The sequence below is a fragment of the Sprattus sprattus genome (genome assembly GCF_963457725.1).
Source record: "Sprattus sprattus genome assembly, chromosome: 8".
Lineage (NCBI taxonomy): Eukaryota > Metazoa > Chordata > Actinopteri > Clupeiformes > Clupeidae > Sprattus > Sprattus sprattus.
The window spans coordinates 25390247-25461485 of NC_137927.1; the positions used below are offsets into that span (position 1 = coordinate 25390247).

The 71239-nt window shown below is 46.4% G+C and overlaps 4 protein-coding genes across 5 annotated transcripts in view; 3 read left to right on the plus strand and 1 right to left on the minus strand.

Annotated features, from left to right (window-relative positions):
* Positions 1-576: 576 nt before the first annotated feature.
* On the plus strand, positions 577-43459 carry dmxl2 (Dmx-like 2; the record flags this gene model as incomplete). Of its 2 annotated transcripts, XM_080844144.1 has the most annotated exons (44): positions 577-663; positions 6928-7053; positions 9024-9095; positions 9537-9615; positions 10299-10443; positions 12444-12510; positions 12760-12932; positions 13433-13613; positions 14617-14791; positions 15454-15660; positions 16000-16274; positions 16557-17271; positions 17781-17902; positions 18008-18097; positions 18369-18474; positions 18649-18768; positions 19360-19590; positions 20008-21693; positions 23640-23750; positions 24007-24176; positions 24742-24839; positions 24944-25109; positions 26564-26828; positions 27349-28478; positions 29121-29312; positions 29671-29747; positions 30004-30134; positions 31219-31464; positions 35308-35501; positions 35606-35739; positions 35846-35931; positions 36127-36328; positions 36606-36723; positions 38124-38189; positions 38665-38751; positions 39014-39135; positions 39328-39469; positions 40767-40827; positions 41440-41567; positions 41923-42000; positions 42218-42309; positions 42482-42534; positions 42860-43077; positions 43250-43459. In XM_080844144.1, the coding sequence occupies 44 exons, from the start codon at positions 577-579 to the stop codon at positions 43457-43459; spliced, it is 9234 nt and encodes a 3077-aa protein (XP_080700270.1). The 2 variants fall into 2 exon arrangements, with proteins under 2 accessions (XP_080700270.1, XP_080700271.1); XM_080844145.1 differs by lacking the exon at positions 38124-38189.
* A 1420-nt stretch (positions 43460-44879) lies between these two features.
* Positions 44880-49994, minus strand: gldn (gliomedin). Its single transcript, XM_080843093.1, has 10 exons — positions 49409-49994; positions 48558-48609; positions 48364-48381; positions 48074-48172; positions 47163-47282; positions 46943-47071; positions 46707-46784; positions 46494-46619; positions 46120-46270; positions 44880-46015 (listed from the first exon to the last, which is right to left on the minus strand). Exons 1-10 carry the CDS (start codon positions 49841-49843, stop codon positions 45550-45552), a joined length of 1674 nt encoding a protein of 557 aa, XP_080699219.1. The 5' UTR covers positions 49844-49994; the 3' UTR covers positions 44880-45549.
* A 4927-nt stretch (positions 49995-54921) lies between these two features.
* Positions 54922-58085, plus strand: cyp19a1a (cytochrome P450, family 19, subfamily A, polypeptide 1a; the record flags this gene model as incomplete). The annotated part of the gene is made up of 9 exons (XM_080843443.1): positions 54922-55123; positions 55330-55480; positions 55673-55827; positions 55963-56139; positions 56328-56442; positions 56558-56669; positions 57085-57247; positions 57393-57634; positions 57828-58085. The coding sequence occupies 9 exons, from the start codon at positions 54922-54924 to the stop codon at positions 58083-58085; spliced, it is 1575 nt and encodes a 524-aa protein (XP_080699569.1).
* An 8435-nt stretch (positions 58086-66520) lies between these two features.
* Positions 66521-71239, plus strand: part of tnfaip8l3 (tumor necrosis factor, alpha-induced protein 8-like 3) — a 21008-nt gene continuing 16289 nt past the window's right edge. The window contains exon 1 of the mRNA XM_080843286.1: positions 66521-66616. Within this exon, the coding sequence (XP_080699412.1) occupies positions 66571-66616 (46 nt within the window). The 5' untranslated portion in view covers positions 66521-66570. The remainder of the gene's footprint in view (positions 66617-71239) is intronic.

Genomic DNA, 71239 nt, shown 5'->3' on the forward strand with positions numbered 1-71239 from the left:
TGAGTGTCATGCGCATAGATTTAGAAACCCTAGATATGATGGAATCTGAGTAAACGTGACATTTTCAGCTTCTTTCCTAAATCATAAAATCGGTTGTTAAAATCGAATTTAGATAACATTATTTTAGCCAGGACTGTGATTTTGAGCGGTGATATAGACACGATTCTTGCGCAAGTTAACGTTGCACAATCTATATGCACAGCTCTATGGCGTTGCAGTCGTGCCTAGGAACTTCATGAACGCGCCCGCTAGCGCCGCTGCGGAGAGATCCTGTCATTCACCAAATGATATAATCCGGGTGTCTGTGTTGACACCGAGTAGGAAGGGATATTTAAAAGCCTTATGTGGCAGACTGCATTAATTGCAGTTGAACAGATCTACAGCTCCTTCATGCCGATGTCAGGAAAAGAAAGCACATAGCTGACTGTTGCAGGGGAAAGCTAGCCAGAACAGACCGCCAGGCCGGAGACAGACGGATGGGATTCCCAGTTGCTAGCTAGATGGAGAAACCGAGAGGGTGGAAGAGTGTTCGTGTTGTAAATAATTAAATATCCTTATACTGGTGAAGAAGGTAAAATGCATCTACATCAGGTGCTTACCGGAGCTGTTAATCCCGGGGACAGTTGTTATTCGGTTGGAAGCGTCAATGACATCCCTTTCACGGTAGGTATTTTATATGTTGACGTTCACCTGACATGGTTGGTTTACTAAGCTAGCGAGCTAGCTATCTGCACAAATAGAGATAGAAAGCTATCTTGGGGATTCTTCCACAAACGTAAAACGTAGTAGATAGGGTAAATATCTCATATCAACGTTGGTTAAACGGCAAAGGATTGTGGCCTTAACGTTAGTTATCGGTGGCATATTTATTTTAATCGTCATTCATTCATTCATTCGTTCATTCTTGGTGACAGCTGTACAATTGTGGATGTAGGATGGCTAGCCATTTAACGATAGTGGATGCTCAAGGTTATTGAGCATTTTAGGTTAGCTAAATATTAGCTCACAAATATGTGTAGCAAAGTTGTATTAAGCTAAAAAGGATGCACTGGAAGCCAGATGACCTTATATGTGGCATAAAATAGAGAATTGTCTGATTTTATGGCATTACTTGCTCAGCAGGTCCTTCCACATAGCCTAGCTCCTAACATGAAGATGCTAATAATCTAACACGTCCATCCCAAAGAAACAGCGCAGAGTTCTTCTATAGCGAGGGCTGGAACTGACAAACTGACATTTGGTGCCTCTGCGCTTTATGGTACATTTAAGTGGCTGTCATGACAGGCATCAGCTGTGCACATAGTGACGTCGAGGTCTGTGTAGTATGATATATGGAGGTTAACGAATTGCTCTTTAACGTAGGTAGCTAGATCAATAGTACTGATCTGGACTTAAATGTTCTTCGCATACAGTGTAGAGACTTAAATTACTTATGGCCCTAGATTGTTTTTAATGTTGGTGAATAGCATTAATGAGTTGGCTATCATATCATCCCTATTCAGTGTATTCTGGTTGCCTGTCACGACTTACGAAATGTCCGTGTATTTGTTTGATCTTTTGTTCCATCACTGGTTGAAGGATTGAATCGATAGGCTGAAGACAAGGACCTGTAGGTATTTCACAAAGAAGGAAACCATGGAGTTATCTGTATTATTGAGTTGAGTTAAACCTTAAACGGCTGATGAAACCCATAGCATGTTTAATGCTATAATGTTTGCATTATACATCCCCAAATGGTGATGAAAGCGTTTTTCAGCAGCCCAGGCCTTTAAGCAATCAAAAGATAAGATAAACTGACTACTACAGTTTCACAGAAAGGTGGTGATGAGCAGGACATAATCAGGGGGATGGATGGGGGGGGGGAATTGGAGAGGTTTGTTGTCACATCTCTGGCTAGCAATTACTTAATTAGTAGGTCCTTCATAGTGTACCTTTTAAGTCTGTGTTCCAGAGTTGGGTGGTTTCCAGGTTATTCTCAGCATAATAATCTGACTAACTCTAACAGAAATTCTGCTTTGTGGAATACTACCATGCAGCTGGCAAGGCTAGCTCATATTAGTGGTGCTTGAGAGCATACAGTCTGCTCATACCTTATGTGATGCCATGCAGGCTTATGTTGGCATGATGATATTTTGCCAAGATACCCTTAAGAAATTCAGTGCAGCCCTGAGATGACATATTGCCATATCTGAAAAATCTCCATTTTTGATGGGTGCTGGGTAAAGGATTATCATCACGGAAAGAAGGCAATACATTAAAAGCCTATTCTTGTCTGTGTTGTTGCTGTTACCTAGGACCATAAAAAAACATGAAACATGCGAACAATTAAATAAAAGGAATGGGTAATGTGCTAAACTTGATTTTATAACAGCATTTTGTAAGCCCTGGGTTGAAATACATTTGTACGTGCCCTCGCCGTGAACTACACTCCCAGTGTCTTCCGTCTAATAATGATTTAGCTAATGCTCATGGTGTTCATGAACGATGATAGACAGAGCTCCCAAAGCTCTCAAAGACCTTCAGATAGATTGACTTTTTCAAGGGAGATTATGTTGGAGAAAGCTCCTTTAAAGTGCTAGGCTGTGTGAACACGGGCGGCTGATGTGGAATTTCCATGGTTGAGCCACACTCTGGAAAGGGGAACCTGAAGAAACCCTGTAACCTTAAACAGCTGATGGAAGCCACATGACTGTGACAAAATCAGCACAAATAAGTCATTCCAATATGAGAACACACCTCACAGAGGGAAGCTGTGGTTGGTTTGTTTACAGACCACTTTAGTATCCATTCCCTAGCTGAAGTCATGCAAATTCAAGGTAGACTTTTTCCACAGTTTTATATCAGCAGTCAGGCTGATCATGCATCCATTCAAAATAGTGGGTATCCGTCTTGGCTAGATGTCCCCACCGAGTAGTCAGGAGTCAGCCTGGCACAAGGGACTAGGTTTGGGCCGGCAAGCTTGTTTTGAAAGGTGTGTGTGTGTGTGTGTCTGTTCTTAGCACATAGAGCCATCACATTGGGAGTGCAGTGTCACGGTCTGAACTGTCAGAGGAATTTTCTGCTGTGTTGTGTCAAAGTCACAAGCTGTCAAGGGAGGAAGAGTGTTTTTTTCTCCCCTTTTCCTTCCTTCTCTGTCTTTGTTTCTCAGTCTCTCTCTCTGTCTTTCTCTCTTTCTCTCCCTCTTTCTCTCTCTCTCTCTCTCTCTCTTTATCTCTCTCTCTCTCTCTCTCTCACTCTCAGTCTCTCTCCGATCTGGTGTTTCAAACGACAGCCTGTATGTTTGAGTGTTTCATTGGTGTGTGTTGTGTATGGTACGTGATGAGGGACTGGACCCCAGTGAGGCCTGTCCTGAGCCATTACACTCAAGCTGCTCCCCAAGGCTTCATGCTCTGTCTGGCTCTCCTCACACACACACACACACACACACACACACACACACACACACACACACACACACACACACACACACACACACACACACACACACACACACATTAGGGTGTGCCCAGCATGGATCCATTACCAACCACAGGGCTCAGTCACTGTTTGTTTTATATGTTTTATGTTCAGGAAATGAAATCAGGCAGTGTTGGCTCTTGAAGCTGCAGTTTCTTTGTGGAGCCTTAGCTGCTCTCTAGTCTCGACCAGACATCCTCCAGTCAGTGTGAGATCTGATTCGCTAAGCATCCACAGTCACGGCCCTATGTGTTAAACCATGTGATACTGGCCAAGTGAATCCACTGCTGGGGGGGGTGATTTTTGAACATGTGGTGGTTGGCTACAAGAGGCTACAATTTAGGCTACAGGCTGACATTAGTCACAGAAATGACTGACATTTGTGCGTGGTGCTATACGCGAGAGGGGTGTCCGTTTTCTTTCTTCTTTTCTTCTTCTTCTTCTTCTTCTCTGTGAAGTGCCAGCACACACATGTTGAGGGGGAATGTCTTATCACCACAGCTTGACACGCTTCAAGCAAGAGGACTCTCAGAAGAGGCAGAGATTCTATTAACCAAAGAGCATGGAAGATGTCCAGATATGGCCTCACACAATGCAATTTCAATTCACCATTTGAAGTAGCTCTCTGAGGTAGCCTGCAGAGACCTTTTCTTAATGGATCTCTGCGTCGTCGTGCAGATAGTCAACACATGCCTGCATAGCGGAGCTAGCCACTGGCCGCCGAATGCAGAAAACGTTTGTCTTTCTTTCTTCCCATCATCAAAGGCTGCCATAACAGCCATTAGGCCAATGTTACGGTACATTCAAGAGTAATTACACCCCCGCTCATGCTCATGATGTGTGGTAGATGATAAATCATTCTATTGAGTTTAATCAGCTCAATAACACACGGCTGTAGATTCTGCAGCTCTCTCTACGGTGTGATCACACGCAGAATGGTGTCCCCTGGCATCCGAATGGATCTCTCCAGACATGATTAGTTGCTTAGGGAGAGATAAATCATTTTATGTCCTAGCCTCTGTGCCTTGTGAGAGAGCATTCGTTGTTAAAATGGAACCCCACAAATAACATGGAATTACATTTAGTTTTTTTTTGCCGCACCTTGTGTGCTTTATTGCACTGGCTGTTCCTCCAGCCAACCCCTCGGCGTGCGCAGCCTTGGCGTCTGGCTCCACGGGATGTCAGAGCCGCAGAGTTGGCACCAGGCCTCCAGCTGAGAACCGAGCCGTTGTCACCGTATTACGTTGCGCTCGGTCAATGAGAGAGTGGCTTGTTCAGGCCGCTGCGTGGCAGAACGCCGGACACGGGATTGGAACGGTGAGCAGCCCAGCTGACAGGCAGGACGAGCCGACAGACATGGGGCACGCTGCACAGTAACTGCAGAGGCAGCCTGATGATGGCTACTGCGTGCTGGGCTATGCTCCGACATGTTAGAGGGCTACGTTAGCGCGGTGCCTATGATAGTGCTGTGAGGAGGTCCCACTGTTAAAGGAGTGAGGTCTCGTGAAGGGAAGAAAAAACCAAATGGTTCACAGCAGTGTTTGTGATGGAAGAAGTGCGAGGCAGTGAGATGCTGTTTCAGCCCTGTATGATAGATGTGTGTGTGTGTGTGTGTGTGTGTGTGTGTGTGTGTGTGTGTGTGTGTGTGTTGTTTTTGTGTCTATGTGTGTGTGTATGTATGTATGTGTGTATGTGTGAGAGAGACTGTGTGTGTGTGAGACAGACAGAGTGTGTGTGTGTGTTTGTGTGTTTGTGTGTGTGTGTTGTTTTTGTGTCTATGTGTGTGTGTATGTATGTGTGTATGTGTGAGAGAGACTGTGTGTGTGTGAGACAGACAGAGTGTGTGTGTGTGTGTGTGTGTGTGTGTGTGTGTGTGTGTGTGTGTGTGTGTGTGTGTGTGTGTGTGTGTGTGTGTGTGTGTGTGTGTGTGTGTGTGTGTGTGTGTGTGTGTGTGTGTGTGTGTGTGTGTGTGTGTGTGAGACCGAGAGTGTGTGGTGTGTGAGCGTGTGTGAGAGAGAGAGAGAGAAAAGAGAGTGATTGTGTCCTAACCTCCACCCCACCCCCAACCCCCTCCTGTGACGGCAGTCATTTACAGGGAGGTATTTAAAGCATGGCTAGCCTGTGCGTGACGGTGACCGCCTTTTAATTTCTTCTGTAAGGTCTGCCACCGCTGCAGCAAAGCTCCATCACTCTGTCTAGCCTCTCCACCTGCAGCCTGCTGGACTCTCTGTAGTGCAGACGCCTTCGGCATTAAACACAGAACAACACACACACACACACACACACACACACACACACACACACACACACACACACACACACATACACACACACAGGTACGTATACAGCAAATGATTATGTGGAGCTTGATGACCCGGGCAAGCATGACTCTCTAGTTGGTCGGAATGGTCATGGTGTGCTGAGTGAGTGTCTTGGCAGGGGAGAGAGAGCGTTTGTGTGTGCTTGTGGGCCGTGCTCCCCTTAGTCTTCTGTTCCCATAAATAAATCATGATGAGGATGGGAACAGTCACGATGTCCTGCAGCGCTGGAAAGAGAGGGAGAGAGGGAGAGAGAGACACACAGAGACAGACGGACAGAGAGAGAGAGAGAAAGAGAGGAGAGGGGTGGGCTGGGCTGGGCTGGAGAGCCTGGGGGAGGGAACAACCAGAAGGAGGGGGAGGGAACAACAGGTGCTGTACTGGGCTCCGTCAGGAGTGATTAGCTGCTCTGACCCCCCCCTCCCTCCCCCCTCGGTTGATAGCACAGGGCTGGAGGGCTTCCACTGCAGAGTCATAGTGCAGAGCCAGGTCCACCCCTTCACCCCCTCACCCCCTCACCCCCTCACCCCCCCACAACCAAAAGCTTTTTGTGTGTGGGGTGAATGCACAAATGAGCACAAAGCTAAGCCAGCGTAACTGCCAGCCACAGCCGCGGGTAAAACGACACCTGCACCACATCCAGAGCCCTGGTGCTGGCCTGGCCATGCCTCATTTGTAGTGCTACAGGCCCTCACCAACTCTGCCTGGCGGGGGGTGTGTGTGAGAGGAGGCGTGCGAGGCCGGAGTGACAGTGTGTGTTTAGAGTCTGTTCAAATGTATTCCTTTTTGAGGGAGTGTGTGGGTGCGGGAGAAGCAGTTCAGTTTGTGCTGTGGTGACGTGCTGGGAAAAGACCTGGTGCAACAGGGACACCAAAGTGATGCAGAGACATTTGAGCCTGACTGTGTCACAGTCTGAGCTGTCTGCACTGGCCCCTCCCTCTGCAGGTGGGGATTCCTGAGCGGAGCTGAACTCCCTCGAATCCCATCCTGTTTCTGTGATACCGAAAGCTCCAATTCCCATCCTGTTTCTGTGATACTGAAAGCTCTTATTCCCATCCTGTAGATTGTCAGCAGTTACACTACATAATGCATGAATTTTGCCTCATTGATGCAATGTGCATAGCCCTAAGATGAGTCTTGTGTGCTTTTGCAGGCCTATGGATCGGGCTGTGACATCGTCATCTTGGCCAGCGACTTTGAGTGTGTACAGATCATCCCTGGCGCTCAGAATGGAAACATCCAGGTGGGCTGTGTGGAGTGTTCCCATCAGCTGGGCAGGGTAAGTCACCATATGCTGTGTTCCCTTTTTCTCATGCCGAAAGATTCCCATGGTGCTGTTCTTACATGCTACTGCTGGGTAGAGTCATGCAGTTATTGGAAAGTGAAGGCTTACAGGCTGCAGTGCAATACATAGATAAAAAGGCCTGCTTTTCGTCAGGAGATGACAGGTGACATCCTTCAGGATTTCATTAATTCTACTCTAATTTGTGCAATTAACATCACATTCGGGTTTCCACAAATAAAGAAGAGGTAGACTAGAAAGGGGAGGGATGTACAACATGAGGTGTCACAGCTAAACAACATCAAAGTCAGACTTCAGAAATCTTAAGCCAGCGCAGATAACAGAAGAGAGGGAGAACCTAGCATGTCCTCTCCCATACTTAAAGGGATAGTTGGGAATTTTTGACATGAATCTATATGGCATCCCCCATCACCAGTGTCATGCAATCACTCTGACTTACCGACCGCAGCGTCCTTTGAGCAGAGTTCTCGTCCAGTTTTGGTCAAACCGAAAGTAGTCCGTCAGGTTTGCTAGACCCAGCAAAATAAAAAGTTTCTCTTCCCAAAACATTATGTGTTCAAAAGAGTGATTTATTTGCATCCCAAAAACATGGTAGTGGAAAAAGTCACACCTCGTTATCACTTGGCCCTATTTTCAGTACGCTCGATACTGCAACCTCACAGCTAGAGTCTACCTGTTTGATTCGCGAAAGTTGATTCGCGAAAGTTTGATTTACCAAAGTTGCCTGAGAGAAACGTCCGTCACAGGAAAACGATGAAAACTGAGACAGCATTTGATAAAATTGACATAAAGCATCGTTTTCCTGTGACGGACGTTTCTCTCAGGCAACTTTGGTGAATCAAACTTTCGCAAAGGAGGTGTGACTTTTTCCACTACCATGTTTTTGGGATGCAAATATATCACTCTTTTGAACACATAATGTTTTGGGAAGAGAAACTTTTTATTTCGCTGGGTCTAGCAAACCTGCCGGACTACTTTCGGTTTGACCAAAACTGGACGAGAACTCTGCTCAAAGGACGCTGCGGTCGGTAAGTCAGCGTGATTGCATGACACTGGTGATGGGGGATGCCATATAGATTCATGTCAAAAATCCCGAACTATCCCTTTAAGCTTATACTAGAATGAATCAGTACCTACTCATTAACTCAGGATGGCTGTGTGTATTTAAAATGGCTCAAGTTGAATGAAGGTAATCTGTGATCTGTGTTGCCTGGACAAAATTAAAAAAGGTTAACGTGTGGTATGCTGTTTATTGTGTAACATTCATAATGAATTGATTTGCATACTCATGCATGTTACATTCTGGGGAAATGGGGCGTTGTTGGCGTTCTATTTTAAGCTATGTTGATGCAGCTCTTTCTTCCTCTGGGAGAGGAGGCTGCACCTGATCCTCTCCTCTCCATTCTCTCTCTCTCCCTCCCTCTCTCTCTCTGTCTCTCACTCTCTCCCTCTCTCTCTCTCCCTCCCTCCCGCTCTCTCTCTCTCTCTCACTCCCTCTCTCTCTCTCTCTCTCTCTCTCTCTCCCTCCCTTTCTCTTTGTCTCTCCCTCCCTCTCTCTCTCTCTCCCTCCCTCCCTCTCTCTCTCTATCTGTCTCTCTCTCCCTCTCTCTGTCTCTCGCTCGCTCTCTCTCTCTCTCTGTCACTCTCTCTTTGTCTCTCTCTCCCTCTCCCTCCCTCTCTCTCTCTCTGTCTCCCACTCTCTGTGTCTCTCTCTCTTTGTCTCTCTCTCTCTCTCTCTCTCTTTGTCTCTCTCTCTTCTCTCTGAAGAAGTTGGGTGGTGGCAACTACTTAAAAATCCACACACTGACACTGGAAGACTGTGCTGTGTGGCCTGCCATGTTTCTCTCCTTCATTCCAAATGCCTCATGGGCCATAAACAGCTCTCTACTGTGTTGCCATGTCAAGTTGTTTGATGAGAAGTACTTAAAAAGCTTATTTTTATTTAGATTGCAGCCTCCTACGGGAATACCGTGTGCATTTTTGAGCCAATAATCACAAACCCTAACAAACGGCATAAGGTATGTACTACCCCGTCAATGTGTTCATTATTATTCATTAATAATTATTCCGGCTCCCCTACTATGTTGTGAGACAGTCCAAGCTTGGTGTTTCTCTAAATAATTATCCCAGTCATTGAGAAAAGCTTTATTCCAAGTGCTTATCATTTTAAGTACTCAAATGTCGTATATTTTGCTTGTTTAATGGTCATAGGAGGGGCAACCAAGAAAGCTTTTATACTTGCTGCATTCATAGTACAGGCTTGGGCTAGCAATTACAGTTTCCTCCTATCAAGGTTTTGCACAAAGACATGTCTGTGGATTTTGGTGATCTACAGCAGTTATTTAAATGTGTGCCCAGAAATTACTGTCAGTAGTGGAATTAAAAGTGTTATTGACAGCTCAATAATTATCTTGCAGTGTCTATACATGTAAACTTGATGCTGCATTTGTCCTCCCCAGCAACTTAATTACCAATGGCAGAAAACCGGACAATTCTTCCTCAATGCAATGACCTACAATCTGGCATGGGATCCACAAGGTAAATGAATCTTTGGATCAATTTGGGTGGTTTTGTATTGACTGATTTGAAACCATCCCCCACTCAACAGATTTAAAACAAACAGAAAAACCAGAACGCTGTAGAGAAAAGTGTATGTGAGGAAAGAATGCTCCTTAGATATTTCACTGCAAACAATATTATTCATCCTGCACAGCCTCTTGAGTGATGTGTGTAGGCAGATCAAAAGGCATGGGGATTTTGAATCATGGTAGTAATGATGTTTGTCATGGACTCCTAATCACCCTTAGGTAGCTGTAGCCTAGTGTTTGTGTTGAAGGCGGTGACTGTGGTGCTGTTTTGGGCCCACAGCCTGACAGTAACCTTTGAATACTCACAGGGCTACACGGGAGAGAGTCTTAGGGAGAGCAGAGCAAATTAACTGTGACATTTTCATGCCTCGAAAACACTGCTCCTTCGTTATCCTATTGGACTCTTCTCTGTATTAGTAGTTATACAGGTAAAGTATAGCACTAACTGTCACAGACTCAATAGTTCAATGCCAATGGCAGTTTTCCTACCATCTCCACTAATATTCGTGCCGTGGGGCCCTACTCAACACAGTACATTCTCCACCCCAGCTGCGGCAGATGTTTTGAAGGCCTGTGGTGTGTGGTGATGTGTGCTGATGTGTGATGATGTCCTTCCCCTCCACACCCCTGCAGGGAACCGGATCCTAGCGGCCACAGAGAGGCTGCAGCTGTGGGCCCCTCCATCCAGCGACACCCTGGTGGAGGAGGAGGACAGCCAGCTCACCGACGACAAGCCCCACCTCATCCTCAACGACTGGAAGTGTGTGTGGCAGTGCAAGTGAGTGGCGCTGGAAGTGTGTGTGGCAGTGCAAGTGAGTGGCGCTGGAAGTGTGTGTGGCAGCGCAAGTGTGTGTGGCGCTGGAAGTGTGTGTGGCGCTGGAAGTGTGTGTGGCGCTGGAAGTGTGTGTGGCAGTGCAAGTGTGTGTGGCAGTGCAAGTGTGTGTGGCAGTGCAAGTGTGTGTGGCGCTGGAAGTGTGTGTGGCAGTGCAAGTGTGTGTGGCGCTGGAAGTGTGTGTGGCAGTGCAAGTGAGTGGCACTGGAAGTGTGTGTGGCAGTGCGAGTGAGTGGTGCTGAAAGTGTGTGTGGCAGAGCCAGTGCGAGTGAGTGGTACTGGAAGTGTGTGTGGCAGTGGCAGTGCGAGTGAGTGGCACTGGAAGATGAGGAAACAGCAGAGCAGACAAGCAGAGGGGCTGGCGTGGCATGCTTAACTCTGACAGGAGAGAAGGGATTTAGCAGCCAGCTTGAGAATACGTTGCCTTTGTAGATCAGACATTTAGGATTTTACATATATTTGTTTTAAATCCTCGTTTGATATGTGAGGGATTCCGTGGGATATGTGCTGCAGTTGATTTGGCCTCTCCTTTTCATAGCCAGTGTTTTTGTGTTGACATAGCATGTTTAAATCGTTCAAAGAATACATACTTCATGTCTGCCTTAGTGAAACCATCCACAGTGTAGAGAAGAGCACTTAGAAGAGTCCCTTGAAAGAGGATAGATCCAGCAATACTAGAGAGGATAGATCCAGCATACTAGAGAGGATAGCTCCAGCATACTAGAGAGGATAGTTCCAGCATACTAGAGAGGATAGATCCAGCATACTAGAGAGGATAGATCCAGCATACTAGAGAGGATAGATCCAGCATACTAGAGAGGAAAGATCCAGCATACTAGAGAGGATAGATCCAGCATACTGGAGAGGATAGAGCCAGCATACTGGAGAGGATAGAGCCAGCATACTAGAGAGGATATATCCAGCATACTAGAGAGGATAGATCCAGCATACTAGAGAGGATAGAGCCAGCATACTGGAGAGGATAGAGCCAGCATACTGGAGAGGATAGAGCCAGCATACTAGAGAGGATATATCCAGCATACTAGAGAGGATAGATCCAGCATACTAGAGAGGATAGAGCCAGCATACTGGAGAGACGTCGAGCTGCTGATAGTTGATTTTGCACGCGGCGCTGCAGAGGAGAAATGAAACCACATGAGTGTTGGCACGGGATGTTGTAATTGACAAAACCATAGACACTCTTGGTTTCCTTCACTGATCTCAAAAAGAAACTGGATAGCGCATCCCATGGTATCAAAGTGAGGCATCGTGGCGGCCATTTTATGCGGACCACTTTCCTGCTTGAGACCAAAGATTATGACGGGCTATGAATATTAGATATAAGATATTTAATGAATTTGCATATTAAGCCTTATAGTAATGTCAAGTTTTCATAAACCTTGTTATATAGCTTGTGTTTGCGTGTTTGTGTTTCAAATATTGAAACTTGTTCGTCTATTAGTGTTGATGATTAGAACCTGGCAAATTACTATAAGGCTTAATAAGCAAATTCATTAAATATCTTATATATAATATTCATCGCCCGTCATAATCATTGGTCTCAATCAGCAAAGTGGTCCCAATAAAATATCTGCCACGATTTTTTCGTGTGGCCTCACTTTGAAACCATGTGATGCGCTATCCAGTTTCTTTTTGAGATCAGTGGTTTCCTTCGGTCACCGAAGAACATTCTGCTTCCACAATCACCTTGGGAGCTTCCTCTGAAACTACTTCGGAAAAGGCTGCATGGCCCAGTTGATCTCAGGCTCAGCCCGCAGTCTGAAAACAGCAAGTCAGTTTTGTATTCAGGAACTGCGAAAACAACCCAACTCTATCTGCAACATACAGTTCCATGTTCATCTTTAATGTTCTTTCCACAGAGGGAAGTTTCTGTAGCCCAGTGTTCTGCCTGTAGTGTCTCATCTGTTGTGTCTCTTATTCTTCAGGACTGCAGCAGCTGTGCATATAACCAAATGGTCTCCTGATGGGGAGTATTTTGCCACTGCCGGGAAGGTACGTGTACTGCATGAATAACTGTTTAACTTCTGCTTTTACCACTGGAAACTGAGATGGAATTTCTGTATTTTGTACAGAAATAATAGAACTAATGTAGTGTAAAAGCGAACAGATTACGTTAGCAGTATACTAGCTACCCTAGAATGAGTGCATTTTTGTGTTTCGTGTGTTCTGTCCTTGTAAAAGAAAATGCCTGTGTGGAAACCTTTAACCTAACTTGGCCTCGCTGTTGTGTGTCTGTCCCAGGATGACTGTCTCCTGAAGGTGTGGTACCCCACCACGGGCTGGAAGTCAGCGGTGGTCCTCCCTGACCTGTCCGACAAGAGGGCCCCTTCTGTCCACTTCTCCTTCGTCTATCTGGCCCACCCTCGCACCGTGACCGGCTTCTCCTGGAGGAAGACCAGCAAGTACATGCCCAAGTGAGTGAGGCGCCCGCCATCTGATCACACAGAAGAGTGGGGTGGAGGGGTATGGTGCTAGATAGAGCACTCAAATGCCAAGAGATTGATTCCTAATGGATGCACACACTCTGCTGAGGGTTGGAGAGCTAAATGTGTGCGCAGTGCTGTATGGAAAAAACATTTTCTAAATGAGTGCAGGTCTGTATTGATTCATTAGTGCTTGCACTCAGGGAACAAAGATTAGTCATTATTTGTACTGTGTGATTCACAGAGAATCATTTTATTTAGAATGTCAAACTGGAAGCAATAAAACATGCTGTCGTGACTGAATGATTCCCTTTCACTGACAGAAAGATCATCCTGTGTGATTGTTGATTCCTGTGTGTTTGCTGTGTTTGTTTGCTGTGTGTGTGTGTGTGTGTGTGTGTGTGTGTGTGTGTGTGTGTGTGTGTGTGTGTGTGTGTGTGTGTGTGTGTGTGTGTGTGTGTGTGTGTGTGTGTGTGTGTGTGTCTCCTCAGGGGCTCTGTGTGTAACGTGCTGCTGACCTCCTGTTCGGATGGGATCTGCCGCGTGTGGTCGGAGACGCTGCTCCCGGAGGACAGCCTGCTGGGAGGGCAGATCTCTGAGAACAGCACCAGCGTCAGCAGCAGCCTGCCCAACCTGGGCGGCCAGAAGGACAAGATCCAGCATGCCCTGGAGGTGACAGCCACACTCTCACTCTCACTTCACACCATCTCTCTCTCTCTCTCTCTCTCTCTTCCTCTCTTTCTCTCTCTCTCTCTCTCTGATAGAGATTATTTCCAAACACTGTTAATGACTTAAGAATATAATAATCAAGTGCCTTGTATTAATATATTCCTTGTATGAATCATTTGCTTATGAAAGAGAAATCCACCACGTGATCATCCCTGGTGAAAGCTAAACTTTTGACTATATAAACCTTGTGCGATGGGTTTATCAGGGCCTTCACTGTCAGCCTTGTGCTGGGAGGGGAGCCTAATTGCAATTGTTTGTTTGTCTGTCTTATAAATATACTTTCATTCAGCTCCGGAGTCCTGAGGTAACTAGGGTGAATTTTCACCTATCATTCTCTTTTTTTTTCTCTCTCCCCCTCTCTCTCTCTCTCTCGTTTTTTCTCTCTCTCTTTCTCTCTCTCTCTCTTTTCTTTCTCTCTCTCTCTCTCTTTTCTCTCTCCCCCTCTCTCTCTCTCCATCTGTCTGTCTCTGTCTTTCTTTCTCTTATTGTTTCTCTTTACCCATACATAGATAGATAGTATGTCATGGCATTTTATTTCCTGTTAGTGAAGTAGCTTGTCCACATTGTTGTGCTTTACTCCGACTGAAACTAAAATCTGAGTTATTTGTGTTAGTCAGCAGCGTTATGTGAATTATGTGGCTTGTTAATGGTCTGCAGCCTCCATCAAACAGAAATATTGACTCATCACGGTCTCAGACAGATCATTTCTCTCTCTTGGCTTATTTCTCTTTGATTGGATGTCTGATGGACTCATGTGCTTGTGTTGCTGGCACGATTCCCTGTCGAAGCGTCCTTGAGCACTGAACCCCTAATTGCTCCTGATGTGCAGTGTGCCATCAGTGTAAAATGTAAAATGTGTATACATCCTTGTAAGTCGCTTTGGATAAAAGCGTCTGCTAAATGACTGCATGTAAATGTAAATGTAAATGTTGCTGTGCCCCCGCAGTCGATCCACCACCTGAAGCACCTGCGGCGTGGGCGCAGGAGATCCTCCGCCCTGGTGGCCCACACTGAGGTGCTGCCCAGCCAGATGGGCTCTCACGAGGCGCACCGGCACATCTCACACCATGCCAACGCCCTCTGCCACTTCCACATCTCCGCCAGCATCAACCCCAACACGGGTAACACAACATCCACCAGCTGCTCAAAGCCTCTCTTGATTGGAGTGATTTGAGTTTTCTTCTTCTGTTGAGTTTCACTGTAAATCACTTTGATCTATTTGCTTGATAAAATAAAATGACTATGATTTCTATGAGAGGACTGAGGAAATATTCTCTTTGCTGCAGATGACTGTGGATGAGTTGCTTTTCCTGAAGTCAATGTACTGTGGAAAAACAACAATTTCCAAAACAAGTTCACTCCTTTAAAGTGGTCTATAGTGGTCTATAGTGGTCCATTCTCTCTGGTGCTTTCTTGTGCTGTTGTGACACGCATGAATGGCTGAACAGCTGATGGCTGCCCACAGATCCATAAATAGCTGAAGTATTGATCTCTTAACTGCAGCACCGTTTACATTGATTATAACTAAATGATTCAGCATTGTCTCATTGCAAATGCCTTTTAGACCCTATTTTTGGATGGTGAGCCACATGCTTTATTTTATTGGTCAGTTATCAACTTGATATTGAGTTAAATTGATATAATACGCTTATATTATACACTGGTGTCTTACTTGATATGGGAACTCCCAGCGACACATAAAGGCCAATTTAGTGTTAATGGCTGACCATCAAGTAAGGCAGTAGCAGTGAACATCAATGTCCCGTGTTTCTCCGTTCCTCAGACATTCCACAAGCGCTGGCCGGCTCCCTGTTCTCCAATGACGACCCCAACGGTGGCTTTGTGGTCCACTGGCTGAACAACAAAGACCTGAGCTTCACCACCTCCATGGACCTGTTCATGCAGCAGCTCCGGAAGCTCTCTGAGCAGCAGCTGGAGCATGGCGCCGAGGAGATGGACCCCGAGGGCTCCCCCATGAAGTTCGACTTTGGTACATGAGACACAAGCCCACCACACCATTTATATATATATAACACACACACATACGTATATATAAACGAACCCATTCATGAATGAGTATTTTCTTACAGAGACCAGACACCATACAGAGATGAAGACATTTCATGAGTTATAATGGGCAGAGGCCTTATGTAACGGATGCAACCGTTTTCATTGATGCTTCAGAGTAGCTGTACATACACATCGTAAATAATTGAACAGAGACATTTCATAAGAACTTGAGCTCCACGGTTGAGGTTTTATAACACTGTGCGAGTGGCGGTGATACGCCCGTTGTGCAATTCTGACTTGTTGCCGTGTCGTGTTTCAGAGCCAGATGAGATGTCCGATAAGGCCTCGTCCGAGCACGAGCACGAGCACGAGGAGGGCGAGCTGGAGGGCAGCACCAAGGCCTCGTCGCCCGGCTCGAGTAGCAGCGTGCCCCTGCCCGCCATGCTGCTGGACAGGAAGATGGAGACCCTCACCCTGGAGTGGAACAAGAGCCCCGACATGCTCTTCACCATCCACCCCGTCGACGGCTCCTTCCTGGTGTGGCACGTCAAGTACCTGGATGAGTACATCCCTGGGATCTTCAGACAAGTCCAGGTGGGAGCAATATGACTGTTCTAGGCTTTGCCTGTCATGCCTATTGAGATGTTTCCCTGTGGCTAAACTGGTAGAGGGACTGGTAGCAAGGTGCTAGTGACATCCAGATCATAGGGTCGATTCCCAGGGAGGGCACATTTTCTTTTGGACAAAAGCGTCTGCTAATTGGGTGAATCTAAATGTGTCTTGAACAGTGAAAAGCAGGTAGATAAATGGTGGAAAACCAAAATGGGTGGTGAGCTATTACTGTCCACTGCTGTAATGTCTCTGTTCCACCACCAGGTGACATTTGCCTCCCGCATCCCCGTGGCTTTCCCGACCGGAGACGCCAACTCCCTGAGCAAGAACATCATGATGTACGCGTGCACGCCCTTTGATGTGGACAGCGCCGAGTTGGACCAGAAGCCCACGGGCCAGACCGTTCCCCGCAGCGCCTCCGCAAGCCTGGGCCCCTCTGCCATGGCCGGCTCGCCGGGCCTCACATTGTCCATCATCGGCCCGGCCGTCATGATGGTCTCCAAGCATGTGGACGGCTCCCTCAACCAGTGGGCCGTCACCTTCGCCGAGAAGTCGGCCTTCGCCAGCGTGCTCACCGTCTCGCACAAGTTCCGCTACTGCGGCCACCGCTTCCACCTCAACGGGCTGGCTTGCCACACGGTGCTGCCTCTGCTGCTCACCTCATCACACCACAACGCCCTGCTCACGCCGCCCTCCAGCGCGGCCAGCTGGGGGGGCGAGGGAGAGGAGGGCCGCGTGTCCGCAGGGGGAGGGAGGCCCCTGAAGGGGTTCCCACGGAAGCAGCTGCGCAACGCGGCCACGCGCGCCTTCCACGACCCCAACGCCATCTACAGCGAGCTGATCCTGTGGCGCGTGGACCACATCGGGCCGCTCTCCTGCACGGGCGGCGTGTCGGAGCTGGCGCGCATCAACTCGCTGCACACCTCCGCCTTCTCCAACGTGGCGTGGCTGCCCACGCTGGTGCCCAGCTCCGTGCTCGGTGAGACGCCCTCTCCACCCCGCTTCACCCAACCTCACATCTTATCAAAGTCAAAGTAGCTTTATTTGTCAATTACTTCAAATGTCAAGACATACAAAGTAATCGAAAGAACGTTTCCCACTCTCCTACGGTGAAACATACAGTATAAAGTGCACAGGCACAACAGAGAGGACAGGACATTACCTATTACTAAGTAGAACATACAGACAAGACATTACATGATACAAGTAGAGATATACAGATAAACATGTAGCAGCATAAGTTTCCTTATAAAGTGAGGTGATATAGTGCAAAAACGGGCAATTTGGTACTGGCAGCGAAAAAACATCCTGTAAGATGTATTTGTTATATTAATGTATTATTGCGCTTTTAGCAACACTCTCTCTTCTCCGTCTCATTGTTTATACCAAGAAAGCAGTGCTGAATATATACCCTGCCCTTTTTTAACTGGTGTACTGATTTTCCTCAGGCATCTTTCATTTAACGTCCCGTTGAAACCTTTCTTGCAGGTACTTACTGTAACTCGGCTAGTGCCTGCTTTGTGGCATCTGACGGCAAGAATCTGAGGCTGTACCAGGCGGTGGTGGACGCACGGAAGCTTCTGGATGAGCTGTCAGACCCCGAGACCTCTGTAAGTCCCGCTGACACGCTCGACAGCTTCAATTTCCTCCTGCTGATATTGCTTCCATCGCCAAAGAAGGGGAAAAAAATAATGACTCTGTCCCTCTCTCCGTAGAAACTTGTTGGGGAGACGTTCAACATCGTCAGCCAGCAGTCCACTGCCCGACCAGGCTGCATTATTGAACTGGATGCAATAACTAACCAGGTTAGGAACACAAGCCAGGCTGTCTCTCAAAACACATTACTGAAATGTATTTATTATTTATTTGTTATTTATTTATCTTTTGCTAGATAATTATCCTCGGTTCTCTGCATGGGCATCTGTGTATTGCTGGTCATATTAATGTCTGTGTGCTGTTTATTTATGTGGTCCAGTAAGCTGTCTGTGTGAGGGCCGGTGGTGATGAGAAGTGAGCTGGGGTGAGAGTTCAGTGAGGGGTGTAATCATGTTCTGTCTGTCTGTTCCTTGCCTGCAGTGCGGCTCCAACACACAGCTACTCCACGTGTTTCAGGAGGACTTCATTTTAGGATACAAGCCTCACGAAGACAGCCCCGACTTAAGCACTTTCCAATCATCCGAAGGTAGCGCAAGATTGATTCCGGTCATAAGATTTTAATTACATAGATATTGCCTCGATTTTTTTTTTTTAATTGAAGCTGAAATTTGATTTCCAGTCTCCTGGCTCTGTAATTGGAAAGTGAGCGTAAAAAAAACAAAAACACTGAATGCTTTGGTTATTGCTTTGTTACTCCCAGAATACCTTGCTCCCCCGTTCTCCGAGAAGTTCTTCCTGGTGGTGATCGAGAAGGACGACCAGGGCAACTCGTTTCTGAAAATGTGGCACCTGCATCTGAAGTCTGTGCAGGCTTGTGTGGGTGGGTACCACCGCTCACCTCTACTTCATCTAGAGCCAATAAATGCTGTTCATTTTTAAGGGACATGCAGTATTGAGACAGTGAATATCGCCATTTGTTTATCAACGTCTTATTTGAATAAATGAGAAAGGGGTTTCAAAAAACAAATGATGTTCTTCAGTCAGATAAACAGGGTGAAGAGACAGACACTGAGCGTGTGTCTGCTCGTCTGAATGTGTTCATTAGCACGACTCTTAAGCCGTAAGCTAGGTGCTAATGAGTGCAAACGGATGTTTGAGTGTGTAAGTGGAGCCTCCTTGGAAACCTGAAAAACTAGAATCAAGAATAGACTTGAGTTGTCAACTACTTTCTCACTGGAATGAAATCACTCCGCTTGTTCTGAACGTTTGGACAACGCTTGCATTCTTATGTAAATGAAGCCTTTGGGGCTTTCCTGAATCAGCCTGATGTCTGTCTCCTCACCTCTGCTGACCCAAATGAGACTTAACAGCTTCCAAGTATCTTCATCTGCTTTGTTGTTCTTTGAACTCTCATTAATATTCTATGTGTGTGTGTGTGTGTGTGTGTGTGTGTGTGTGTGTGTGTCCTCAGACGAGCCTGTGCTGACGGACGTCTTCCAGAGCCAGCTGATGGTGCCACAGATGCAGGCCAATGCTGATTCGTCCCCGGAGACAACCCCCGGCCAGAGCCCGCTGCCCCGCTCCCTCTCCTCGGCCAACCTGCAGTCGGCCAGCAAGCTCATCCTCAGCTCCCGCCTGGTCTACAGCGGGCGCCTGGAGCTGCCCGCCGGCGTGGAGATTATCCGAGCCACGCCCTCCGCTGGTACGCCCCCCCCAAACACCACTCTTGCTGCTCCCTGGGCTGTAGTGGAGGATGGTTGAGAGATATGGGCTGTGGGGTCTCAAATGCACAGCTCATTGCCAAAGATTGGTTCCAGTGTCGAGTTTCATCAGATGAGACAGAGTCTTCCGGGCAAGGGTCATAGTGACCACTGGTGAACTCCCGCCAGAAACTCTGAATGGGGGCTTTTTTTATTTGAAGGGCTTTGTCCTTCTTTGTAATTCTGTCTGGTGCTGATCTTCTGTGGGAGAATTGAAGTCCTCTTGAATTATTTCCAGGAGCGTGTTTTATTTAAAAGGGGAGTGGGGATGAAATTTTTACTTTCCAAGAATAGAGACCTGTGTCAGGGTTGGTTTGGCTGAGTCTGTCCTCTCTCCTCTCTCCCCTCTCCTCCTTCAGGCCACCTCAGCTCCTCCTCCATCTACCCGGTGTGTCTGGCCCCCTACCTGATCGTCACCAACTGCTCCGACGGCCGCGTGCGCTTCTGGCGCTGCGGCGTGGACCTGGACCTGGACGCCGCCGGCACCGACGCCGCCGAGGAGCCCCGCTCCTACCGCTGGGAGCCCTGGAGCCTCCTGAACGAGGCGGAGGACAACAACAGCGCCGTGGTCATGCCGGGCCGCCCGGTGGCCGTCAGCTGCTCCTACACGGGCCGCCTGGCCGTGGCCTTCAAGCAGCCCAGCGCCGTGCCGGCCTCGCGCGACTTCTCCATGCACGTGTCCATCTACGAGTGCGAGTCCACCGGCGGCTCCGAGTGGGTGCTGGAGCAGACCATCCACCTGGAGGACGTGGCGAGGCCCGCCGAGGCGCTGGACCCGCGCGTGAGCGTGGACAGCAACCTGTTCATCTACAGCAAGTCGGACCTGTTCATGCACAAGGACAGCCCCAACATCAAGCACTTTGTGCACCTGGACTGGCTCTCCAAGGAGGACGGCTCGCACATCCTGACGGTGGGCGTGGGCTCCAGCATCCTCATGTACGGCCGCATCTCGGGCATGGTGAACGAGCCGACCGGCGGCAAGGACGGCATGGCCGTCATCGCCCTGCCTCTAGGGGGAAGCATCAAGCAGGGCATCCGCTCGCGTTGGGTGCTGCTGCGCTCCGTGGACCTGGTGTCCTCCGTGGACGGCACGCCCTCGCTGCCCGTCTCGCTGTCGTGGGTGCGCGACGGCATCCTGGTGGTGGGCATGGACTGCGAGATGCACGTGTACGCCCAGTGGCGGCAGGACAAGAAGCCCGGCGAGTCCGAGAGCGACAGCTGCTTCTCTCCGGAGGACACCGCCGCAGGAGCTGCACGAACGGTCTCCACGGCGGTCGAGGGCCGCGCGCGCTCCAAGAGCGTGTTCGAGGGGAGCGCGGGCATGGACGACATATTCCGCGCCCCCGCGGTGCTCCAGGACGGGGGTCTGTTCGAGGCGGCGCACTCGCTGTCCCCGACGCTGCCCCAGTACCACCCCACACAGCTGCTGGAGCTCATGGACCTGGGCAAAGTGCGGCGCGCCAAAGCCATCCTGTCCCACCTGGTGAAGTGCATCGCCGGGGAGGTGGCCGTGGTGAGGGACGTGGAGGCGGGCGAGGGCGGAGGCAGGCGGCACCTGTCGCGCACCATCAGCGTCAGCGGCAGCACGGCCAAGGACACCATCGTGGCCGGGCGCGAGGGCGCGCGCGACTACACCGAGATCAACTCCATCCCGCCGCTGCCTCTCTACGCGCTCCTCTCGGCCGACCTGGACACCTCCTACAAGGCCGGAGAGGAGGCCAACAAGGGGGGCAAGGGATCCGAGAGGGAGGCGCAGAAGTCCAGCGAGGAGCAGTACGCCGATCTCTTCCAGGTGGCCGGCGTCTCCACCGACGACTATGTCAGCTTCGCCGCGGAGAAGGTGGAGAGGAAGTCGCGCGTGATCAACCTGTCCCAGTACGGGCCCACCTACTTTGGGCCGGAGCATGCCCAGGTGCTGTCCAACCAGCTGATGCACTCCAGCCTGCCCGGCCTCACCCGGCTGGAGCAGATGTTCCTGGTGGCGCTGGCTGACACCGTGGCCACCACCAGCTCAGAGGTGGGCACCTCGGACACAAAGTACACAGGTGAGTGCCAACAGCATGTGCAGGTGTTTTACGTGATCAGGTCTCATGATGACATCCAGACATTACCTACAACACACAGAGGGATGAGTAATGTGTAGCTTACTGGGGGTTTTGTTTATATAATGCTTTGTTTTAAGGTGCTAAGTCAGTTAAAAAAGGTATGTGTTGTGTTTTGCAAATGTCATTTTCAGTACTTATGCAGGATGATGGTGCAAAAGAAGTTGTAGCATGGCTGCTTGTCTGGTTTAATTAAAATAAGGCACCCATGCACCGTGTTTCCCCGCGTGATTAAAATATTTGGCGACACAGCGGTATCAGGACAGCAGTGTGATTGCATCGTCTGCCTTAACATGTTTGTCCTTTTTGTGTGTCACCTACATTTGCCATCAGATTTATTTAGTCTTTTCCTCAGAAATCCAGATCAAACCTTGACAGAATGTTCCAGGCCCTTACGTAAGCACTGATCGAGTTCAGGGTCATCCAATGTATTTAATTATTTGTTTGTGTCTAGTTACTGTATACAGTGTGCTGTAGAGTCAAACTCTGTCCCTTAAAGGTAAGCTATTAGCAAGCTGTTCAAAGGCAGGTGAGTCTGCGTATCTGTGCGTTTCAGAGCCAGTGTTTCTTTGGAGGCAGACGTACTTACTCCTCGTTTAGGCTTTCATAAGACTTGATTGCGTCAGAAGGCCCATATTTCTGCTGTCACGGTCATCCCAGTGATCACGGTGATGCATTACGTGTTTCACCGCAGATCATATTTTCACCACAGGAATAGAAAGTAACTAGCCTCTTATACTAATGCACTGTTCAAGTGCTTCCTAGAGCATCTGTGCCAATTCATCTAAATGCCACTCGCCCCATTTGATCCCAAAGCACAGCAGCATGCTCCTTCCTGCGTAGGCTTATTCATTTAGAGAATGGAATAAATGTCCCAGGAAATGTCACCGCTGGCTTCCTTGTTGGTCTAAAGATGATTGATTAAACAATACCATTATACAATACATAATATGTAGCAGGCAAGTTTCCGTGGCAGAGGTTTTGCAGGGCTAGTTTAGCCCCCTCATAGCATTACCTTTGACCATCTCTATTTGAAATGGAAATAATGAATATGAGTGAGTTAGCTGAAGGCCATAATGACTTTACTCTCCTCTACTCTGTACTCACCTTTGTGCCACAGCGACTAGCGTTAGGATGATGGCTTGACTGTGTTTAGCAGGGATGGGCTTCTGTAGCTTCGGTTGGCCCCTCAGTGCTCTGTAGTGTTGTGGTTGTGTTGGCCTTGATCGTTCAGCCGTGAGGGCTTTTTCCCTCCTCAGGCCTCCAGTGTGGGCCAAGGAGAGGAGAGGGTCTTGTGTATAATGGGGGGCCCGAGCTCGTCTGGGCAGTGGGCTGTTGTGTGTGGGGGGGGGGGGATGGGAGGGGGGGTTGAAGGCCACACCAGCCTGCTGGGCCTGCGTTGCGTGACAGCAGAGGAAACATCCCAGGGGCTTGACTCTTGGCCGTGTGTCAGCCATGGTTGCACTCGCTGGCAGGGCAGGGCAGAACAGGACAGGACAGAGAAGAACGCGCAGTCCTGCTGATGTTTGTTTGGGTGCATGACCCAGTGATGATATTATGCCTCATGGCTACCGCACCCAGAGTTACAGAAGATGCTTCTGGAAGATTGCACTACAGGGTCTTCCTTGTAGACGAGAGGTACAGATAGTTAGCAAGGCACATACACAAATACACAGTTATCATGTGCTTTGTGACGTGTTTTATTTTGACGTTGCTTGTGTGTGTGTCTCTGCTTGTGTGTGTGTGTCTGGTCGTGTGTGTCTGCTTGTTTGTGTGTGTGTGTGTGTGTCTGCTTGTGTGTGTGTGTATGTCTGCGTGTGTGTGTGTGTGTATGTCTGCGTGTGTGTGTGTGTGTGTGTGTGTGTGTGTGTGTGTGGTTTCTGCACCAGGTGGTGAGGCATTGGATGAGTGTGGGCTGCGGTATCTCCTGGCCATGAGGCTCCATACCTGTCTGCTGACCTCCCTGCCTCCACTCTATCGGATGCAGCTGCAACACCAAGGTAGAGTTATGGCCTCCTCGGCAGGCACATCTACCACATGACAGCAACACGGCTTCTTCATTAGTGCACGTCCCAGATTAATACATTATTTACACGCACAATAGGTCTCATGAACAGTAGAGAAATGATTTGACGGTATACCATTTGCAAACCTCCGCAGGCGTGTCCACCTGTCAATACATTATTTACACGCACAATAGGTCTCATGAACAGTACAGAAATGATTTGATGGTATACCGTGTGCAAACCTCCGCAGGCGTGTCCACCTGTCACTTTGCCTGGGCGTTCCACTCGGAGGCGGAGGAGGAGATGCTGAACATGATCCCGGCCATGCAGCGGGGCGACCCTCAGTGGTCGGAGCTCAGGGCCGTGGGCGTGGGCTGGTGGATCCGCAACATCAACACACTGCGCCGGATGGTGGAGAAGGTGCGACTGGTTCCCTCACTGATCCCTCACAGCTGCTCGCAATCACACCTTTCACCAGAGAATTGCAGTAGATATCAGTATATACTGTGCACATATACATATATATTATATACATTAATGTGCAAATACTGTGTATTATACACATAAATATGATCATTTTGTCTTAGCCAACCTTACTCAAAATGCTTCAGGGCTAGAGGGAGGAGGCCTTTGAACATTGAAGACTGCATGAGTATTCCGTTAAGACTTTGAAACTGCACTGCAGTGCAGGTCTTCAGATGTCTTGTGTAGAGAGCACAGTTATGTGCCATTCTCCACAGTGGATAATGAGCCTCACAGCGTGAAACCTCCCATCTCGCTATCTCTCCTGGCCTGCCAGTGCACGGGGTTCACATCCACCCTTCAGTGCAGATAGGCAAATTCAAATAGCTTTTCCATTACATCTATGAGGCTGTTGATTGCCTCTCGTTCTCTAATGTCAGAGCGGGTGGTTGTTACTCACCCCTCTTTCCGATGTATTTCTCAATACATGCCGTTTTATGCTGTATGCTATCTTTTTATGTAGGTGGGGAAAGCTGCCTTCCAGAGGAACAACGATCCACTCGACGCTGCTCTTTTCTACCTCTGCATGAAGAAGAAAGCGGTGTTGTGGGGCCTTTTCAGGTAGAGCCAGTCCCAATCCACCCTTGGATGATTCAATCAGGATGCCAGCGTGGGGTTGGGCTGAGTCTCACACACTGTTGGGGTGTTTTACTTCTGCATCTCAGGTCTCAGCACGAGGAGAAGATGACCCAGTTCTTCAGTCACAACTTCACTGAGGATCGCTGGCGCAAGGCAGCTCTGAAGAACGCCTTCTCCCTGCTGGGCAAGCAGCGCTTCGAGCAGGCGGCCGGCTTCTTCCTGCTCGCCGGCTCCCTGAAGGACGCCATCGAGGTGGGCCTCCACAGCTCCTACCCAGCCCTGGCCTAGACATCTAATACTAAACATCGCCGTCCACTCCATGTTAGAAAAAAGAACAAACAATAATCCCTACCCTCCTCCACCCCATAACAATAGATCCCGGCTTAGGATATCTCATTTTGCTCCCCTTGTATTTGGAATATTGAATCTCCATAAGCACACTATCCGCAAAGTAATACTGGTGCAAAATATGCTGTTGAAAATGGAGCGTGAGGCTCAGCTGCGATGTAATTGTGTGGTTATAGTGATGGCTTTGGGCTGCAGTCCCCCGGCTCAGATTAAAGCCTCCTGTCATGGAAGAACACAATTACCAAATGTAATGCAGAGTTTATTAGGCCTTTAAGCATATACACTGGAGTTGGAGAGCCCAATCATGCTATCTGAAAGGTACTCTGGAAATCATCCCCCATCCACACACACACCCACACACACCCCCCTCACACACACACACCCATACACCCCTACAGACACACAAACACACCTACACACAAACACACACACACACTATTCCTCCTCCAAATGGCTACAAATAGCGAGGACGCTACAGAGATGGGCAAGAAGCATAACAAGGTGTTCCACAGCCAGACCTTGCAAAGTCAGACACCGAAAATCCTTGAGAAACACGCATTGCAGAGAGAGAGAGAGAGAGAGACAGAAACATTAGAAATATAATAATTCTGTGCCATTTAAATTTAGATCTCGAGTGACGTATTAAGCTTATCTGGGGCTGGGCGGTCAGCAGCGGGCAGTCTAAACATAAAGATAATGTAATCTCTGCAAGTGTGAAAATGTGGAGTCTGCAGTGTTGCCTGCAGAGCCTGTCCAGCTCTCTGTAACCAGATGCCATTCAATTTAACTATCCAAAATTAGTTTGTTCCAATCCAAATGATTGAGATTTTTTTTAATTAGCTTGTTTGTGTGGCTTCAAGGCTTTTGTTTGAGGGCATTTTGTGTTGTGAAGAGGCTTTTAGGAGCAAAGCGATTTCATTTCATTTAGAAGAAGGAATAAAATGGCCGTTGAGGCAGCCCTGCTCCCTGTTCTTGTGCTTTCACTCCCTCCGTTGCCGTCCTGACATTTATTTCATTAACCCACCCTCAAGACTCTGTTGGCTGGAGGGAACATTGCTCGCATCCAGTGGCGGAACGTTCAGGGTCAGAGAGTGAATTTCCTGGACTTGTGTTTTGGTGTAAACCCTCTGGATTTGCTAATTAGTGCAGCTGCTGAACCAGAACTGATTTGTAAAATCTCGCTCAGAGCACAGGTTTGGAGCAGCCCAAATGTGTGGCAGGACTTCCCATTTCAGTTTGGCATTTCACATACTTGCTCACATGATGACACGTGTGTGTGTGTGTGTGTCTCTGTGTGTGTGTGTCTGTGTGTGTGTGTGTGTGTGTGTGTGTGTGTGTGTGTTTGTGTGTGTCCATAGGTGTGCTTGGAGAAGATGGAGGACATCCAGCTGGCCATGATCGTGGCGCGGCTGTACGAGGCTGACTACGAGAGCTCGTCCACGTGCCAGGGCATCCTGTACGAGAAGGTGCTGGGCTGCAAGCGCGACGGCTCGGGCTTCTCCTGCAGGAAGTTGCACCCGGACCCCTTCCTGCGCACTATCGCCTTCTGGATCATGAAGGACTACACTGGCGCCCTGGACACACTGCTGGAGCAGATCCCCAAGGAGGACGACGAAAACCCCGGTGAGGCGATCGATAACGTAACGTCTGGTCAATTACTGGGAGGCGTTAGCTTTAGCTGTAACCACTATCTTTTGGCTACCTCACAATCCCCCATGTTGATGTGTGACTAGCTCAGTGAAGAGCTCAGTGTAGATGAGCCTGTGATGGGGAGCAGTGAAGCGCATCACGGGTGGCTCAGGAGTCAAGGTTCGTTGAGCAGAGCAGAGGAAACCACAAAGCCACTCATGTCTCATTAAATGAGTCAGCAGTAACGAACCTCTCCAATTGCAAATGTGTGGTGAAGTTGGCTCATTAACTAATGATTCCATAAAAGGATTTTATTGAGTTTTGTTGTACCAGTATGAACCTTCTCAAGAGCCAGAACAGTCAGGAAATTCTTACATTCATATATATATATATATATATATATATATATATACAGTATATAAAATATACCATTTTTTACTTTTCTTAAAGTGCTGTTCTTCAGATCTTGGATTCTGTGGCTTGTTTCAATGATGATGATGTTTTTTTATTGCAGAGGTCATGGTGAAGTCGTGCAACCCCGTTGTGTTCAGCTTCTACAACTACCTCCGCGCGCACCCACTCATCATCCGCCGGCACTACGCCACGCCCGAGGGCGCGCTGGCACCCGTGGGCCTGACGGCGGAGAAGAGCAGCGCCGACGAGATCAACCTGATCGAGCGCAAGCTCTTCTTCACCACGGCCAACGCCCACTTCAAGGTGGGCTGCCCCGTGCTGGCGCTGGAGGTGCTCTCCAAGATCCCCAAGGTCACCAGGAAGGCCGGCGGCTCCATGAGCAAGGGCTCGTCCGCGGCCAACGTCAGCGCAGCCGCCCAGCCGCAGGAGAACGGGGGCCGCGCCGCGGACCTGGCCTGGGGTAGTGCCACTGAGGCCTGGGGCTCGGCAACCCCGGCAGCACCGGCAGCCGACCCCTTTGGCATGCTGGACTGGAGCCAGCCGATGGTCAAGACGGACGACGACGATCTGAAGCTGGACTGGGACGACAACAAGGGCGAGGACGATGAAGATGAAGACGACGACGACGACGGAGGCCTAACGATGAAGAAGCCTGAAGCGGCAGAGGAGGAGAAGAAGGCGGGCAAGCCGTCCGGTGGCAGAGCTGGCAGCCTTCACCGCGAGGACTCGGCGGGCGAGGGCGAGGTGGACGTGATCGCCGAGCAGCTCAAGTTCCGCGCCTGCCTGAAGATCCTGATGACCGAGCTGCGCACGCTGGCCACGGGCTACGAGGTGGACGGAGGCAAACTGCGCTTCCAGCTCTACAACTGGCTGGAGAAGGAGATCGAGGCCATGCACCTCATCTGCAACTACAAGGCAGATGGCCAGCAGGGCGGCGGCAGCAGCACCGACGGCAGCGGCGGGACAGAGGCGGTGGAGAAGTGGGCCGAGGGCGGCCCCGAGGGCTCCCTGGACCTGGGCGATGATGCGGGTCCCTACGAGCGCCTCCAGGTGGAGAGGAGGCGGCTGCAGGCCAAGCAGCATCACGCCGAGCGCCGGAAGGCCTGGCTGAGGAAGAACCAGGCGCTGCTGCGCATCTTCCTCAGCTACTGCAGCCTGCACGGGGCCAAGGGCGGCGGGGTGACCTCCGTCAGGATGGAGCTGCTCTTCCTGCTGCAAGAGTCCCAGCAGGTCAGGGAGGCGCTCCCACATCACAATTCAACCCCTCACTCCCATCTTCCACATAGCCTGTACATAGCTGTTATTGCCTGACTGCACATGAGTGTTGTTGGTTCTTTAAAAAATATCGAAAACGCAGAAAGTAATATACTATGTACAGTATATCACACCAACACTGATTTCAATGACCCGCAGATTGTCTGTCATGTCTGTTACCAGAAGAAGTGAAATTCTCTACATCATAGCAGTGTAGCTATCATGTGTCCATGTGTCAACTCCTCACTCCCATCTTCCACATAGCCTGTACATAGCTGTTATTGCCTAACTGCACATGAGTGCTGTTGGTACTGTGAAGTTCCAAATAGAAAATGCAGAAAGTAATATACTAATGTATATCGCATAAACACTGATTTCAATGACCCGAAGATTGTCTGTCATGTCGGGTACCAGAAGAAGTCTTGTGAAATCCTCTACATCATAGCAGTGTAGCAATCATGTGTTGCTATTCAATTTGTGTGTGTGTGTGTGTGTGTGTGTGTGTGTGTGTGTGTGTGTGTGTGTGTGTGTGTGTGTGTGTGTGTGTGTGTGTGTGTGTGTGTGTGTGTGTGTGTGTGTGTGTTCGTGTGTGTTCTTACACTTGTATGACTCATGCAGGAGACCACGGTGAAGCAGCTGCAGTCTCCGCTTCCTCTGCCCACCACGCTGCCCCTCCTGTCGGCCAGCATCGCCCCCACCAAGACGGTCATCTCCAACCCCGTGCTGCACCTCAACAACCACATCCACGACATCCTCTACACCATCGTGCAGATGGAGACTCCACCGCACCCCGACTGTAGCGACGACCGAGTAAGGCCACGCTCTCTGATGGTTTTGTTCTTCTTTCTTTTTTCCTGCTTAGTTATATAAAGTTGTGTTCTGAGTCATCCTAAACTACTGGCTAGAAAAGCTCCCATCTAAAAGCTTCTCTTTTAGCTTTAACCTGATTTCCCCCTGGCATTCCTATTAATAGCATTGCTTGTTAGACTGTGTGAGTTGGTGTTTGTGTCTGTGTGTGTGTCTGTGTGTGTGTTTGTGGGTGTCTGTGTGTGTGCGTGTGTTTGTTATGTGTGTGTTTGTTATGTGTGTGAAGGTGAGAGTAGTCTGTTTGAGGATGAGTAATGGTGCTGATTGTGTGTGTGTGTGTGTGTGTGTGTGTGTGTCTCAGGTGAATACCCTGCACACACTGGCTGCCTCTCTCTCTGCGTGCATCTATCAGGCCCTGTGTGACAGCCACAGCTACAGGTATTCACCGAGCTGCTTGCCAGCCGCCCTTCTGACACGTGTCTTTAATATGCACAGAAATCTGAAATGTCAATTCAGTAACAGCATGTCATTAACGTATCCATTGTTAGCATGATGCTAAATGCTACCTAATTTAGCCTAACAAGCCCCCCAAAAAAATAAATAAACAGTATTAATTCTGCGTCATATTTGTCTGACGCATTTATCATAACTGACACCTTCACACTCAAGCTGTCCTGTGGTGCTGTTTCCATAGCAGCCAGACGGAGGCCAATCAGTTCACCGGGATGGTATACCAGGGCCTGCTGCTTAGCGAGCGGCGGCGTCTCCGCACTGAGAGCATCGAGGAGCACGCCACTCCGACCTCTGCCCCTGCACAGTGGCCAGGTAAGCCCCAGTGCAAGCACGGTAACTGTCATGACCAGTGTATTTGTGTAGGAGGGTTTTTCTTTTTACTTGAGCTGGAGGATAAAACTGTAGATGCTGAAGGCTTTGTGCCAGGAATTTATATATTTAAAAAAAACTGAACCAGTCTCCATTTTCTTACCACTCAACTGCCGGCTAATAATCTCATCGCTCAAAAGCTTTATTGTCATGGTAATCCAACCTCATGAAAGGCCACTATCAGTGCAGTGGCTTCTCTCGTACTCACACACAGACGAAACACACACACATACACACACACACACACACACACACACACACACACACACACACACACACACACACACACACACACACACACACACACACACACACGCACACACGCGCGCGCGCGGACTGGACGTCAAGGGCGTCTGTCAGCGGAGCTGCTAATGAAAGGAAGGCAAACACGCGTGTGTAATTAGAGCTCTTGTTTTGCACTGTTTGCCCACCATGCCGCAAGGCCTTAAACCTGGCACGGGCAGATGGCGTTGGGTAATGGGCGCTTGGCTGCCTTCACCACACAAATAAGAAGGAGGGCTGAGTCACGCACAGGCGAGGAGGGCTCTCTGCACACCCACGCAGGAAGGGCTGTAGGAGGCCGCTGAGTTAGAGAGGGAGGTCAGAAACAGATGGAGTCAGCATCAGGGGTGGGAATCACTGAATAACACACAGTTACAGGCCTATCATAACATGTAGCCAGCAAGAAGTATGACATTGTAGATGTAGAACATGCAATTATACAGCATGATATACGGAAGACTGAGATCTGATCAGTCATCGTACATGAAGTCATCATAAAGAAGTGATACTGGTAAAACAAACTTGTTAAAAGCTTAATATAGCTCAATGTGTTAAGACAAACGTTATATGACACCGAGTAGATCGGCATTGGATAATGTTGGCTGAATAGAATAGAATTAGTGTCAAAGGTTGTGATGTTTCTAATGCAATGGTTTCCATTTCAACGGTTGAAGAGATTTGAGGACAAAGTATTTTGAATGATGTAATGAACACCGTAGATTTGTCGTGTGTGTGCTTCTCCCAGGGGTGTCGTCCCTCATCACCCTCCTGGTGTCAGCCCAGGGCGAGGAGCAGCCGCGGCTCAACGTGATGCTGTGCGAGGCGGTGGTGGCGGTCTACCTCAGCCTGCTCATCCACGGCATGGGCACGCACTCCGGGAACGAGCTCTTCCGGCTGGCCGCGCACCCCCTGAACAACCGCATGTGGGCCGCCATCTTCGGCGGAGGGGCCAAGGTCGTCATCAAGCCCAAGAGGCCTACTGAGAGCCCAGGTAGGGATGGTCAGACTCTCACACACGCCTACAGGCTCACACACACACACACACTGACACACGTGGCATCCACAAATACATTTACTCCACACACAGTCCCACACACACACACACACATTCACACACACACACACACACACTCACACACTGACACACGTGACATCCACAAATACATTTACTCCACACACAGTCCCACACACACACACACACACACACACACACATACAAACAGTACATGCACACACACACACACACACTCACAAACAAACAGTACATGCACACACACTTCTCATGCTCATGCTTCCTCCGCTGATCTAAAATGAGTGGCCAACAGATGGCAGTGAACAGAAGGGTTTTCTTGGTGTGTGTTAGTGTACATGTAAAGCAATGTCTGACTCTGGGTCAGTCACCTGAGCTTGTATCAGGCCGCTGTCTCCCACAGCAGACATACTGTGTGTTCTGTAGCTCTGGAGCCAGAGTGATGGTTACCCAGTGTCAGTGTGACCTCTGTCCCCCAAAGCTGCTGTCTTTGGGGCAGCTCCCCGAGAGAGCAGTGCCCTGTCTCCGGCTCCGGCCCCAGCCGTGCCTGCGGCCCCTCAGGGGGAGGCTGGGGGCCCCGCAGCAGATCAGGCTCCGCCAGCTGGCTGTGAGTACACGCCACAGATGTCCCCCTCTCCCCTCCGGGTCAGGAGCCGCAGTTCAGCTCCGTTCAGCTCCTGGTTGAAGGGTAGGAGGAGAAATGAGGAGAGCAGGAGCTGAGCTGCTGGACCTGGAGTGGAGAAGGAGACGCGGCGGGTTTGCAGTGTGGTCTGGTGTGGCCCTGGATTCTGTAGAGAGAAAAACAGAGGTAGAAAGAAAGAAAATGGTGTGATCATCCATCCCAAATTGGGTGCAGGCGCAGACTATCGGACAAGGGGAACCAAGTGAGATACATTTCCGTGCAAGTAATGTTATGCCTCCAGAATTGCATTGAATCAGACCTTAAGGGTCAAAGCATTGCTCAATGAAAGTTTAGAAGCACAAAATGGAGCCTAATTTAAGCATAAAACAAGTGAACGGACATCCACGCGTGGGGTTTTTAGTGCATGCATCTGCTGTGTGCCCTCTTCAAACACGATGAAAAAACTGTATACTGTGGTTTATTTTTCATTGTTATGTTTGGCTGTGTCTTATGTGTGTGTGTGTGTGTGTGTGTGTGTGTGTGTGTGTTTGCGTGTGTATGCCCGCATGCCCTATCTCTGTGTGTAAGTGCCCTGTGTACTTATCGCCTGCTTATTTGTCAATCATGCAGCTGATAAAGCTAGTGTGGACTTCGAGGTCAAAGGGGAGCTGCCGCACTCTGACAGTAAATCAGGTATTGTCTCTCCCATCTCCAGCCCCCCTGTGTCTGCGCTAGACGTGTCTGGAGCCAAGAGAGACCCCAGTAGATAGATAGATAGATACACACTCTCCCCCCTTACGAGTAGTTGAAATGAGATAAGCCATCCATTGCACATGGCAGAGTTTCAGTGCAACACTCCATGAAGGTGTCATTGATCACTTCCATGAGCGCTGCCGTCGGACTGAGCCTCTGTTCTTCATCCAGACTCGCCAGATAAATGGAGTCGTCAGCAGAGTAATAATCGTCTGTCATGTGTAATGGAAGGCTGTAATTAGCCTGTGCTGTGATCATTCAGGGACAGGGCCAGTGTCATCTGTCATTACGGCTGTGTGAAGGAGGGATGTTGTGCACCTTATGACCGTTAGTACTCAGTACTCGTGAGAAGTTTACTTTACAGGTTGATGCATCATGGCTACGGTCAAAGGTCTAGTCTGTGTTTCATCTTTCATCTGCAGTAAATCAGCTGTATTCTCTAAAACACCGGAGCCTTTGTAAAGCCTTATCTTTAGTCCCGCGTGCAAATTCGACGCAGCCGTCGTTTGGAGATGGCCGAGTTTCAGTTGGCATTTAGCGGTAGCATTTAGTTTTGTTTAAGAACTCCAGCAGATCCGAGAACGAGAACGCCTGTGGCCTTTTCGAGCATTTCATGGCTTGGCTTTTCTAGGATTCTGTGCAGTTGCTTAAATGTCAGAGTCCCCCTTACAACCAACCTCATGTCATTACCAAACTGGCCAGCAGGGGTGCATCGAGTACAGACACCACTGGTCGGGTCGGGTGAGGTGAGGGAAAAAAAAGAAACAAAAAAAGCAAAATAAAGCAGATATCTCCTCTGGTGTCCAGACAGCAGTGTTTCTCCCTGTTCCCTCTGCCACGTCACGTAGTCGGGGGAGGCCTCAGACTGTTGTGGCCAAGGCTCTGCGGCTGAACAGCCTCCCCTCTCACGCTCTGTCTGATGACACAGAGTGGCCTCCTCCTGTCACGAGGCAGTCTATCACTGCACACGGACACCAGACAGACAACAAACCCCATCTCCATACAGACAGTCATATAGGATCTATAGTTATCTATAACATAGTATAGGACACTGCTGCTGTCACTTTTCTATACATTTTGAGCATGCACATATATAAAGAAGGGATTCACCAGTGTGTTTACCAACAATCAAATTAGTCAGATTTTACAGTACATTTCTAATTAATTCTGCCAGTCAAAACATGTATTTGCATCTTAGATAATATCAATATATAATCGAATACTGCTCACCAGTTAGTTAGATATTAGTTTTCTGTCTAGCTTGTCTCTTTGCTTGTGTGTGGTTGTCATATATGTAATCTCTTGGCTGTGATTGTATCTCTGAGTCTAGCAGCCCCAGTAGCTCCTGAGATATTTGTCCAGGATAACAATGAAGGTTTGTAAACACTAGAGATTGTGTGCGTGTGTGCGTGTGTGCGTGTGTGTGTGTGTGTGTGTGTGTGTGTGTGTAAAACTGGGTTGTTCCTCTGTCTGTGTGATCTGCCTATCTCCTTTTGTCTTCTCTACGGCATCGTTCTTCTCTATTAGTGAAGTAGGCTATTCAGAACTAATGCTCTGTCTTATGACTCTCCTCAGAACTCCACTGGTCCGTAACGAGTCTTCTCTTTTCTTACTTCCTATTTTCAAAAGAGTCTCGACTTGAGGGGAGACCACTCTTCTCCACTCGGCCATGTAACACCCTTAATCAATACATTGACGATGAATAGATGCAGCTCTCCAGAGTGACTTCAGTCTGTAACCAACCCCAATGAAAGAAAAGAAAAAAAGCCAAGTTTCTTCTGTTTTGTTTGGGGGCTTGGGAGCAGCTGTCTGCTGATATGTGTGGAGACGGATTAGACTGTCCAGACACTGGCCTCTGCCCTGCCTGGAGTGGGAAGAGGCTCAGAGGAGGGATCCAGGCTGAAGTGGATGGATGGTGGTTTCTTCTTTTCTGTCAAAAGCCCCGATGGCTTCGTTTCCAAAATAGAACCGCTGTGCTCTCCTCTTTATGTCATATCTTTGTCTGTTTTTCTCAAACTCTCTGCAAGACTGACCTCTTTTCTCAACTTCGTTCTGGAGGTTTCTGTTATTGAAGTTCTTGTTGTAACCTGGAGGCCTGTGCTTCAGTATAGACACTGAAGGTAATGTGTGGTGTGTGTGACTGTTTGACTCTATGAACCCAAAAGCATGAAGCAGAGCAGGATTCTCTGGCCTGAGTGAGCCATGTTGACCCCCCCTCGCTGTCTGACATGGTTCCCTGTCCTGGCCTGAGTGAGCCATGTTGACCCCCCCTCTCTGTCTGACATGGTTCCCTGTCCTGGCCTGAGTGAGCCATGTTGACCCCCCCTCTCTGTCTGACATGGTTCCCTGTCCTGGCCTGAGTGAGCCATGTTGACCCCCCCTCTCTGTCTGACATGGTTCCCTGTCCTGCCCGTCCCTCTTTTCGGCAGCTCTTCCCCCTCCCACCCCACCGGCTGAGGATGTGGACCGACACCGGCGCCGGTTCAACATGCGTATGCTGGTGCCAGGACGGCCCGTGAAGGAGACGCCCGCCGCCCCGCCGCCCGTCCCAGTGGAGCGCCCCACCTACAAGGAGAAGTTCATCCCCCCCGAGCTCAGCATGTGGGACTACTTTGTGGCCAAAGTAAGAGCCACTGCCCACTAGGGCTCCATGCCGTTTATGGTTCTGTGTCACGGTATCAGGTCAGAGTTCACGCTCACCTCACCTTTGACCCTCCCCTCCCACAGCCCTTCCTGCCTCCGTCAGACAGCGGCGCCCTGTACGACTCGGACGAGAGCGGAGCGAGTGACAACGACGACGATGATGACGCCTTCCTCTCTGACACGCAGATGACCGAGCACTGCGATCCCAATTCATACAGGTGCAGCATCTCGGGAACCTTTACCGTCTCACATGAGCTGCAGTGTTGCATGATCCACACAGAAGGTTTATACTGTGGTTTGTGTTTTTTTTCCTCTCTGTTACAGTTGGGCACTCATCCGATTGGTCATGGTCCAACTGGCCCTTCACAACGTCAAGACCTTCCTTCCCCTCACTGGGCTGGACTTCACAGGTAAACCACTCGCCTGTTGACTCGAATCATTACTGTTAAATGGATCAGATTGGCTGATTTGCTAGTAGTGTGTATGTAACACAGTTAATCAAAGCTAATAGAAATGCCTGAGTATATTTAACTTAATATGTATAAACAGTCAGAATGCATTCCACCATAACTGATAACCCTTTTCCCCCCGTATTGACATATCAGACCTGCCGGTGGTGTCACCCCTGTGCAACGCCGTGCTGAAGACCATGGAGAACTGGGAGCAGCTCCTGCTGGACAAGATGAACAGATTCGACGGCCCTCCTCCCAACTACATCAACACTTTCCCCACGGACCTGAGTGCAGGCGGAGGCCCAGCCATCCTGCGTCACAAAGCCATGCTGGAGGCAGACAATACCCCCTTCAAGTCAGTGCACTAATGAAAACACTCATATTACCAATATATAGCCATGCTAATACCAGCTATAGTGGAATTATATACCTACTAATAGAACATGTCTTCAGGTGTGAGTGGCGTGATCCTTTAACATATGGTGTTATTGACTGCTGTGTTTGGGTCTGTGTTGCAGGGCGTACTCTTTTAAAGCATGGTGTTATTGACTGCTGTGTTTGGGTCTGTGTTGCAGGGCGTAGTCTTTTAAAGTATGGTATTATTGACTGCTGTGTTTGGGTCCGTGTTGCAGGGCAAAGAATCACCTCTCCTTCCCCGTCCGCCGCCTCTGGCACTACCTGGTGAAACAGGAAGTCCTGCAGGATCCTCTGATTCGCTACATCTTCACCAAGAAGAGGAAGCAGAGGGAGGTAAAGGCAGTCCCGGCCAGTGGATGTGTCTGTGTGAATGTCTCTGTGTTGTTTACTTCACTGGCGAAAGCCCTCCTGCTGATACTCGCCAGTTTCACTGACAGATCCTGGCTTGTACTTTGCAGCCATTTTAGGTTTTAAGAGAAAGTAGAGGAGAGAAAGTAGAGGGGGCTATTTTGGTTGGATTGAGATGATTCATTTTCTTCTAGCCTTTTTATTGCTTTCTGTTTCTTTCACTTCCACACCCCCCCCACCCCTGTGTATTTGCATCAGGAGAGTGAGTCAATGCTAGTTCTGTTTATACTTGAGCCAAGTCTGTCATAATTATATCAAACTGGAAATAGCATTTAATTAATTCACAATGACTATGTTGTATCACAGTTTTTATTTAAAAGAAATGTCTGTAGCAGAACAGATGTCGTAGATCATAAATATTTAAACATTGCTGCAACATGTTGGTAATTGGAACAGTTGAACTCAAGTTTAACAGATCGAATTGACCTCAAAATCATTTGTCCCAGTTACAGCACTCTGTGTGTGTGTTTGTGTGTGCGCGCGCTGCATAATCAATTATTAATCACAAACACAAACACAGACAATAATAACAGAATGACCCTGGAGTTTCTCCTTGTCAGTGCCTAGATCTTTAGGTCCTTATCAACATGGCACGATTTGTATGTTTTGGAAAAGACTCTCAGCTGATATTACATTGAGTTGAAAAAGAGAGAGAGCAAAGAGAGAGAGATTGAGAGTAAGAGTTGCCTTCACACAATTTAACTCACTGCAGGTTGTCTTGATGTTCATCCTAATTAATAAAGTCAGCATCTTGGCTTTAAATGGTAGGGTCTAAAAGTCTTAAATAAAGATGAATATAATGTATGGATAAGGCTTTGGGGGGTAAGTAAAGTGATATAAATGGGTAACCATTTATAATTATTATTGAGATCTAGGAGTACAAGTTTGATTTATAGAGTATTGACCTACTGTAATGTCCACCCACTAATATATGCTCAGACAAACAGCAAGGAAACAAGTTAAACCATAAGCTAATACCCCATTGTGAACTCATAATAACAGCTTATTGTTTTACCTAATGGCAAAACAATGTGTGAAATTCGATTTAATAGCATGGCATTCATTAAAAATCATTAAGTTCTCTATGTATCAGAAGCCCTATCGGAAAGACTCTTCTTGGAGAGAACTGTTGTTTTTTTCCCGAGGCGCAAGAAGGTGTATTAGTGCAGCTGCACTTTGAGGATTGCGTGCTCGTGCCAAACCCTCTTTCATTTGACTTTTCATTTTTCCCCCCCATTCCCATGTTCTTGTTGTTTGTGCTCATGGTTTGTGTTGTGACCTGTGTGTTTATGTGTGGCGTGGTGTGCTGTGGGTGTGTTGTGTAGTCTTTAGACGGCCATGTGGACCACCTCACACAAAACTGCCTAGCGGGAGCTCGCGGTGCCAGCAAGGTAGTATGCCTCCGCCGCTCCGCAGCCATGTCTGCAAGCCACCTCCAGCTCTGGGCTTTGAGCTCCTGTCCTTCTAACCGGAGAACCCTCTTTTCAGTTTAAACCTCTTTACAAACCTCCTCCGCCCTCACCAATCCCTAACCAATCTGCCACCAACGCTTCTCTCCCTAATCACTAACCTGGCTACAGTACAGTACAAAGCAATTTACCAAATAATAAAGCTCAACATAATTACAAAATGACATGCTTCTCACTCCTTGTGCTCCGACTGTAACAATCCTGCGCTGGCCTAAATGAACAAAGCAAGGCAAAAGTTGCGTCCATCTTCTGCAAGGACAGTGCAGTCCACTTCTGTGTTGCATGCTCACGGAGTTTTCATGTGTTTTATGTTTGTGTGTGAGGGGCTATTGGTCTGCTGTCAGTGGGAAAAGCTGCAGAGGGATGACTTGTAACGGACCGGTGCTCTCTTTGACAGGTGGAGGCTGACCTTGGCTATCCGGGCGGGAAGGCAAAGATCATTCATAAGGAGTCTGACATCATCATGGCTTTTGCCATAAACAAGGTGGATGCTTCTGCGGCTGGTCTCATATTTTCTAGTGTCATGTTGGAAAGGGGTTTTCACTGAGACGGAGTCAAAAGTGTGTGTGTGTGCTGGGGGGGGGGGGAGAGACGCTTAAACATGTGGGAAGGAGAAAAGTAATCTTTCATAACGTTTATTCCATTAGAACGCTTTGAGCATTCTGAACCAGTGATTTATGTAGTAGCGTTAGCACCACGTCCAGAGGGTACTAATGCGATGCGTGTTCTGTTTGTCTTGTGCACAGGCCAACACCAATGAGATCGTGCTGGCCTCCACTCATGACGTGCAGGAGGTGGACGTGTCCACACTGCTGGCTGCCCAGCCCTTCACCTGGATCGGGGACGACTTTGACAAAGAGTCACGCAGGTCAGTTCCCCCAAAGACCAGCTCGTCCAGTCGACTCTGCTACTGGAGTGATGTGTTTAGTATCGGTGTTCAGTTAACACTGAAACTTCATGTTGTGTTATTCAAACCATGGGATGACTGAATAAGAGCTGTGGTGTCTTCTTGAGGAAGTGATGCTTCAGCTGACTCTGACCATGTGTTCCCCTTCCTCAGCTCTGACGACGTGGACTACCGCTCGTCTCACACCAACATCGCCCAGGCCAGCAGCGCGCCCGCCTTTGCCCCGCCGCAGATCCCTGGCTCGGCCTCCATGCCATGGCTGGGCAGCGGGCAGACCAGCATGGGTGCCAGCGTGGTACGTGACTCACCACATACAGACCACATGCTAAATCTGGGTTCTGGCCTGCAGGCTCTCTCTGCAGGGTCAGCATGAGCGGCCAGCTACGCCTCCAGCATGAGTAATGGGGATGTTGGTGCTGCATGCTTGCAAAGCTAATGTTCCAGCGCCATTTCAGTCAGGGTTACACACACCAGAGCACGTCTGTCTTTTGGGGATCTGCTGTGTTCACACGGGTGTAGTTGTTGTAAGGCACCAGTAGATGGACACACAGCACTATTCAAACCCACGTGTGATGTGTGTATGATTTCATGTAACTAAGTGCATGCTGGTCGTGAGGAATATGAACGGACTAGGTACTGACTTTTTTGTTATTTAGGGTTGAAGTGTGTTAGAAAAGCCTTCTATGCTTTAAATCAGATAGGCAGAGTGTAGATGTTACAGGGCTCTCGTGTAGCGAGAGAGAGAGAGAGAGAGAGAGAGGGAGCAGGACTGGGTAGTGACGTGAGACCACGTGAGACCCACTCTGACCATGTCCACTTAAAGCCATGAGGGCCTGTGTGTCGAGCACGCGTTTGGACCCTGTCCCGGGGCAACCTTGACCCGGGGGTACATCCATGTGTATATTTATTTTAATGTCTTATCACAATAACACCAGCAATAAATCTCCGTCTAAACAGTCTCATTGATGAGTCTAAGTTCAGCGAGATTACCAGGGTCTGTGTTAGTATTGAGCAGAGGAGAAATAATAAACTCGAGATAAGGCCAGTCTTCAGAGACGGCAGCCCAAGGTAGGGAAGTGCGTCATCCAGGCAGTTCCCAGGTCCTCCCCAGTCTGAGGCCCCCCTGACCAGGATTACTGCCTGGCTTCAGCCTGTTGAAGCTCACTATAGTCTGATTTATCCACAGAAGGCATTGGAAACTCACTATAGTCTGCTTCATCCACAGAAGGCATTGGAAACTCACTATAGTCAGCTTTATCCACAGAAGGCATTAGAAACTCACTATAGTATGCTTTATCCACAGAAGGCATTAGAAACTCACTATAGTCTGCTTTATCCACAGAAGGCATTAGAAACTCACTATAGTCTGCTTTATCCACAGAAGGCATTAGAAACTCACTATAGTCTGCTTTATCCACAGAAGGCATTGGAAACTCACTGTCTGCTTTATCCACAGAAGGCATTGGAAACTCACTAAAGTCTGCTTTATCCACAGAAGGCATCCCTTCAGTCCCAGTAATATAAGCCACTAACCATGAGGATACTGATGTGCTTTTGTGTGACTCTTTTCTAATGGGATCTGTCTTCCACAGATAATGAAAAGGAACCTGAATAATGTGAAACGAATGACATCCCACCCCATATATCAGTATTGTAAGTTGTTAAGCTGTTTTTCTTATACACATATTATTAACATAGGTGTTAATATGAAATAATGAGATGAATGCTGAAATTCAATTCTAAGGGAGATAACTTGCTATAGTCGTATAACTCATATATACTCCTGATAACAGTTTTGTTATTTAATAGACACACCTCGCACTGAATATTAACTTTAAAAACATGCTGGTCGATGTCCAGCTAATGTTGATATATGCAAACACCCTGTATTTCGTCAAAAAGCATTAATATTGTGTTCAGGCTCTGCAAACTCCTTAAAAACACTAAACCATCTGACATTGTGTGATTAACAAACATTAAACTCTAGAAGATGATTAAATCTTTTTCCTTGAGAAAAAGCCTTTCTGAAAATATGATCAGGACCCAAACTATGAAGATAGTAACATGACCGTGTGTGTGTGTGTCTGTGTGTGTGTGTGTGTGTGTGTGTGTCTGTGTGTCTGTGTGTCTGTCTGTCTGTCTGTCTGTCTGTCTGTCTGTCTGTCTGTCTGTCTGTCTGACTGTGACTGTGTGTGTGTGACTGTGTGTGTGTGTGTGTGTGTGTGTGTGTGTGTGTGTGTGTGTGTGTGGGTGTGTGTGTCTCAGACATGACTGGAGCTCAGGACGGGAGTGTCCGCATGTTTGAGTGGAATCGGCCTCAGCAGCTCATCTGCTTCCGGCAGGCAGGCAACGCCAGAGTCACCCGACTCTATTTCAACTCCCAGGGCAATAAGGTACAGCTCCACCTCACAGCTCCACCTCACAGGGCATCCCAACCTGTCCCATCATGCACCTCTTTTACTTACCATCCCCCTCACCACCTCCTCTGTACTGTCCCAGGACACTTTTGTAGGAATCTGGTAGGAAATGTATTTTTTTGGATGATTTGGAAGTGGATGTGGAACATAGCAGAAGGAATAAGGACTTTACCATTTAAAAAACATAGTGGACATGATGTCCATTTGAAGCAGTTTACTGAGATGATACACACATTAAGCACCTGTTTGTATTCTAGAAGTTTCTTTCTGTCATTCTTAGAAATGTTTTTTTTAGCATGTTTCTCTCTCTTTTTGATTGTCATGTGTGTAGTGTGGCGTTGCTGATGGTGAGGGCTTCCTGAGTCTCTGGCAGGTCAACCAAACCTCCTCAAACCCCAAACCTTACTTGGTGAGTCAGGAAGGAAGGACAAAGACAGGATATTGGATTTAAAATCACTGGTGCAAGTCAGAGCACTTTCATTTCCAAAGTGCCTGCACACATCAGCCTCCGTTTGGCTTGCTGAATTAATTTTCCTGTTCACTTTTGTGTTTTCTGTTCTTTTCTTTTCTTTTCTTTTCTTTTCTTTTCTTTTCTTTTCTTTTCTTTCTTTCGTTCTTTCTTGCAGAGCTGGCAGTGCCACAGCAAGACCTGTGGGGACTTTGCTTTCATCACTTCTTCCAGTCTCATTGCCACAGCTGGCCAATCCAATGACAGCAGGTCAGTATCCATTAATAAGGAAATTATTTCACTAATAAAAAGAGGCTTCAGAATGTCAGCTACATCAAGATGAGATATACATATAAAATAAGAAAATACCTATAAAGAATTATTCACAAGGGAGTAGTTACTTTTTTAGCCTTACAGAAATGTATGCTAATTTGTCTTACAGAAATGTATGCCTATGGGACACCCTGATTTCGCCCAGTAATACTATGGTGCATGGTAAGCTTGCGCAGTCCCCGTTGATATCTTGGTCTTGGATATTTGTGAAAATAAGGTTTTCTTATGGACTGTATTTGAGTGAATGTTCAAGAGAAGATTATTGTAGAGAAAGCGTTAGTTCTGCATAGGTCTTCTCTTGAATGTTAATGTCTGTCTTGAGTTACCTTTCCTCTTCATCCTGCATGCTCTTGTCACTGCACGCTTAACAGCCTGCTTGGTTAAATCCTTGAGCAGTATATGTTATTATAAATGCATGCATATTGAGATGACAGAAAACAGGAAGTTGTGATGTTTGATGACGTTTGGGATGTGGTTGTTTCGCCAGCCTTCCCTTGCCATGACAACGGGGCCACTGTGCTGCAGTATGCGCCCAAACAGCAGCTCATCATCTCTGGGGGCCGCAAGGGCTTTGTGTGCATCTTTGACATCCGCCAGAGGCAGCTGCTACACACCTTCCAGGCCCACGACTCTGCCATCAAAGCCCTGGCCATGGACGCCTCCGAGGACTTCTTTGTCACCGGCTCCGCCGAGGGGAACATGAAGGTGACAAGGGCCAAACATCTCTAGCATGTTTTTGGCCTCAGTGTTTAAGATTACTAGATGGCTTAGTTTTATTTTGTTTATTTATTATTATTTGAAATACCATGAATACTTTGTGCTGATTTTGTGTGGGTTTCTGTATATGTTTTCACACATGAATGTGTCTGTGTTTCAGGTGTGGAAGATGAACGGTCATGGCTTAATGCACTCCTTTAGCACTGAGCACGCCAAGCAGTCCATCTTCCGCAACATCGGCGCCGGAGTGATGCAGGTTGAGACCTGCCCAGGAAACCGCATCTTCACCTGCGGTGCCGACGGTACCCTTAAAATGAGGGTCCTCCCTGACCGCTACAACATCCCGGCTAGTATATTCGATATCCTGTAAATTGTAACAGTGGCGCGTGGTAACCAAGAGGGATTTCACAAAGCAATGAAGCTTTTAATGGCAGCAAACTGTACGTTTCCTTAGCTGTGGATGGTAACAAAGTGAATCGCGCTGCAAAATATATTTTCCAAAGGCTGAAACACGTAAGCAAATGTCACATTTGCTTGATTTAAAAAAGAAAAAAAGAAATAGATTTACTGTAATTTTAAGAAGCCGACTTTGTTCCCTGAAAATCTCTGATAGAGTGTGTCTATAGGAAAGCTATGCATGTACTGTACTCGTAAAAGCGGTGCATACACAGGTTTATTGATAGTGCTCTGTAAAAGTGCTCAAAGCAAAAATTTTGTGTGTATCTGTCGTCATATTTGTGCCCACGGCTGAAAACTCTTAGCATCTTCCCAGCACTGTGGTTTCTATATTACGTCAGTGGTTTCCAGTGTGACTCGAGTTGTCGGATCTGCGTTTTATTTCCTTCTCGTCCTTCTGTTCCCATTGGCTGCTCACACTGCACAGATGTATGGCACATAGCCCTCGTGAGACCGGGCCGTTAGCGCTCGGCTCACAGTGAAAAAGAAACCGTTAGCTCGGGCCGCTAGCGCTCGGCTCACAGTGAAAAAGAAAACGTTAGCTCATCTCTTTGCGCCGCTACAGATGCTGCCACTGATGGCCATCTCTGAGCGGCAGCTTCACTGCAAACATTCCATTGAAGCGCTGAAGTGAGGTCAATGTGACTGTGTTTGAAATGGTTCATCTGTATGTCTTGTTTTATTGTTTTATTTTTTTTCTCCAGGCTGCACTGAAGTACTCAATTTGACAAGAAACACGTTGTTTCAGTTTGTTCCATTTTTTGCACAAGATATTTTTTGTTGACTTGTTGTTTTTTTGTATTGTTTGCCCGTTCATTTCATTACAGGCTGCTGTATTTATATTTATACTTATTGCCTTTACATTAGGAATGTGAGGTCTTATGTTTAGCTATCCGGGACGCAGCAAAGTACAGCTTAAGTTTCCGATTTATTTATTGTTTTTGTTCTGTTGTTTTTGTCTTTTGTTTGTTTAGTTTTTTTAACGTTTCAACCATAAATGAATATTTGCACTCAAATCTGGAGACACTATAAATTTCAGTTTAATTTTAAGAAATGAAAACGTTATTCTAGAGAAAACTGTTACATACAAATGAATGTCTGGCTTCATTTGGCCAAGTAGTAAAAAAAAAAAAAAAGGTTTAAAAAAGTTTTAATAAATATATGAATATATACAAAAGATCTACTACCATAGCTTGTACAAACACAAATGCTTTTAGTTTATTTTTGGTCGTCATACCAGCTGGACTAGTGTACTAGTACTTTGGTTAAATGTATGTGGTATTTATTAAAACATATTTGTGTTTCTGTCAGACCTTCTGGGCGCGATGTCTACTGTATGTTCTGAGCTGGTCATCCTGTGGTCCTTTCCTTGCTGTCTGATGTGTATTTATTGAAAGCAGAATATTCTCTGTGTGTGAGGGAACACTAGAAAAAAAGGCACTCTTGAAAATTCATGGAGGAACAGGTAGTTTTATCATTACCTTTGTAAGTCCAATAAATCCTTTTTATTTCAAGAGCTATGCTTTTTTTTTAGCCTCACTTCCCTTTTTAAGGTTATTATTAACTTTCTTTTTGGTAGTCCTCAGTTTCTGATTCTGTGCAGACACAATTGTTCCTTTCCTTGCCATGCCATTAGAGAAGAATTCCTAAACAGTTTAAAGACTAGTGTTATCCCCTTAAGTCAGACTAAAATGGTCTTGTTTGACAAATGAACATAATTTAATAGTATACATTAACACTGATGGGATTCACGGTACACTGGGGGGGGTGGGGTAGGAATAGGGCTGCATTGCAAGAATAGGGCTGCATTGCAAGAATAGAACATACCAGTGTATAATGATAATGAGCATATAATGAAACTTCACAATATAAAAGCACAAAAATGAAAACAGTGCACATAATACACAGCACACAAACCTCTTCAGCTGAGCACATACAAATGATAGGGACACAAAAATGGTGTTTAAATGTGTTACTAATGATTACTTAGCCCATTATAATCTCTCATTCATCAGAGAGGAAGTGCACTCTGTATGATTTCACGTAGCTGCTATCCCAAACAAACAGAAGTTTCTCTTGAGGCATGTATGAGATCATGGCCAGAATACCAATGGGTGATCTGAGATCAAAACTGACATTGACAGGTTTGCCCTTCAGGAGATCGAAGGCGTAGGCCACCCTGCTGTCTTTGGTGTCGGTGAGGTAGAGAACCCCACATGCAATGAAGGCATTTCCAGCCTTGGTCCTGGGGTAGCTGGTGTTGATGTACGCCGACACCGAAAAGGTTTTCTCGTCGAGCTGAGCCACCATGATGGTGTCGTCGAGGCTGGAAGCGAAGATGAGCCACAGGCTGTTCTCATCGGACGCCACTTTGAAGTAAGTCTTGGAGTTGTGCAGCAGGTAAGATAGATTGTGGTAGTGTGCATTTTCAATGGACAGGGTGTGTAACCTTTTGGTTTGAAGCTCGTATCTGGTCAAGAGGAAATACAAAAAATAGCAAATAAATAACACCATAGTTTTAAAATCATTTCAACAGAAGGTTTTGCTGGATGAGATGGAAAACAGAGAACTTACTTGGCAATGTTGACAGTGCCTGCAATGTGGTAATATATTGAGCCACCATGTACAATGTGACCGCAGCCTTGAAAGAATTTCCCAACATCGATGCTATCACTACTGCCGTTCTGGAATGCTGCAATGTTCTTGTATGCCCGCATAGTTCGACCTAAACAGAAGAAAGACCAGTGAACATTCTGCATATCTGCAGAGGAGGAAAAACAATGGTTTTACTGAACTTTTTCAGCAGTCCCCTAAGATTGGATCTTATGAATACAATGAAATATCTGTTATTCTTATTACTGCTGTGTCAACCGGGGAAGAACTGCATGTTTGATGTAGTGGGGGTCGTGAACTGGAAATCAAAATGTAAATCTAACTGTCATCACTACCAGAAAAGTGGTCCGCCACCCAGATTCGTTCATCGTCAGGAGCAGCTGTGTCTTTCATCCAGGCTCCAAATGTGCTCCACATCTTGGTAATGCTCTCCGGTTTGCCAAGTGCTCTGATGAAGCATTCTATTTTTACAGACATAAAATCCTGTCAGCCGTGTTTCATTTTTCATCCGTTTTAAATAGTTAATGTCTGCATGATGTAATTTGTACCTTTTTTCTTCACTGCTGATGGTTTTTCTTTTGTTCCCTCTTTGCCAGTCGAGTCATTTGGAATAGCGTGGAATAATCCTGGGGTGTGGGAGGAAGATGGTAATATGAAAATAATGGATTACATTAGCAGGGATAAGCGGTGTATTATTATGGGGTATGACAGAGAAGATAGTATACTCAAGAGAAGACAGTATACTCAACAATTCCAGCCATTAGCAACATGGCTCAGCACTCACCCAAAGATTTCTGAGCTACGTGTTGGTGAGCGCGGTGGGTTCTGTTTCTGGAGGGTCCTTGAGGGCCAGCAGGACCAGGGGGTCCCATCGGACCTGGGGCCCCCGCAGGGCCAGGGGGACCTGGTGGACCTACCAAACAACAAACCAGGTCATGCTCCAGATCACACTAATACAACGCGCAATCATTTAGGAGCCATGGCGCAAAGGTACGAGTCCTGACCTTCCAACATGACATCATTGGAGCCCTCTTCTTTTTCCCCTGGTGGTCCGGAGTCTCCTTTCTCTCCCTTCTCACCTGGCTCACCTGACTCCCCTCGCTCTCCCTTCTCACCTGGAGGACCTGGGACATTTTCAGAGGCAACAATTACTCTTTATAAACAACTTCTGTTTATTACTGTTAATAATTTAGCAGTTTAAATCACTTTCTTAGAAGATTTGCACTGTGTTTGGTGTTTTTAACCAAACAAAATTAGAGCTTCAGGTAACATCATGTAGATTCAAATTCTAGTGACTATTCCTTGTTTTTCAAATTGTGGTTACATAATGTGAATAGCTAAAATAATAATGGCCTTGTCAGTTCAAAACATCATTCACTAAAGAAAATGACAGACATTTCCAGTGGTTTCCAAGAAGCAGTCCATTGAAGCATGAATGCTGTCTTTCACCACCCCACCCCAACTATGACTAATACAGAATAGGTTTCAGACAGCGTGGGAAGGCTGTTAAGTGCTCCCCGAAAGGAAGAGGAAGTGGCAGCAAACCACAGTTATGAAAACCATCCTGCACTGATGAGGGCATTCATCACGGCCTGCCTTTTTTTCGCACCACACTTGACTGAATGGACGAACCCACATGAAGCGCAAGCGCCGTCTGATCAGATCAGAGCATCGCAGCGAATGCAGGCTGACAGTCTGAGAGCTCCATAGTAGACAGAATGACTAAAGGAGGCCAGTGCACTCTTATTTAAGCTTGGCACTGGGGCCCAGTCAGTCCTCAAGCCCAGCCATCACTTCTGCTTCACCTCTCCGAGAGGCTAATGCACAGACACACACACACACACACACACACACACACACACACACACACACACACACACAGACAGTGAGCAGTGAGCTCTGATGGATGTCTGACCTCTTTTCCCTCGTCTTCCCTCCACCCCGGGCTCTCCTTTAGGTCCTGATGATCCATCTGTCCCATTGTAGCCAGCCATTCCATTCGCACCAGGCAAACCTGTAATGCACAGTGTGATTTTACTACCATTGATGGACCATGTCTTATAGCTGTGTGTGTGTGTGTGTGTGTGTGTGTGTGTGTATGTGTGTGTGAGAGAGAGAGAGAGAGAGAGAGCGAGAGAGACAGACAGAAAGACAGACAGAGAGAGAGAGAGAGAGAGAGAGAGAGAGAGAGAGAGGATGTCTTACCTGGTGGTCCTGGAGGCCCTGTAACATGATACAAAATGCCAAATGAAGTTATATGCATCCAACACAAATTAAGTTATATGCATCCATTTGTAAATATCCAAAAACATGTACATGATGTGCTTACAGAGTCATGTCTGCCTGGTCTCATACATATTTATATCATGTGCATTGCATATGGAGGAATGTGCCGTTACCAGTGAGGCAGACTCCTTTTGTGCTGTTGCAGAGGTCCAATAGGACTTTTACCTACAACAGAAAATACAAATCACGTGGATGATAGAGATGTTAAGATTTTGTTGAGATGTTGAGAATATATGATGCCACTCATTCTTTTATACTTCTGATGTAATGCCTTTTAGTTGAATTATTTGAATGAATTTCAAATATTCATTCCAATAAAATGTTTACACTTAAAATGTGTTACATTTCATAAAATTAAGTTTTTCCAATATCCAATATTTCATTCTTTTTAGAATTCTTCTTGAGCGTGTGGGGACACAAACAAGGATCACACTCACACTTTGGAGAAAGAAATACAATTGACTTTAAATAGAAAAAGTAATCTGATAACATACAATCAGTTGCCAGTTCAGAGTTTGTTAAATTCAAATGTATTGTTGCACTAGTGTATTCAACTGCATTGGTTTTAGCTCAGTGTTCCTCATAAACTGGCAACTGAGTGTATGCTTAAACATCATTCCACAACATCCATGACTATTTTATTACATAATTTATTTACACACATGACTGAACAGGTTCACGCCACAGTTGACACCACACTCTTTAGGAAAGAAATGCAGGACACCGTATCATAAGCAACACATTACATTCTGCCACTGGCAATTTACAAGAGAAGTATAATGTGCTGTCTACTCAAGCAAACCCGTTAGTGTGCACATTGTGTAACAGCCTATAATAATAATAATACAAATAATAACAAGCCATTACAACAATATTATCAGAGCATAGATTGAAATTATATTTATGGATGGAAAGATGGAAACAGATGGGAAATGATATTTAGCCAACAGGCTGTCTGTCTTACTGGAACCATGGAGTAGGTCATCATCATCATCATATCCCCTTGCTGCTCAGCTCTGTGTATCGCCTGTCCACGGGGGAGTTCTTGAGCGTGGAGTAGTTCTTCCTGGGCATGCTGTAGTTCTTCCTGGGCATGGTGTAGTTCCTGGCTCCTCTTGTTGCGGGAGCTCTGGTACTGTTCCTCTTGGTCCTCTGGGCCCCTGACCTGAGACAGGAACTCCACCACGGAGCTCTCCGAGATCTCCTGCAGCCGGCCCTCCGCCTGGACCAGCCGGGCAGACAGCTGGGTCTGCTGGACCAGGAGCATGAACAGCCCCCCGGAGTTGACCAGGGTCAGCACACAGGTGCCGTACAACAGAGCCTGTACCATCCAGGGCAGTTTGTGAGTGCTCAGCTTCATGCTTCCTCTTCTGCTTGTGTCTGGGAGCGCTGTTAGCATCGGTGCTTCTGTGTGAGCGTTAATCCAAAAAGGTTTGTGTTTTCATCCACACTCCTTTGTCTGGGTAATACAGAACCTGCTCTAGGCTGTTTAGCAGTGAACAGAATGGATAAATGCTGCCCTTGTTCTGGCCAAAGTCAATCAGAGTTGGCATTGCAGTCTGGAGCCTCTGGAGAAGAACTCCCTACTTGTGCGGTCACCTGATTTATATGCAGTTGTGCCCATTCTTTGGTGTGTAACTGTGGCCCGCCTATGACATAATTCATATGAACAGAGCAGTTGCCGATGTGGAAGGGTTAGGGGGGTTGTGGGGGGTGGAGACCCAGAGCAAATGTTGAATGTTGTTGTTCACACTGTTTTTCTCTGTCTCTGTCTACTGAATTTAGATCAAAAGACAATGGCAGATCCCTCATTTGAAACCCCAAATGATTTCCAGTTGATGGATAATCCCAGAATGCAAGAAATAATAATGAATAATAAAAATATGATAGTATTATCAACTTGTAAAAACTCAAGAGATTGAAATTACCACATTGTAAATGTGACTCTAGTAAGTCTACTTTAGCAAGATGAAATATTGTGTTACTTAACCATACATTTGAAGGATAAGACTGTATATACAATGGTAACTGAAGTAATACACATAGAAAAGAAGAATACTGAACACAGAATGAATTCATGAACACATGAATTCACAAAGATGACTTGAAGAATCCATAAATTTGAATGAATCAACATAAGATTGAAAAGGACATATCCTCTGTAAGTTAAATACACTATTGTTTCACCATTCTACTGTATTCATTTGGCCCTGCCAAGGCTTCTCCCTCAGTACCCGGCAGCTATAGGTCACTGTCAGACATCAGCACACATCCATGGTCTGAGCACCTTGTGGCAAAGTGACAGCATGAGTGGGACAATCTCTGGCTCTTAGATGGTAAAGACATCCCCTGGGGGTGTACATCCAAACGCACTGGTCCACTGCCCTTTCACCTGAAGCCACCTCTGTCCTGCTGGGCTTTTAGACTGCATGAGGGTGAGGATGCCATTCAAAGCTCTCAGACTAACATGCTATAGCCATTCTCCATTGTGCTTCTCCATCCATGCACAGCCCTTACCCCCATTAGTGCTGAATAGAGGCTCTCTACAATATGGATACCACTGCAGACTCCCCTACCAATTACCTGCACATCATGCAAATACACACAGTAATATATTAGTATAAAACAAGTACCCCAATCTATGAGATAACATGTATTATTGTCTAATGACATTATATATTAATTAGGAATTGTATCATTTCATTGAAATACAAAAAATACAAAAAGACACTTTGATTACAAGCTGTCAGTCAGTCAGACACTGTATGGTAATTAAAAACAGTCCTTTTATTTCCCTTCCACCAGATTGTGGCAGGACATGTTTGTTTTCTGCTAGCAAACCTCAAAGCCTGAGGATGAGAATGAAATGCAAGATGAGAGCTGACAGAGAAGGAAGAGAATAGAGAGTACTTCTGGTCTTTCAACTCCCTCAAGGTTACACCACCAATTACTTGTTGTTAAAGCTTTCAAGTTCTAAGGTGGGATGGAGTGTGTGAGATGACTTATAGCCCACGCCTAATGGCTACACGCCTCGTGAATACAATAGCTTCTCAATCTGGTGTCCTGAGAATGGAGAGGGAAGTGGTTTGGCAATGTTTTTGGTGAGGAACACTACACTCTTTCTCCTATACTACTGGCACATGCTGTGAGAAGGAAACTTGCCGCCACCTACTCTGGCTGCAGATGGCTAAGCAGCTGGCCATGTTTGTATTCGGCCAGGCGCTGACCGCCGGTTAAGACATCTCCAGTCACCAGCAACGCCGGGGACAGTGGGCGCTCAGGAAAGTGACGAATCAGAGACTGGACACTCGTCATCTTTCTGTCCAAAGCGCAGAGGCGGAATGAGTGGGCAGCACGAGTCCAAAGGCTGCCATTTTCCCAGAAAATGAACCCAGTGCATTCCCTCAACTCTGGCATGGTGACACACGTGCCATTCATTTGCAATCCATACATGATTCAGTTATCTGAAAGACGTTTTATTTTTCTGTTTTTGATCTGTCTATTGATCTATCTGTTTTTGATCTGTTTTTGCCAGCTATGACAGATTTATCAGTTATCGGTCAATGGACTGATGCAAATTGAGTTATTATGGTTAAACAGTTATTATTATGATCTACTACACTAAGTAGAGACACACTCGTTAGGGCCATGATGATGAAATGCTGAATGGTATCAAAATGTACTCTTTGTCTCTAAAAAATGTAAACATAAGTAATGCTGACGTACGTTTTAGGATCACATAAAATATAACAAATGGCCTCCTCAGTAGAGTATGGCTCAAAACCCTTCTTGAGCAGTCAAAGTCTGCTATTCAGCTTGTCACCACCATGGCTGGACTGATGATTTACAGTTCAACTTAGTCAAACTCATTTTTTTAAAGAATAGAGAGGGCTCCTGAAAATGTCCAGACATACAGAAGGCTGATTCATGTACCTTTAATGTATCAGTCATCCATTATGTTCCAGCAACTTAAAACTTCTTTGTCTGAAATGCTAGAGGGGTTAACCAGGGTTCTTTCTGTGAAGTCTCCATTTTGTGTATTTCTGTAAAATAGCTTTCTTTGGACCCGGTAAAGGTCAATGCTTCAGCTATTTTGTGATGAAAGAACTCCCAAGACAAAATGAAAGGTCCTGATAAATAGCTCCAAACTTATACAACAATTCCTGAGAGGTCTGTGTTTCTTAAAATCCTGGCATCAAGAAATCAAAGAATAAATAAATAACAAACCACATAACCACATCTAAGGAGATGCTGGAAATGATAAGGGCAAAATCACAAAATGATTATCCCAATTATTTAGATGAAGATGGATGTGAACTTTCCTCTAGGGAGAGGCAAGGTTATATTAACATGAATTACGTTTTTATAAATTATTTAATTTGACATTCGGAGTGGGAGGTCTGAAAGAAAGTACTAGAACTCCTCCATAGCTCAATCATGCTGTATGCCCTGAAAATGACTGCTCATTTTAGTCTAAAGGACTTAATGACCATACTTATACAGGCAGCATTATCCAAGCTGCTGGACCCTACATGTACAAAGATCCCCATTGGATTCCAGCAGATTCCTTCATGAAGAGTGTAGGCGTTAAGTGAATTCACAGAGTCCTTTTATTCACATTTGATGGCACAATGGGCCCTATGACGCCACCAAAGTCCTTTGAAATAAATACTATGAACAAAGTCTGTTATCATGTGTACAGAGAGAAAGATGACTTTGGGTGTTATTTCACCAAGGGAAAAGGCTGGAGTTCAATAAAGTATGTGACAGAAATATTAGTCCACACACTGGGATGTTCAATATTATTAGTAATAATGGATGCCAAGATCTTTAAGGAACATTTGAAAGTTATGCTTGCGTAGGAAATAATTATTTGCTACATATCCACAAATCGGACTGTAAAATACATACTACAAGCACAGTATTCAGTATGAAACCCTATTAACCCAAATAGGGGGATTTTGAATTGCCAGATTACTATGAAAAACGATTGCTGCCCTTTTATTTTTTCAAGGGTCAAATTAAGTTGGCTTACTAGAGTTCATCTACATTTCATTTTTCATAACTTTGTATTGTATTAGATTATTAACATTCCCTTTAGTTAGAAAGATATCTTCAAATATCTTCAAGTTTAATTTCAAGCAACTGGACTTCTGGTCAAAAACATTAATAGAATATTGAGATGAATCTTTGTTGTTAAAAACAGACAGGGAGGCCTTGCCACTCATCTTCTACATGTCTAAAGCTATCTGCGAGCTGTACATTGCCAAAGCATTTTGTACTTGCAAATGTTCAAACCTGCCACCAGCTGGTGAACATGGAAATGATATGTATTTCAAAAGACCTCTGGTTGACATAACTTGAAACACACACCCACACACGTACACATTTAACAGGGGAGGAGCCATTTCCCTTGTACAGACAAGCTTTGATAACATGTAATGGAGCTATCTATACTTTTACTATATTGTTAGTCCAGAATAATTACAAAACTGAATTACTATGTTTATTATACTGTCATCAGTTTTATTCAGTTTCATCATTTTAAACCTACAGTATTAATGTTGAAGGAATAAACAAACTGGATATTTTAAAACAGTCAGTCAGGGGCTGGTTTTATTGAAGCCAAACTAATGACATCAGTCCTCTATTGATGTGATTTGCCATGCTACAGAATGTTATGGAAGAAAAGGCAGTGGAGAGTTAAAAAATAAATTGAATATATGATTTCAAATTGTACAAAACATTCATGGGGTGTATGTCTGTCCCAACTTCATGCAGTAGGCAAGTTCACAAATTTGCAAAATTGTGAAAAGAAAAACAATTGATTTGATTCTAAATCCCATTTATGTGTGACGTAGCAATATTTTAATACTCAGACTATAGGTTTGTAGTTTAAGGAGTTCTGCTCGCTACAATGTTACTAAGAATCTGTGAAGTTATATGTGAAGATGGTCAAGTGCAATAATCACCTGAATAATAATGCTATGGGTTTGTTAATAATATATATGTTATGTAATATCACAGCGCTGACAAAAGGGTGTGCTTTATTGCTCTGGCATTGTGCAATTATTACGTCCTTTTCCTATTGTAACATATGCTGAATCACATGGTTTATTATGCCCCTTTCCTATTGTAACATATGTTAAATCACATAGTTTATTATGTCCTTTCCTATTGTAACATATGCTAAATTATATGGTTTGGAATCGAGGAAGAAGAGTTGCTTTGGAAACTCTTTGGCAAAATTCTCAAGGACATGAGAAGTTGGACACGACTCGGAGGCAAGGCTACCCTGGGTTTGTTTGGTATGTTCCTCTTTTGTTATGACTTTTGCATTACCCTGACCTAACTCCTGTCAGTGTCTTTGGTATATAAGACTGCCTACTTCAAAACTGAGCCACGCTGGGAACATCTGAATCCAAAACCTAGCACTGTTGCAGGGACCTGTTGGTGATCATTTAATATACAGTTAAAATGGCAGCGGAACTGTTACAGCCGTGTCTGCACACCATTGACCAGTTGCATATGGACCAGCCAATGATGGAGCTGTGGATCGCTGGGCCACTGAACATGACAAGCAGCCTACCTGAGAAAGTGTCTGGGACTACCAGCGCACTGCTGCTCATAATCTTCATGCTGGTGGCATTATTCAACAGAAAAACGACCTCTTTACCAGGTCAGTGCCATAGACTACAACAAACATTTCTCTCTCTCTCTCTCTCACTCTCTCTCTCGCTCTCTCTCTCACTCTCTCTAAAGAGTATCTTGGAATGCATTGCATAATGGAAGATAACTATTGACAATCCTTACCACAGATGTAAAACGCGCTTGAGCATTCCATTTAGGTGTAAACCGGCATGTCCTCCTTCATGTTCATTGCAGGTCCCTCGTTTAATCTGGGATTAGGACCGCTACTATCTTATTCACGCTTCATTTGGACTGGGATTGGAACAGCAAGCAATTACTACAATCAAAAATATGGAGACATTGTCAGAGTGTGGATCAATGGAGAGGAGACTCTCATCCTGAGCAGGTAAAAGGAACTGAACTCTACTCAGATTTGATACTGTTTAAGAGGTATAGATGCAGAAAAGAGTAGAATTGCAGCACATCTTTTCATTGAATGTCCAAGAATATTTATTTTTTACAGTGGTCTCTTGTGAAAATTTTAATCTCTGTCAGATAGTGAACTGCACACATTAATATTGACCCACTTGTGTGATAGGTCTTCTGCTGTATATCATGTCCTGAAGCAGTCCAAGTACACAGCCAGGTTTGGGAGCAAGCAGGGCCTGCAGTGTATAGGAATGGATGAAAGAGGGATCATCTTCAACTCAAATGTCACTCTCTGGAAGAAGGTCCGAACATTCTTTGCTAAAGGTACATATTTTTTGAATGTTGAAAAACTAAAAAAAAAGTAAATGTCACACTAAAATGACATCATCCTGAGTCCACTTTCATGGTGACTATGCTGTCATTGTTGATGACATCTTGTGACTGTGTTGGGGCTTCTAGCGCTGACAGGTCCAGGGTTGCAGAGGACTCTGGAGATATGCACGTCCTCCACCAACAAGCATCTGGAGCAGCTGGAGCAGCTGAGCAGCACCGAGGGCCACGTGGACGTGCTCAACCTGCTGCGCTGCGTGGTGGTCGACATCTCCAACAGACTCTTCCTGGGAGTCCCCTTCGATGGTCAGTCAGGCTGCTTGTCCATGCTGTGCGATATTCTGTCAATGATACTGTGTTCTAATTTTTGGCCAACATGATACAGTGAATAAATCCATTACATGTTTTGTTCACAACTGAAGCTGGATAAGCAGGAGCAAAATGGTTGCAGAAACATTTTGATGTTGATGTTTGATGGGGGATTTTTTTTTTAGAAAAGGAGCTGCTTCTCAAGATCCAGAGGTATTTTGACACCTGGCAAACCGTCCTGATTAAGCCTGATATTTACTTCAAGTTTGAGTGGCTTCATAACAAACACAAGAGCGCAGCGTAAGTAGTCCGTCTCTATACTCCCGAGCTGATGATACTGCCAGAAACTTGTCTCTATATCGAATATCTGACATGCTGTCTTATCATTTGTTTATTTTCCTACTTTTATCTTCAGTCAGGAACTTCAAGACACAATTGAGAGCCTGATTGAGGAGAAACGAGCAATGCTGAGCTCTGCAGAGAAGTTGGACACCTTTGACTTTACTACAGACTTGATATTTGCCCAGGTAAGACACTTTTGGTGATAACATTTACCAGTATGAAATGATGTCGCAGGTTAGACACTTTTGGTGATAGCATTTATCAGTATGAAATGATGTCGCAGGTTAGACACTTTTGGTGATAGCATTTATCAGTATGAAATGATGTTGCAGGTTAGACACTTTTGGTGATAGCATTTATCAGTATGAAATGATGTTGCAGGTTAGACACTTTTGGTGAAAGAATTTACCAGTATGAAATGATGTTGCAGGTTAGACACTTTTGGTGATAGCATTTACCAGCATGAAATAATGTTGCACATTGCAGTACAAACATACAGCAGTTTGACTGTAAAGGTCGGATTGCCTATATGCATCCCTCATGCATAAGAAGTGTGACAGAACTGAGTTTCACCTGTGGTCTTATTCTGTGTTTTTACAGAGCCGAGGGGAGCTGACAGCAGATAATGTTCGCCAGTGTGTGCTGGAGATGGTGATTGCTGCTCCAGACACCCTGTCCATCAGCATCTTCTTCATGCTGCTGTTACTCAAGCAACACCCTGAAGTGGAGAAGAAGATTCTAGAAGAGTTGGATACTATAATAGGTGCGTTAAGTGACACGCTGTTACTGTCAACGTTACTATTAAAAATGTTCCTCAATAACTGTCACAGCATTACAACATTGAGTTGGCAATTACACTTCATCCAAAATGTGAGTATTAATGGGGTTCATTTGTGTATGTACGGCAGGTGACAAGTATCTCCGCCATGCCGACCTTCAGAAGCTACCAGTGCTGGAGAGCTTCATTAACGAGTCGTTGAGGTTCCACCCAGTGGTTGACTTCACCATGCGCAGGGCATTGGCGGATGATGTTATCGATGGCTATAAAGTGTCCAAAGGAACCAACATTATACTGAACGTAGGCCGCATGCACAAGACGGAATTCTTCAAGAAGCCGAATGAATTCAGTCTAGACAACTTCGACGAAAATGTAAGTGTGAAGCAGTATCACTCAGAAATAATAGTTCATTAATACTTTGCTGCCAATCTTGTTGCCTTGTTGTGACAAAGTCGCATATTGAAGAAAGTTCTGTAGCCTAATAGGTTTAATCCGAAAATACTTCTTCTATTATTGTTCTACCTTTCTAAAAACAGTCCTTACCATTGTTTCCTCTGTTGGCTAGGTGCCCAATCGATTCTTCCAGCCTTTCGGCTCAGGGCCGCGCTCCTGTGTGGGGAAACACATCGCCATGGTGATGATGAAGTCCATCCTGGTGACGCTACTTTCCCGCTACTCCGTGTGTCCACGGCACGACTGCACTGTTGAAAACATTCCCCAGACCAACAACCTCTCCCAGCAGCCGGTGGAGGTGGATGACGCCCCTATGATGGTGCGGTTCATTCCACGAAAGCGTTTAAGAAGCAACCCAGGAAAAGCATAATGTCTCACTGCTGTAGCCTACAGTCTTGTGATGTTTGCTGTATTTATCTGCTCTTTGTAATCACTTTATGAAATTTGATGTAAATGGTGTATTTTACTGTGTTTTGTATATGATTTATGTATATCATGTTGTGTGTTGTATTATAACTGAACACTGTTTGTTTAAAAGTATGATTAAATATAAATGGTTTTAAACAGTCTTTTTTTCCCAGCTTTGTTTAATTGTAGTTGGAATGCTGTTAGCTTATGGACAGCAGAGGGCGCTATGGGCCTTGTTTTGAGAGCAAACGAGCTGTGCTATTCACTGAATACTCTTGGGGTAATTCACTGATGAAAAGGATAGACCGAAGTCAATATCGTATTATTTATTTCAAGTTAGAATAGACAGGGGGGTTAACTGTGACATGTCAGTTCAGCTTTTCATTAAATATTCTGTCTGACTCAGAGGAAGAAGCCATAAAAAAATGATACCAGTACCAATGGAGTGTTTGGATGAGTGGGGGAAAAAACTGTTGGGTAACCAGCCATACCCCATGGCCTAACAGTGAGAGCTGCCTACAGCCCAATGAGTCACCACAGGTCCGCTGAGAGCAGACGGCCCTGGGGTCTGAGTTGCTGAGCCCGTTAATGGCCTTTCAGAGGCAGATGGAGCCCATTCAGAAGACAGTCACTAGGCTCTCATTGTCGCCTCTTCAGAGACACAAGAGGTCCTGTTCCCACAGATGTTTGCCTAAATGTATAAACCACAGTATGTGTGTTCATTCAATCATATTACACCCACCCTCTTGCCACCAAACATAAACAGATATGCATTGTGTACACAAACGTCCCTCTCTGCTCTGCCCTCCTCATCTATTAAACTACACTAAGTCAAGTCACATTTTCCTAGTTTAAACAAACCAGAAAAAAAAAAATCTTAATTTGAATGAAGGCTTGATGAGAATCTGTAAAAAAAAAAAAAAAAAAAAAGTATTTTAAAATGGATGTTTAAAAATAGTCTGTATGACGTATACTCATCGAGTAGATGTGAAAAGTCCTTGTGGTGTGCATTGCTTTCCTCCAGGGTCTCTGCTGTCAGATTGATACCACAGCTGACGCCACAACATTAATTAAAGGGAATGAGCTGAACTCACACATGGGTACCTTCACAAAAATGAGAAATCCGGGAAAAGCAACACACTCACATTTGAAAGGCTCCTCATACATGCAACTAGCCTATGGCTCTGACAGTCCTTATTAGGTCCATTATTCCTCAAAGTCCTAAAACTTTGTAATTTATCTGAATTGTTTGGATGTGTCTGTCTTTTCCACTTTGCACCATTGTGAGCAGAGCCCACTATCCACTCTCCTCTCTGCGTGGCTGTTACACTCTGTGAGCATGATTTAATGAAATGATCACCTCTGAAGGGCTGGGTACTGCACTGAAGTACATATCTAAACACTGGTGTGATACTGGTTATAGCTTTTTAAATAATTATATTTTATGCATTAGCGGCTATAAATGATTGCAGGCATCAAACGAACTGTGGCAGGCATGTTCACTGTTCCCTTTGGTGAAATCAATATAACATTTTACCTACATTAGCTCTGCCATTTCAATAAGACCTTGATGAGTCATGCAGACATGCAGAGGGGCCAAGTGAACAGCAAAACAATGCATTGCAATTACATATGGCCATGTGCCTCTGCTTTCAATTCTGGAAATTTCCATATCAATTCTTTTTGAAAGTAGGCCCACCTTTGGAGAAAAAAAAGTGTAATTTGTAATTGACAGCTGAAGTGAAGCTGTGCTTCTGCTCCCGAGGGAGTCGTCTGATTACTGAATCAGCTTTCCGGCAAGGTGTTAGGTAGCAGACGATGTGAAAAAGATAACAGGTTCAAAACAAACTAAAGAAAAGAACAGCTTGCTGCACACTCCAGCATTTATCTTTTTGACTAAGGAAATAGTGCTTACTCTACATCTCAGCAGAAATTTTTCATCAAGGCGAGCTGCAGAAAGACTTGGACGGTGGCCCGGAAGCCCCTAAGTACTGATTAGTTTTGTTTGCATCTGAGGGTAAGAAATCATACATGATCACAGACCATTACTTAAGTCCCCATCAGTGTTGGGGAGGTTACTTTAGAAATGTAATTCGTTACAGTTACAGGTTACCCTGTTAAAAATGTAATAGTAGTGTAACTATTTGAATTACTTTATCTGAGTAACGTAACTAATTACTTTTTGATTACTTTTTGATTACTTTTCAATTTCTGTGATACATTTCTGGTAGGTTGTTAGCAACTGAAATTCAGATCGCTGCATGCACAGGCATGTAGGCCTACTAGCAGACGTGATGGCGCTGTAGACGTGATAGAGACACAGAAAGTTCTGGATCAAACTATTGTGGAGGGAAATGACAACGGGGGTGTTTGTACAGTAGCCAGAAAAACATGCGAAACAGTTTTTTTTTTTTTTTTTTTAAATATACATTTGAGCAAGGTTTTGCTGACAGTATTAAGATGTAATTCAAATTGTAATTTTGAAAAATGTCGTAAGTAACTGTAATTGAATTACACATTTCTCTCCAGTAACTGTAATTAGTGTTACATTTATTTTGTAATTAAATTACGTAACGCAATTACATGTAACTCGTTACTCCCCAACACTGGTCCCCATTAACAGGTTTAGCGTCTCCCCTAAGTATCTAACAGTGTGTGATGACATTTCAGAATCTCTCTTAAAGTACAACGGTAGTTAAAGACTGATTTGATGCAGCCCAACTCAAGATTTACCAGCATTAATGCAAAGCATGAGTCAGGATGCTCTTTGAAGGAGAAGTTGCTGCTGTTGTTGTTATTGTTTGTTTATTTTTAAAAGCAGGAAGTCATGGGAAAATACTGGGGATTCAGGAACATCATTATCAAGATGACCTCAAATGCAACTAGATGGTTAATAAATGATGTCCAGACCCTTCCCGGTCACAGGCCCATTTACACACAATAACAGATGCAGTTCCCCAAGGGCCCCCAGATTTAGCCTCTTGTAGTTCTTATGTTTACAGTCCTGCCTCTGATCACCGAACGGTTGTTAAATCAGACAGACATTTTATTATTTGCAAAGAAATAATATAAACTGTTGGATTATGAAATAAACACACATGCAAGTCTTTTCCTAAGGCAACCTGTGGCCACGCTTTGATGATGTTTTGAAAGGCCAAAGTTACAGACCATCAAAGGCGGTGGAGATAGCTAATGAAGATAGATCTGTTTCAGTGGAAGTACCCCGTTACTACATGACACCATTTCAAATCATGCCAACAAAGACATGACTGTTTCTGATTTTATATCGAATTAATATCTGATAAAAAAAGTGGTCATTCCTTCACTGTGGTCAATTAAATGTCCTTCTGTCAATTTGTGCGCACTCAGACACACACACCCACACACACTGAGCAAGATGACTGAATCAGCCCGAAGAATATCGAAATATCTTAAAAGTCTTGAAGTCCAGTGTTTATTCATGAATAAAGATAAGACCAAGTCTTATGATCAGCAGAGAAAGAAGAGAATGAGAGCAGGAGAGAGATCAGAGTGGTTCCCCTGAGTGGAAGACCAAGATATTATGGCCATAGCGGGAACATTTAGACACCTTGAGGCATTTGGTAAATGTTGCAGATAAGAGTGAAGCATGGTCGTGTTTTACAAAAGGGAGCATGAAATAGTAATAATGCTCTACTCCCTCATAAAATGGGTCTTTACTGAAGCTCGCACATCGGTTAAGTAATAGGTAATAAGTAATGGACACCGCAGACAAACATGAGCCACAGATGATTCAGGAGGCTATATTTACCCAGTTGCTCTATATTTTATCCAAAATGTTATTAGGAAAAGCCTACAAGGCAGACGGTACCTTGCACATTTAGTCCTCAATTCTCTTGATATACTGTACGTATCCCGATATCAACAAAGCCCAGTTCACATCTGCCTTTTAGAGATGTTTTGAAGTTCTCCAACTTTATAGGCTTAGAAGCCTTCACTTGAGCATATTGTAATTGACAGTGAGAGTGCAGTAACCAACTCAAGTATGTTTGAAGTGCTTTTATTCCTTAAAGGGAAAAATCATCTCGACTTCACAATTTCGATGTTGTTTAAGGCAACATCAGGAGCAACAATAGAGCAATCCAGTTTTATTGTCGATTGAATTTAAATGTTCAGTCTGAAAAGAGGCACACCCCGAATTTATCTTGAGTGTGGAAAACTGTGGCGTGAGACGCACAGCTCACACTGTTCACCCCACAGGTGCACCTCTCCTCTCTGTGTTCCCCCCACAGGTGCACCTCTCCTCTCTGTGTTCCCCCCACAGGTGCACCCCTCCTCTCTGTGTTCGACCCACAGGTGCACCTCTCCTCTCTGTGTTCGACCCACAGGTGCACCTCTCCTCTCTGTGTTCACCCCACAGGTGCACCTCTCCTCTCTGTGCTGGGCCACAGGTGCACCTCTCCTCTCTGTGTTCGACCCACAGGTGCACCTCTCCTCTCTGTGTTCCCCCCACAGGTGCACCTCTCCTCTCTGTGTTCCCCCCACAGGTGCACCCCTCCTCTCTGTGTTCGACCCACAGGTGCACCTCTCCTCTCTGTGTTCGACCCACAGGTGCACCTCTCCTCTCTGTGTTCGACCCACAGGTGCACCTCTCCTCTCTGTGTTCGACCCACAGGTGCACCTCTCCTCTCTGTGCTGGGCCACAGGTGCACCTCTCCTCTCTGTGTTCGACCCACAGGTGCACCTCTCCTCTCTGTGTTCACCCCACAGGTGCACCTCTCCTCTCTGTGCTGGGCCACAGGTGCACCTCTCCTCTCTGTGCTGGGCCACAATTACAGGACATCAGATGCACCTCTCCTCTCTGTGCTGGGCCACAGGTGCACCTCTCCTCTCTGTGCTGGGCCACAATTACAGGACGTCAGATGCACCTCTCCTCTCTGTGCTGGGCCACAGGTGCACCTCTCCTCTCTGTGTTCGACCCACAGGTGCACCTCTCCTCTCTGTGCTGGGCCACAGGTGCACCTCTCCTCTCTGTGCTGGGCCACAGGTGCACCTCTCCTCTCTGTGCTGGGCCACAGGTGCACCTCTCCTCTCTGTGCTGGGCCACAGGTGCACCTCTCCTCTTTGTGCTGGGCCACAGGTGCACCTCTCCTCTCTGTGCTGGGCCACAGGTGCACCTCTCCTCTCTGTGCTGGGCCACAGGTGCACCTCTCCTCTCTGTGCTGGGCCACAGGTGCACCTCTCCTCTCTGTGCTGGGCCACAATTACAGGACATCAGGTGCACCTCTCCTCTCTGTGTTCGACCCACAGGTGCACCTCTCCTCTCTGTGTTCGACCCACAGGTGCACCTCTCCTCTCTGTGTTCCCCCCACAGGTGCACCTCTCCTCTCTGTGTTCCCCCCACAGGTGCACCTCTCCTCTCTGTGTTCGACCCACAGGTGCACCTCTCCTCTCTGTGTTCCCCCCACAGGTGCACCTCTCCTCTCTGTGTCCCCCCCACAGGTGCACCTCTCCTCTCTGTGTTCCCCCCACAGGTGCACCTCTCCTCTCTGTGCTGGGCCACAATTACAGGACGTCAGATGCACCTCTCCTCTCTGTGTTCGACCCACAGGTGCACCTCTCCTCTCTGTGTTCGACCCACAGGTGCACCTCTCCTCTCTGTGTTCCCCCCACAGGTGCACCTCTCCTCTCTGTGTTCCCCCCACAGGTGCACCTCTCCTCTCTGTGCTGGGCCACAATTACAGGACGTCAGATGCACCTCTCCTCTCTGTGTTCGACCCACAGGTGCACCTCTCCTCTCTGTGCTGGGCCACAATTACAGGACGTCAGATGCACCTCTCCTCTCTGTGTCCACCCCCCACAGGTGCACCTCTCCTCTCTGTGCTGGGCCACAATTACAGGATGTCAGGGCAGCCCAGCTCTTCTCCACACACAAACAAATCAGCCTTGACCCTAAGACTGACTCCACACAATGTGACCCGCCTATTTAAGCTGCAGAGCCTTGACTTTTGTTGCCAAGGAAAAGCCATGATTTCAGGGGGCCCAGAGAGGTTTGAGACACAGTCATGCTGGTTTCCTGCTTTTGTTTTGTTTGCCATCTTTAAAAAACATCACAGGTTAATACCCAAAAGATCTACAAATTGGGCAACATTTGGCAACATGTATGAACTCTTTAATGGACTTTGAAAAATCGTATACATCAGGTCAATTGCAGCTTTATTTGGAGGAAACAGAGGCACCAACGTGATCTTTGATGTGTCTTTCAACAGACTTAGGGGGCTTCTTCACAAGCAAACACCCCAGCAAACAGGAAACAAGAGCCCATTTGAGCCCTTTCATTCACTGGGGCCTTCTGAGAGACTGAAAGAGGAGAGGCCTGCCAAAGCACAGATCTGATCAACAGCAAACTTCTTCCACACAACCCCGACGCTGGCTCTCCTAGGGAGTCTGCTTCCGAGCCTGAATCACAAAAGATATCTGTAACACATTATGTCCAGAAAAAGACACAAAAAAAACAGCCTTCCCTGCACACTCTAGAGCTAGTCACTCCACACAACCCCGACCCTGACTCTTGGCGGCAGACGAGAGGATGAATAATATCTCCGTCCCCATCACGGAAGTGCCTCTTCAGTGGAAATAAAAAAGCGAGTTCGGCAGACAAAGTGTCTGTGTGTGTGAATGTCACTGAATGACCCGGCTGCGTTAGAGTGGGTCTCAATGTGGCAGTATGGGAGACAATTCCAACGGTAATTAACTCCCATTAAAGTGTGGTTTTGGATACCTCTCCCCCTTAGAGCTGGCAGTATCCAAAGCAGATGTGGAATATTTCTAGCAGTGATGTCCATTTAGACATAACCCGCTGCCTGAATAGATTTGAGCAGGCAGGACATTCTATTTGAATATATATGCATGACTCCACTTTACTATAGCAGTTTCCCTGAATTTGTTTCCCAAGCTAATGATGAGAGCTACTCACACAACTGCCCGCAATAATGCACTCCCAAGACACTAGGATCTCTCAAAGAAACACATCAGTTTCTTTCTCAACAACTACTCTCAGCTAAACTAAGTACATCTGGTCAGAACGGAAAAAAACTCACAAGCAAACCATAAATAACATTTGTGCGCGCATGTGTAACTAACTATGATAAAACCTTGTTTGTGAACTATGTGCTGTGGTTACTGGTAACCACACCTACTGTATCTAATCGCTAACGTTAGCACAGAGTACCCATGAATTAGGCCTCTTTAGGGGTGGTGGGAATAAACATTTATAAATGTTTATTTGAAAGGCTGCAGTGTTTAGCTGTGGCCATAAGAGTCTTGTAAAAGTCCCTAAGAGCTGTCCATAACTCGACACATGGATGGGAAGGTAGCTGGAAGTGCTCCCTCTCTATAAACCACACCGGTTTGAGCCGACTCTGGACAGAGAGAATAAACAAATAGTAACTCTGGCTGTGACTGTGTTTGTGTATAGTAATAGGTGTTTTCTTTCCAATAAAATACGTTTTCAAAATTGATTAAAATATTTAAAAAAAACACATATTGTAACCTGCCACTGACCTAATATTCACAATTTCAGTATTTTTTAAATGCAAAAAACATCAGTGTATTCAGAACAGTAGACGATTCGCATGTCATATACATTGATAGTAGAGTGGAAAACGAAAGGCTCCAGACAGATTCTGCGGTAATAAAATCTCACAACGCAGCACTAATCTGTACACATTCCTAAGAGCAGACTTCAGCCGTGAACCGTCCAGAGATCAGAGCTGATAACTGCCGACTGCCTACTCATGAGAGCCAGGGAGGCCAGTCATACATGAGCCACAGAGGAATGAGTTTTATGGCTCTGAGTAGGAAAGTGGTGGTGCTCTTACGAAAGCCTACTGCTAGAGAGGCACGAGAGTGTTTCCTCTCTCCCTTTTCCAGCACGGTATAGTCTCTGAGCCAGAGAGGAAGAAAGACATGTAGTCAGAGAGAGAGAGACAGAAAGAGAAAGAGAGTAAGAGAGAGAGGGTGAGAAAGAGAGAGAGAGAGAGAGAGAGAGAGAGAGAGAGGAACTGTCAGGGAGGCACAGAGAGAGGGGGCGAGAGCAGAGAAGGGAGGAAAGGAGGGAGGGAGGGAGGGAGGGAGGGAGTAAGCACAGAGCACTTGTGTGTGTGAGAGAGAGAGAGAGAGAGTGAGTCAGAGAGTAGCAAGGGACAGACACAGAGAGGAGAGAATCAGAGAGAGGAAAAGCAGAGAGAGGGAGAGAGATAGAGAGAGAGAGCGAAAGAGAGCTAGAAAGACTACTGAAAAAGAAAGAGTGTGTGAGAGATCAGCAAATAGGAGGCAGCCTCTCTGGCAGTTTCATTCTGACCACGGACAGCTGGCGTGTCTCCGCTGAAGAAAAGGAGTTTTCAGTGCCCCGGAAAAGAGGCGCTTTGCTCCAGGAAAAAAAAAAGAAAAAAGTCCTTCAGGGGAAGATGGATTCAGACTCTGGAGAGCTGAGTGAGGGGGAGCTTTCTACAGGTGAGTGGGCTTTGAAAACCACAACTCTTCTCTCGCTGCTGGACGCCTCCCTGCTTAGCCACATTTAGTAGGAACCCCGTCTCCCCGAGTCTGGTTCTGGGTCTGGGTCTGGGTTTGGGTCTGTGGACGCCGGCTCTGTTGATAACGTTACAGAGGCAAGCCGAGACACGTGCCATTAGTTTACTCATTAACATGAGTTAGCTGCTTGAGTTAATTGATTCTATTTTTTTGCACGGGAAGTTCTCATGGGATTAATCAATTACCAATCATCTCTTACATCAGAAGTGTTGTTTTTCCACAGTTTTGTTGTTGCCGTTTTGAGATGAGAGGTTTTTTCTTTGACTGTCTATGTAGTGAGCGTGGAGGGCTGAAGAGATTTAATGTTATGGTGGAAAAGAAGAGATTCTAGTGGAGGCTTACATGCTTGTGTGGTGTACTTTCCTGCGTTCCTTTGAGGCTATTCTTACACAGTAATGATTTAAGTGTCAGCAGAGAATTCTCCATGGGTCATCAAATGGTGTAAGCGGTGAAACTGTCAAAAGCACTTTCCTCAGACACATGAAACATTTTGGGGGGATTAAAAAGCTCACATGTCAGATTTGGGCAAGACATTGCAAAATAGGCTTCCCAGACATTAAGACCCATATACAAATGTATGTTAGGTTAAGAGTTCATATGAATTTGACATGTGCATATCCAATATTGCAGAGACAGTTCAATTCTGACAGAAGGTTTTGTTTAAATCTGTAACTAGCTGTGTTACATTTAATTCACCATGCATTTGCCTCTGACTTCCTTCTAAACACCTATTGCTCTTAAGTATAACATATGTATTTACAGACTCAAAACTTGTCAAGTTGTTGAACCTGTAAATGATTTAAACTGACAGACACTTGTTTGAGCTTCATTGAAACATAACCAATGTGTGGCAGCGTTTGTATTCTTTCAATACATCACAATAGACTACTAAAAGCCAATTTGCTCTGTGATTGTAACGCTATCAATTTTCCCTTGACTGGGGGAGGGGAGAGGGTCGTTAGAAGCTTGTTGTGGAAAAGGTTGGTGCCCAGGACCAAAGAGCATTTAAATGCTCTGCACATGCTCCACGGCTGGATCCCAGCCACTCAGTCCCTCCATGCTGGAGCGGAGCAGAGAAAGCAGCATAATACGAGGTCTGTGAATGGCCCAAGCGCTTGAGTCAGAGCAGGGGCGGTACACGGCGGAAAACAGTACAGCGCTGTGGGCATCTGTGATATCACCGACCCCCGCAGAGAGCCGTCACTCTCTCTTCCGCACTGGTTATATTCACTGAGGGGCTTTTTGGCCAGAGCTGCACCCCAGTGATATTTGTCCCTCCGCGTCATTCTTTGTCACAAAGAAGGTGTCCTTTATAGCACTTTTCGGGGGGAAGTTGCTATGAGCTCATTTGTTTCCTATAGCTCCTGCTGGTTTTGCATGTGAGGCAAACACACACACACACACATACTACTGGCATTTAGCACAGGCATGTTTCCAAAGCCTTTCACAGAACAGCAAGCATGTGCACTTCTGTGTGGGCTAGGTCTTCCTATGGAGACAAACCCATTGGCTGTAGCCTGGCAAGGAGTATATACTAATGACAAAGGTCCACAAAAGCCAGAACACTTCATAATTTTCAAATGGTGCCATCCTTTACCAGCCTCTGTGCTCATGGGTTCAGGGCTTCTGGGCAAGGTGACGTCTGAGTGCTGAAAGAACTCCCAATCCGAGCCTCACTCGTTCTCTTCATGTGGGTTGGTGGGAAGGGAATCAGAGACACACACTTCATACAGCATTAAAGTTAAACTGACCTCACGATGGGCACTTTGGGACATGACTAGATTAGCTACACGTGCGCTCTACAAAGATTCTATTCTAAACGGCCGGGGTGAATCTGGGTCTCTCTCATGGATGGGTCCTTACAGCATTCTAACGCTGACTTTGGTTGTCCAGCATTTGAAGCTCTCCAAAATGGATGTATTGACGTCATATGACACCTAGTGACTTGAATTGGTGCAATTGTCCTTTTTTCCCCATTTTTTTTAAAAGAGATTCATAAACACAGATTGTCATCAGCAGAAAAGGAACAAAATCTGCAGATGCTAGGTGGAACTATTTTTCCCCAACATGATGCACTTTTGTTAGTGTACACAGAAGTCTAGATGCAGGCGCTGAAAATACTCTTACTTGTATACTGGGCAGTCAGCAGTAGCCATGAAAGGAAATAGTGAGTGTCACAGGACTACACTATTGCTACTGGCAATTGTCTGTTTATACAGAGACAGATAAGTAAGAAAAAATGGACAGGGAAGAATGCCGACTTTTGTGCTCCTCCGCAGTATCCTTTGAACTTTGATTTATGTTGCCTTTTTGTCAGGGAAGCATTGCTTCTTATTCAGAACACTGCTCTGTGAGCTAAGGCCTGTGTTTTGTTGCATCAGCCCTGCAATATAAGCTCTCTCTGTGATGCGCTCTCTATATTCCAGTGAAATTACAAAAGCTTCAAACTCACGCTCAGAGTTCTCCTCTCCGCAAACATCACCCTCTCCGCAAACATCACCTACATGGGCCCCCGGGATGTCCAAAGGGGAAAAGACACATTCCACTGGGCCAGCTTAAACAAACTGACATCCTCACTCGAGCATGATGAGGCCAGGGTACTTCCTCTACAGGATGGCACGTCGATCTATCAAAACAGGCCACAATCACAGGCCCCCGCTTTCCCCGGTGTCTAGAATAGGAACTGCCAAGTCGCACAGGCACCCAATAAAAACGACACATATTATTTAAAGTGCTCCATCAGGACAGACAGACGAGGCGCCATGTTGGCAGTATGGGCAGTGCCAGATGCTTGAGCGATGAGGGGTTGACACAGGATCCCTGCCCTGCTCGCCGCTCGCCACTGCCTGCTCTTTAATCTGCTCTGCAGATGGAGGCTCCGCTTTGCACCCAGGCCATGCTTTGCATGTGCTGCCAGAAAGTAACACTGGAAAATCTGTCAAACTCACAAAAAGAGAAAAAAAAATAGGGAGGGGGGGGTGGGGGGTGGGGTGGAGGGTGGGGTTCTCTCGCTGGAAAAGACCAAGGCAAGGGAAAGTGTTTCCCACCACCACCCCCACCCAACCCCCATCCCCAAAACAAACCACTTTACTCCTGTGTGGTAGTGAATGCCGCATGGCGGCTATAAACGCCAGCTTGCGTCTCCGCGGGATGTAAACAGTCACCCCTTTGCTTCTCACAGCGTTTGTCAAACCCTGACAGTCTGTTTGCGGGCCTGCGATCCTCCTCGTGGCACATGGCCAAACAGAAAAACCCAGAAAGGCAAGTCTCGCTCACAGCTTTAAGAGACATACCGGCCGCTGAAACATGGAAACATTTTCCTCGGGCCAGACCTTTTTTACGAGGCCTCCGCCAGGCAACAGAGCCCTGTGTTCATACCAGAAGCCATTAGTGACCCAGGGTTCTGCTGAGCTAGTCTCTCCGCTGGCGTTCGGAGGTGGAGGAACCACAGTCATTTCCCCCCCGACTCAGGCTCGTTAGATTGCGGGAAGGAGGCCGGTCTCAGGCGTGCAGCAGCTTTCACAAGAGATGAGGAGGGCTTTTCCATTTAAGAGCCTCTGGCGAAAGTGGAACTCTTCGATTAAATGCCTCTCTCCCCGCAGAGACCACTCGCAACGGCCTTGTTCAAGCTACACCTGAGAGAGGCTGAGTTTGCGGTGTGTTTGGGGATGTTTGCTTTTGTGCTCCCCAGAGTGCCTCTCCTGTCTCTCTCTCTATCTCTCACTCTCTCACTCTCACACACACACACACACACACACACACACACACACACACACACACACACACACACACACACACACACACAAACAGACACACAGGCACCGCACAGACACACAGACAAGTGATGATGCATGCACACAAAAACATGCACTCAATTTCCACAGCTGTGCACACTCAAGGGGAAGAGAAATATTACTGCACTGGCCATGACCATGAGGCAACTGAAGGCCAGATCAACACACGCAGCAACACGCAGACACAGTCACAGCAACACGCACACACAAGCAGACACAGCAACACGCACAGCAACACGCAGACACAGTCAAAGCGACACGCACACACACGCAGACACAGCAACCCTCACACAAACGCAGACACAGTCAAAGCAACACGCACACACAAGCAGATACAGCAACACGCACACACACGCAGACACAGCAACCCTCACACAAACGCAGACACAGTCACAGCAACACGCACACACACGCAGACACAGTCACAGCAACACGCACACACACGTAGACACAGTCACAGCAACACGAACACACACGTAGACACAGTCACAGCAACACGAACACACACGCAGACACGGTCACATTCACAGCAACATGCACACACATGCAGACCCAATCACATGTATCAAACTTCACATATAATTATGGTACAAGAAAAAAAAAACATAAAGTAAAGTAAACAAAGTACAAGAGGGTGTCATACATTTTTTTTTTTACATTCAAATTTAGAACTTTCACTTAATCCAGGCTTTTTTTAGGCAGAGTGAGAGCAAACTTTAACAAACTGAGTTCATTTAAGTGTCTTTAGTTT

Excerpts from the sequence above, each read along its gene's own strand:
- gldn (XM_080843093.1), bottom strand. The coding sequence starts at position 49,843 with ATGCTAACAGCGCTCCCAGACACAAGCAGAAGAGGAAGCATGAAGCTG. Across the intron at positions 47,072-47,162 it reads CAATGATGTCATGTTGGAAG|GTCCACCAGGTCCCCCTGGC; the intron begins GTCAGGACTCGT and ends GTTGTTTGGTAG. Across the intron at positions 46,016-46,119 it reads GGCACTGTCAACATTGCCAA|ATACGAGCTTCAAACCAAAA; the intron begins GTAAGTTCTCTG and ends CCTCTTGACCAG.